We start from the raw sequence: 72,089 nt of genomic DNA on the forward strand, positions 1-72,089 counted from the left end.
TTTGCCGGTGATCTCAATAATTCGGTATGGACATTCCTAATTCGGTCCCAGCTTCCTATTTCGAGTTCTGGGTGCTCAGTATCACCTTTATTAACACCAAGTCCCCGACATTGAAGTGTCGAAGGTTGGCTCTCCGATTGTAATATCTTTCGATCCGTTGCTTTTGGGTGGCCAAGCGGACGAGGGTGGCCTTACGCCTTTTGTCTAACAATTCCAGGTTTGTACTCATGGCCTTATCGTTTGACTCTTCGGTCGCATATCGGAACCTGAGACTCGGTTCTCCTACTTCAATTAGTATAAAAGCTTCGTCACCATAGACTAACGAGAACGGGGTGGCCCCGGTACTGGATTTTGAAGTCGTACGATATGCCCATAGGACTTCGGGTAAGATTTCCTTCCATTTCCATTTGGTGTCGGTCAACCTCTTTTTGAGGTTTTAGAGTATGGTTTTGTTCATGGACTCTACTTTCCCGTTTCCACTAGGGTGATAGGGCGTCGAAAAACTTGCTCACTTTGTTGCCTATGAACTGCTTCCCATTAACGCATACGATCTCGGCCGGCATTCCGAATCGACATATTATGTGGTCCCATATGAAATCAATAACCTCCTTCTCCCTGACTTTCTCAAATGCCTGAATCATTGGAGCAGGACTCTAACATTCGTTATTTATGAGCATAATCAGTCATAAATAATATAAATTGAGCCTTACCGGGTGCCCAAGGCAGGGGACCAACGATATCCATTCCCCATTTCATGAACAGCCAGGGTGACAAGACCGAATGTATCGGTTCCCCGGGCCGATGGATCATTGGAACATGACTCTAACATTCGTCGCATTTTCGAATGAATTCCTTTGTGTCTTTTTCCATGTCGATATAGTAGTAGCCGGCTCTGATTATCTTCTGAACCAGTGACTCGGCGCCTGAATAGTTACCGCAAGTGCCCTCGTGAACTTCTGTCAAAACATACTCGGTGTCTCTCGGTCCCAGACATTTGGCGAGTGGGCCATGGAATGCTCTTCTGAATAGGGTACTGTCTTCAGACAAGCTTAATCGGGTCGTCTTCGTACGCAAAGCTCTCGATTTTTTAGGATCTGAGGGAAGTTTTTCGGTCTTCAGGTAATCTATGTATTTGTTTCTCGAGTCCCATGTTAATCTTGTCAAGTTTATCTCGGCATGGACTTCCTCCATTACCGATCTCATGAGTTGTACGACCATTCCCGAGTTGAATTCATTGTCGTTGACCGACGATCCCAAGTTAGGAAGAGCATCAGCCTCGTTGTTTTGATCCCGAGGTAGATGTTGCAAAGTCCATTCCCTGAACTGATGTAACATTACTTGTAGCTTATCCAGGTATCTTCGCATTCGTTTCTCTTTAACTTCGAACGTTCCATTGACTTGGTTCATCATGAGGAAGGAATCACACTTATCTTCGACCACCTCGGCCCCCAGGCTTTTAGCTAGTTCAAGAATTGCAATCATGGCCTCATACTCGGCCTAATTGTTAGTCAATTTTATAGTTCTAATGGATTGCCTAACTACATTACTTGTCGGTGGCTTTAACACGATACCAAGTCCGAATCCCTTTGCATTCGAGGCTCCATCCGTAAAGAGCATCCAGATTCTGGAAGAGGTCCCCGAGTTCAACAACAACTCCTTCTCGACCTCAGGAATTAGGTCAAGTATGAAGTCGGCCACGAAGTCCTCCAAAATTTGAGATTTGATGGTGGTTCGGGGTTGATATTCGATATCGTACCCGTTGATCTCCACGGTCCATTTGTCCAATTGTCTTGAGAGCTCAGGCTTATTCATTATGTTTCTTAATGGGTAAGTAGTCACAACATATACGGGATGGCATTGAAATTACGGTTTTAACTTCCTACTGGCGCTTAGCAAAGCGAGCGCCAATTTTTCTAGGTGAGGATACCTTGCCTAGAGTTTTGCATACATAATAGATAGGAAATTGTGTCCCTTCTTCTTCCCGGACTAGGACTCCACTTACCGCTACCTCGGATACCGCCAAGTACAGGTACAACTGTTCGTCTACCTTCGAAGTATGAAGCAAAGGTGGGCTCGGGAGGTACCTCTTGAGTTCCTCTAAGGCCTGTTGGCACTCCAGGGTCCATGAGAAGTTATTCTTCTTCTTCAACAATGAGAAGAACCGATGGCTCTTGTCGGAGGACCTCAAGATGAATATACCCAAAGCGGTTATGTGCCTGGTTAACCTTTGAATGACCTTGACATTATCCATAATGGTGATGTCCTCGATGGCCTTGATTTTATCTGGATTAATCTCAATTCCCCGGTTGGACACCATGAATCCGAGGAATTTCTCGGACCCGACTTTAAATGTGCATTTGTCCGAGTTCAGCTTTATATTATATTTCTTTAATATATTGAAGGTTTCTTGCAAATGTTTCAAATGGTCATGTGCTCACAGAGACTTAACCAACATATTGTCAATGTAAACCTATATTAATTTTCCTATTTGCTCTTTGAACATCCGATTTACTAGGCATTGGTAAGTGAAACCAGCATTTTTTTGTCCGAATAGCATTACGTTATAGCAGTAGGTAACCGTATTTAGTGATGAGGACGTTTTTTCCTGGCCGTTCGGGTCTATCTGAATTTGGTTGTACCCGGAGAAGACGTTGAGAAAACTGAGGATCTCGTGGCCGGCCGTGGCATCGATTATGCGATTGATGTTTGGCAGAGGGAAAGAGTCCTTGGGGCATGCCTTGTTTAAGTCTTTATAGCCTACACACATTCTTAATTTATTCCCCCTTTTTAGGGACTACTACTACGTTTGCTAACCAATCTGGGTACTTAACCTTCCGGATAGACTTTATTTTAAGGAGTTTATATACCTCGTCCTTGATGAATGCATGCTTGACTTTGGACTGAGGCCTCCTTTTCTGCTTGACCAGAAGGAACTTCAGATCCAGGCTTATCTTGTGAGTAGTTATCTTAGGCGGAATTCCTGTCATATCTAGGTAGGACCAAGAGAAACAATTTATGTTAGCTATAAGGAATTGAACGATTTTTTTCCTGAGCTCGAGACTTAGCCTCATGCCCAGGTGTACCTTATGATCAAGCGGGTGTTCGATCAATATGACTTGCTCCCATTCTTTTACTGTTGATTTGGTGGCTTCGAAATCATCGGGGACTATGAAAGACCTGGGAACTCCGTAATCGTCGTCCTCATCCATCCCCTGCTTCTCAAGTTCGATCAAGGCAGATATCGAGAATTACTATTTGGTTTAGTCTTTGTCCATCGGACTTAGACCCTTCGATGTAGAAAGTGCGGATACTGGGATCACCTCGTCGACCACAAATATCTCCTTTGCGGCAGGCTGTTCTCCGTAAACTATTTTAATCCCTCCTGGCATCGTGAATTTTAGCACCTGGTGCAGCGTCAAGGGTACTGCCCTCATGTTGTGAATCCATGGTCTCCCGAATATAGCATTGTACCTCATGTCTTCTTCGATCACACAGAACTTTACTTCCTAAATGGTTCCAGTGGTGTTCACCGGTAATGTTATCTCACTTTTAGTGGTCTCACATACCATGTTGAATCCGTTTAGAACCCTGACTGCAAGCACGATTTGGTCTTGTAGACCTAGTTGTTCCACGACCCTCAATCTAATGATATTGGTCGAGCTACGTTGATCAATTAACACACACTTAACTTGAAATTTATTTATAAGTACATATATTACCAGTGCATCATTGTGTGGTTGTACGATGCCTTCAATATCCTCATCGTTGAAAGACATGGTTCCTTCTGGTACATAATCCCGCGTCCGTTTTTCCCTCGTGATGGATACTTTGGTGTGCTTTAACATCGGCCCCTGGGGAACGTCGACCCCACCGATGATCATGTTAATGACATGCTGAGGCTCTTCTTGCTTGATCTGCTTACTAGAATCTCTATTCCTGAAATGATTTTTGGCTCAATCGCTCAGGAACTCCCGAAGATGTCCGTTACTGAATAACCGGGCTACTTCCTCTCTCAATTGTCGGCAATCCTCTGTTCTGTGGCCGTGAGTGCCATGATATTTACATATTAAGTTAGGATCCCTTTGGGCTGGATCGGACTGTATAGGTCGAGGCCACTTGGTTTCTTTGATGCATCCAATGGAAGATACGATAGCAACAACATTGACGTTGAAGTTGTACTCCGATAGCCCTCGGCGCTTCCTTAGGACCGATGGGCCTGTCGAAACCGTTTTTTCTCATAAGTCCCCGGACCTCGATCACTTCTTCTTTCACTTCTCATAGGGTTTCGTCCAGACCTGTTATCCCTACAATCACCATTATACGGTTGATACCAATCTCTACTTGACCTTGGTTCACGATCAATGTCTCTTTTGGATCTGTCACTAGCTCAGACGGGATAAACAGACCCGAAAGGCCCCCCAAGATGATCATATTTGACCCTAATTTTTGATTGGTACTGGTTATGCACATCGACCCAAGTTACAGCACAATATTCTACCAGATTTTTCTTCAACTGCTGCGAAGCCAATGAGCTTCGATTATTGAGTCCTTGGGTGAAGGCCTGAACGGCCCAATCGCATGCCACTGGCGGCAGGTCCATCAGTTCCATTTGAAACCTTGATACGAACTCTCTGAGCATCTTGTTATCTCTTTGCTTTACCTTGAAAAGGTCCAACTTCCTAGTCTCGACCTTGATGGCTCCAGCGTGCGCTTTTACACAAGCATAGCAAATAAGTCAATAGATTGGGGGGTAAGTTGTGATACCATATCATAGCTCTTTTTGACTAGGTCTCTCTAAACTTTTTCAGCAGGACAGATTCAATCTCATCATCTTCCAAGTCGTTCCTCTTGATGACGCACATGTACGAGGTCACATGTTTATTTGAATCAGTTGTTCCGTTGTTCTTTGAAATTTCGGGCATGCAAAACTTCTTCAGGATCGGCTTCGGAGATGCACTCAGAGGAAAAGGTTTTTGAACAAACTTTATGGAGTATAGGCCTTTCAGTATCGGTGGTGCGTCGGGGATTTGGTTGACCTTGGAGTTGTAGGTCTCTACTTTCTTGTCGTTGGCTTCAATTTTCTTTTCTCTCATTTTGTCAATTCCTCGAGCATCTTTTTTATCTCAGGGTTGGTCCCGGGTTCAGCTTCATTTGTTCTATATATGATTGGTTCATTTCTGCGAGTGTTTTCCCGGGATGGTTTGGGCTCAACTCTACTGGGAGCGTGACTTTGGTTCTGCAGTTGGGCTATCGCTGACTACTGAGCTTGCAGGATTTTGAAGATCACGCGTAAGTCGATCTCATCTCTTTCACTGTCACAATTATTTTGGGCTACCGATCAGACTCCCCCACGGACGCTATTCTCAGGATCGCTAGGAAAATTCGTGTTAATGGCCACATGTGAGTTGGCGTAGATCGGGTCCGCGGTCGGAATTTCGTTGGGATCGGCAGGGGGCACCTCATTACAGGGCACCGTATTATTGTTCTCGCCATGATGGCCAGACTCAGCATCCGTGTTTAGAGGGGCAGATTGGGAGTTCGACATTTTAAGCTTTAACCTGAAATCAAAGACACTTCAAAGAACAAGTGTGAAGTAGGGCGTGTTATGAAAATTTGTATCAAATTACCACTATTATCCTTAGCCCCACACTGGGTGCCAAACTGTTTACTCTCAAAATCGGATAACAATTAAATTTGTAAGTAATTTTAAGGATATGCGGATTAATTCAATACAAAACGATAAATTGAGTTAGAAAAGACAAGTAAAGATACAATAGATTCAAACCATGCGAGGATGACGATTCCAGCCTTAGTGAAACATATACCCTCGATCCGGACTCACAGTGGACAATACTGATGAGAGAAAAAAGCTTACGATAACAATGAAAATAGTAGTATATTTCTTTGAAATGTGTGTTATAATGTCCCTAATGAATTATCTGACCCCCCTTTATATAGTAGGAGAATCCTACTCTAAGTACAACTCTATAAAAGTTAAAAAATCTTCTGTTTAACTTATTGCCGGTTCTTCATCGATACGTGCTGAGATTCACGCCGTGATATCCGGCCGGTCGCGGATATTACGGCCTTCTGTTGGCCATGCTTGATTGCCTGACGATTTTCTCCGAGGTCTTTCAAGATTTGGATCGATCTCGAATCATGACCCCGATATTCTCGAAGGCAGAAAACGTGCCCCGAATTTTGAGTCGATGAGACCTTTGCTTCAATTCCGATCCTTCGCAATCATATCTCGAGCTCGTTTTACCTTATTGGAGGTCGAAGTGTATCATGAGCTCGGTTTTTATCCGTATACAATAAGTAAAAAAGAAACACTCCATATGAAGAAGGAATCTAACACGTCTGAAGTATGGTCTGCACTGTCCCACCCTGTCCTAATTAACTCGACCCTAAAGTAGCAAACCTTTTCATTTTTCTCTTTCTCATTTCCTTTTTCTAGGTCCAAAATTTCTCCAAAAATCAAAATCAAAACTAGCTTAGGTTTTCAAAAGTCAGACCAAAAGTTTTGGCAAATTTAAGATGTATATATTCTGATCGATCACTTCCATTTATGAATCTAGTTAAGTCAAACCTTTGAATTCTATTTGTAGTGCAATAAGGAACTTCAGATCTATAAGTAGTGGTCAAACGGTTGTCATTGTCGAAGAGATTATCCTTCTATCTCAAATATATATACTTCACTTATTTATTTATGTGTATATATATGTGTTGGGTGTATGTGAATAAGTCCCACACGGAAGATAAAAGAGAAAAATAAGCTACTTATAAAGAATTGGATACTCTTAATGGTGTGAGGTCTTTTAGGAAACTGTGCGGGCATGGCCCAAAACGGACAATATCACATCATGTTAAAAGTATTTTTGGACCGTTTTAGCCCAATAACTAATATCAGAGCCAAGGTTCGGCGGGACGAGTATGGAGATGGCAAAGTGATGGTGCGGGGCGGTGCGCACACAAGAAGAAGCTAGTTGCGGGTTTCGGTTACCATAATACTCTAACAATATGGGTAGTACACAGTGAATCTCAGAAATTGACCCGTGGATCGTGGCGATGGGCCACATGAAACTTAGTTCGAGGGGGAGATTGTTGGGTGTGCGAACAAAGTTCCCGTGCGGGCTTGGCCTAAAGCGGACAATATCACATCATGTTAAGAAGTATTTTTGGACCGTTTTATCCCAACGACTTGTATCAGAGTCTATGGTTTGATAGGACTATGGATATGGCAGAGTGTGATGTGGGGTCCCGGCTTAGCACCTTTGCCCCGTCTATGGGGTTTACGACCTTTACCGGTAGCTTTGAAGACGCATACACAACCTTTGGGTTTCGGTGACCGCAAATACTCAAGATCATGTTGGTGGCACACAGTTAATCTTCAAATTAGCCCATAAATGATGATGTGTCATGTGGAACGATGTGGAACGTAGTTCAAGGGGGGATTGTTGGATATGTGAACAAAGTCCTACATGAAAAGTAAAAAAGAAAAATAAGTTACTTACAAGGAGTTGGATACTTTTAATGGTATAAGGCCTTTTGAGAAAAATCGTGCGGGCTTGACCCAAAACGGATAACATCACACCATGTTTAAAATATTTTTGGGCCGTTTTAGCCCAACAATATGTACACTAGTTTCAGATTTAATTAAGGCTACATAAAACCCTAGCATGAAAAGATTTTTTTTTTTTTTTTGGAAAATCCATTTTGCTGTCAATAATTTATGAATTGGAGTAAAAGGAAATGACTTATACTGTTATACATTGTATACCTCTATGCAAACACTTAGGTGTGTAAGTGTCATCCAATCAAAAGGTATGTTTCACAAAAAAGACAAAAACTAGCTATCTTAAAAAATATACTTAATTTAGGTGTTTAAAAACTAAAGCAAAATTAAACTTAAACTTCATCTTCTAAACCGTTTCGTGGGATTCCAAGGCGCGTAGACAGAAAGAAAGAGATTCATGAATAGAATCAAAATAATAAATTGTTAGTCAACAATTAAGGAAGCAGCTCAGTACATTTTCTAACGATAACTTTATTTTTGAATAGGTAAGCTCTTAGCTTTCTGTGGTCAAAAAGCACAGCAAAAAAAGCAAGTATTGATTATGCCCTATTGGCTTTATCATATGTAGACGTTCTAACGAGACAACGTTATTTAATTTAACTAATACTTAATTAATTATGTGAATATATCATAACATAACAGGAATAAACAAAGATAGAAGGTTAGCTATCTTTATTATAATCGATGATGACGAGCCAAATGATGAAATCACACCCATTTTTTAAACTTGATCTAGTACCCCAACTAGAATATCAAATTGGAAGTTGGATAGTCTTAGCGTCATATCTGGATTGATTAATTTAATCTTTTATTACTATTTAACGATAAGGGCAAAGGTTGGTCAGATTTATAGTTTTTAAATACACCATCCTCGGCAACATACAATCATTAAATTAAATTTAGTACAACCAGTTTAGTACCCAGCGTTTTACAATTTACATTTCAAAATAAAGTTTTTCTTAAGCTTCGGTGTTTAGGTTATGTCCCTTTCATCATAATAGCCATTTCTTCCTTTCTGTGTCATGAGAACCGATGAAGATGGTGACAATTCATCGCCATTAATTGAGTGATATATCTCAAAATTAAATAATGGAAAAATAGGCAATAAACATTCGTACTTTCACGGTTTTTTGTTTTTCGTCCTTCAACTTCACGAATTTTCATTTGTACCTAATTTACCGCCTTGAACTTTTTTTCTCTAGCGTTAAAGTGCTAGTACTACATTTTAGATATCACCAGCTTTTCTATTATTGATTTTAAATTTTATGCACCGACGATGTTATAATCAGGTTATATTTTTTTTATAAGCTTTAATTTGATAACCTAATAAAATAATAATTAATATTTAATATGTTATACACTAAACTATATATATAGACTAAAAATTTCAATATATATAACTTAAATCATCTATATTAGGTAGGCTGTTTAGACGTTTACCACTATATATATATATATATATATATATATATATATATATATATATATATTTGCTAATTATAGAAATTTGTCAAAGTGTTGGTCTCACAAATTTCACAATTTCAGTTTCATAGGTTGAATATTTCGAATAGAAATTGTAAAAATTTGGGTCATGATAATAATATGAATTCATTTGATTATTCGACTTGATAAGGCTATATGACTATATGTTGTCTAGGGTATCTATCTTCCTTATATGCAAAATGTGGGGTACGTTGGTACCATCTTCCAGACAAACTCAATCATTTTCGTCTAAAAGAAATGGACAAAAATCTGACTTTACTGCCTTTCTCATTTAGGAAACAAGGGTTCCATTGCTAGTACATTTAGCTACAGGTCAAAAGAATGAAGACAAAAATAAGCGAATAAAATAAGAATCTGTTGGTAAATAACAACTCACAAGTGAGGGCAGCAAAAATATTATTTGTGGATGGTATAGATTTGCAGCTTATAGTCAGAACTCAGAAGTATCCAAAAGAAATCTAGTGAAAATCTGTCCTTGAGTTAATTTTGGACCAATATATAACAAGATATCAAATTTCCAAAGAGTTGGAATCTCCCAAAATATTTCCACCCTTTTTTTCCTTGGATATATATATACTACTAATAATTTGTATATATCTTGAGTATTAAGAACCTTAACGCATTAAGTACTTTTTACAAATTGAGCTTATAAAAATGTCAAGAAGGTCTCATGAGAGTATTTTTCTGAGACCGGTTTTGATGTCTTAATATCTGCTGAGGGAATCCTGATGATGCTGCAGCAGTTGCAAGTTGCTGAGGAGGAGGGATATTATTGGATTGCCATTGTTGAGTATCACTTGCTCTTCTATTTGTAGCTCCAATTCGGCCCCCATTGCTGCTGCTTGGAAACTGAATCTAACAATTTGAACAAACTTTAGAAGGATGACAAAATAAATATTCCTAGGAATTACACTAATGAAAAATGGATTTATACACCGATAGTGTATTATAATTTTATACTATTTGGTGTAAATTAACTTGTTATAGCATGCAGTTTGATTTTTTCTAGGTAACTAGTTCCATTTAATTATGGCTGATTTGTGTATATATTTTTTTACTCTCTTAGTTAGTCTAGTGAAAAAAAAAATTGAACTTATAGTAAAACAAATTATATACTATCAGTGTAATTTAACTTGCTACATTAAATTATTTGCTTTATTTTTCGGTTACTAATTTTCTTCTTTTAAGTATTGCCCTTTAACTATTTTTTAAGTGATCTAACAATGAAATAATTAGAAATAGAAGTTAAAATCAAGTTAAAATGGATACTGACGTGATAATTTGACGAGCTGAAGTGTGGTGGAAACGTCATTTGAATCATTTGGGATTCAGCAGCTCTCATATATTGGCCAAACCTTTGCATTTCATTGTTGTTTGGCTTGAAGGAGGCAGGAGAATGTAGGTGCGTTTGGCTCAAGAGCTGCAAAGTTTCCGACTCATTGTACCCATCTCTTCTTCGGGCATCAACATCAATTGGACTAGGTTGCTGCTGAAATTGAAACATGTATAATAAGGAGTGAAAATATACTACTCCTACTACTAATAGTTGTTAAAATTTTAATGTTCAAGGTGTCCCTACTGCAATTGTTCAATGTTGAGAGTGCAACGTATCATTTTATCCCTAATAACAATCCCTTATATGAATGACATGGTATGTTTGAAACCACAAGATTCAAAACGTATTTATGATGCTTGCATCAGGATAACTGCCTACATTACACTCCCCTTCAGGTGCGGTCCATTCCAGGACCCGACGTAAACGTGAGGTTCTTTGTACATTGAACTGCCTTTTTTTTGATATATTATGCACACCTTTAATTTAAGACCATACAATTCAAAAATCTTCTTTACGAACTCATAAATTATAAGATATACAAAATGATCAAAGAATATATGGACAAGGAAGAGAAGATGCAAGATAGAGGTTTGAAGAAATTAAGCTAGAAAAGTTATGTATGTACCTTGGGCCTCAAACCGTGGTGTCTCCAATCAACTTCAAATTGCATCGAAGAACTTTTATCTCTATTATTATTATCCTCCATTTCTCGGCTGCTTTGCTTTGAGCTCGCGCCACCCAAGCTTAAGTCAAGGCTGTGATCTGCTGCCTTATAATTAGTACATTCTGGGAAAAGCACATTTTACGAATGTTTGTCGGCGATTTTTCTTTCTCTTTTCCTTTTATTGTGAAAAATTACAACCCAAAATTAGAACCAAAGGAACAAATAACATATTTACCAGCTGAATTAAGTTCATTTTCATAAATGCTAAGATCGAAGTTCGTAACTGCATCCTTCCCATTACACTTGATGGCAGCTTTATCATAAGCCCTATAAAGAGAAATGTACAAGAAAAAAATAAAGGGTATTTTAGTAGTGCCGGTGCCAGAAATTCAGAAAAAATCCAAAAACTAAGGGGATTTAATAATTTTAATATATATCAAAAAATTATATATTCGTTATGAAGAGATTCAATTCAGCCCCTTAAACACATTTAGCTCCGCCAATGTGCTTTCAAGGCCGACTCCATCCTTACGTGGAGTATGGCTTGTGCCGTAGGCCCCCAAATTTAGGGGGGCATTTTTAAAAAATAATAGGTTCATAGGTATTTAAAAAATAATATTTAATATTTTTAATATAAAACTAGAGTTTTTAATATAAAAAAAAGAAAACTTTATAGATACATAAATAAAATAATAAATTGACTTACTTAAAAATGTATAAATGAATAGTTTTCATAACTTTTAGTTTTTTATTTTTTACTCAATTAAAAAATTTGCTCTCTCTTCCTTAATTTGTCCAAGTCAATCTTTCTTTTTTTTCAATCTCTTCATATTTTAAAAAACCCTATATATTTTTTGTGTTTCTCTTTTATATTTTTACCCACTTCTTTCTCCAAGATTTCATTACTTACCTTCTTTCTCCAAGATTTCACTAGTTCAAGTATTCAGCAATACTTTTAAACTTTCAATAGTTCTATACTTCTATTGCTTTGTAAAATCTTATCTAAGATCAACAATATCTCAAAAAAGATTAAATAAGTTGGTTATATTATCAATCGAGCAAGAATTATTAGAGAAAATCAATTATAAAAAAATTATTAACAACTTTATATCTAAAAAAATTACTAGAATAATTGATTTCAAATAAAAACATATCTTATAACTTTCTTTTAAAAATTTAGGCCTCATATTAAACTTTGGCTTTAGGTCCGTATATGCTTGAGCCGCCCATGTGTGCTTTAGCCCTCACTACTATGTAGCTGGACTAAGTGCAAGAAATTTAATCTAATATTTGGCAAAGAAGAATAAATTCAGCACTGGAGACACCCACCTGGCAGCTTCAACTTCAGTATCAAAGAGTCCCAGATAGACGTACCTGTTTGGGGAAAAACAAAATTGGAAAGAGGGAAATCAATAGCAAGCAAGGAATGGTAGTGACAACAAAAGGATTATTCCATGAAAATGGATTCAAATCAGGAGAATAAGATTTTTCTTATTTACTTTTTGCCCAATAACTGTCCCATTCTAGCTTCCCATCTACCACATTTGTGCAAAGTCACCCCTCTATACTTGGAACTTCCCCTCGGAAAACCAGTACTTTGTCTCCGAAGTACATGCACAAATTCTTCCTTAGTCAGATTCTTCATCTGCTTCATATAGCAAACCAAAAAGAATATTTACAACATAAAATAGAAAAAAATCAAAAACTTTTGCGTTTAATGTCGTATGTTTCGTGTTAAGAATACAGTACGTGTAACACATAGAATATAGGCTCCATTGCATCTGGCATGGGCAAATCACAAATGGTGCATATAAACCATTTGGTTCAATGCAACATTTCTTTTTTACTAACATAGATAAATGGAAAAATTAAATCACTTATAATTTTTATCTTATAATTTCAAATGAGTAATGGATTCAGTGATAAAACCCAAAACATTAAACTCATTAAATTTAAATTGTGAACATATCTCTAATCTCGTGTAAAGCAAACACACTGTTGAGGATTAGGGAATCACTATTCAGGATTAGGAGAGAGTGAAACTTAAAGTAGAAAAGCACATTCTTTCATAGTCTGTCTACCTGTTTTAAGTTATCCTCATAATCCTCCAGGTTAAAGTTTATGTCCGCCTCCACTCCCCGGAACTTGATTGCTGCCCTATCATATGCACTGAAACCACATTTTTTCTATTTAATCAAGTTTTCATCTCCCATTTCAAAGAAAATAAGTTCAAGAATCAAAGAGCTCACCGAGCTGCTGCATGTGCTGTATCAAATCCACCTACAGAAATTGATCCTTGTGAGATTAATTTTCAAGGATATAAGAAGATATCACTAAACTTAGAGAAGAATGAAGGGAAAAAATTGTACCTAGATAAACTTGTTTCCCACAATCCCTGAGAGATATTATATAATATAATTAGTGAATTAGAATATTGGAAAGTTAGCAAAGACTGTTTCTTCTTATTTGTATAAGCACAATAATAATTATGTGATACTTGTGTTGGTGTAAAGTATAACATAATTATTATTATTAAGGGCTCACCATATGTGTGATTCCCACCGGCCAGTTCTCCGGTAAAAGGTAACACCACGATACTGTGAACTCCTAGACCTCGGACCACGCCGGCTCTTTTTCATAGGCTGCGACAACTCAGTAGCTTTTCCCACTGGCAAATTACCAGATGTCTCCGAATCATAAAATTTTACTCCAGCCCAATGAGCCCTTGGAAATCTAGAGGATCTATCATCAAAATCGGCAGCAGCTCCAATTTCCAACTCATCAACCGGAAAAAATTGCCGGGTAACCGGCAGTTCACTCTCCGACGACAACTTCTCGTCGTTACATGGACCTATCATAGAGAAGCCGAAAATTTTACTAGGATTAGTTGATTTCTTACCTTTTTGTCCATTATCTTCTTCTTCTAATTCCTCGGAAACATATTCCTCAATATTATTATCCACTGCTGATGAACTTGAATTCGAAACAGATCCAACACCTTTACCTTTCTCATCATCACCTTCTTCTGATTCATCGCCCCTTGAATTATGTGGTGAGTCATTTAGATTCCACATTCTCTCTATGATTATCGTTGTCTTCAGTTTCCTAACCTATATATAAATGTTTTTTCTTTTTCTTTCCTATCTGTCTAAATAGATGTGTGGAGTTGAATTTATAACCAATAACCAATAATGGTAAGACGGAGCTTTTTGCTGAGTCTTCAATGAACACAAGAAACATACGACTTAAAGAGAGAGGTTAAGTTGTTGCAAGAAAAGTTTTTGAGAGAGAGAGAGTGTGTGTACTTTTGATAGGCTTGGCTAATAAATTATATGTTGACTACTAACTAGTTGTAGTATTTTCACTACATCTTGTGGCATTCCTCTCTTGGCTGCCTAATACAGCATAGACGAGGCCAGTGTTAGAATCCCTACACTAAAGTAGCCAACCACAACCATAATGCCAAGCCCGCCCACTCCCACATTTTATTCAATATGTTGTACCAAAGTAAGCCAGGTCATTACTCTCATTTTTAAGGATATTTGATTATAATTATATTTTAGGTGATCTGATATATTTTATGTAAAAAATATTTTAAGTACTGTCAATTGTACAATAAAGGGTCGTTTGGTAGGAAGTATAAGAATAGTGTTGAATATGGTTCCGGTATTAGTAATGATAAGATTAGTAAGGCTATCATTAGCTATACTGAGATTATTTCTTATTCACTGTTTGATTTAGTGTATTAAAATATTACATAATTTCTATAAAAAAAATTTAGTTATTTCCAAAAATACCCTTCACGTCCTTTAACTTTGTACATTTTGAGGGACAATTATGTATTTAATCATGCTTATGCAAGTATTAAAAACTATTGCATTGCTAATATCATAGTTTGCTATGTATTAGTTATAAATAGGATAATACCAAATAGGATGTATACATAAATTGAAAAAATGTACCAAACAAGTATTAGTTATACATAGATTTAAAAAATATACTTCCTCCGTTCACTTTTACTTGGCACGTTTTGACTTTTCACGCCCCTTAAGAAATAATAAATGAAGTGCATAATTTATCATGATACTCATATTAATTGATGCATATTTTATTAGATTTGAGAAAATGATTTGAAATGAGTAATAAATACTATGGGTATAACATGAAAAAAACTTTTGTCTTCTCTTGATATGCGTAAAGTGACAAGTAAAAATACAAATATATTTTTAATATACATGCCAAGTAAAAATGAACGAAGGAAGTATCAAACAAAATATTAATAATGCACGAAGCTAATGATTATATTATTGTTCCTAATACATCCTATCAAACGACCCCTAAAAGTTAAAACTCCACGCACCCCTATATGGCTGCAATACCCCCGCCCATCCTTTTCTTTTTTCTCTGTCTACAACCATCTAGTGGAGTATCTCTTATTCCCAGTGACTGGTGAAGAACACCACTTTTCCCCTCTTGTTTTGTCATTCATAAATACTTTTGTTCTCTTTTGTTTATTAAACTCACTTTTTCTGTTTTCTGTAAATATGCTCCAGTTTTGAAGTGTTGTCCCCTTTAGGGCTCTTCGTTTAATCACTCTCTTTACACTCTTTAATGAAAGGAAAAGTGTGTGCCAGTGACTTTTACTGATCTCAAAATCTATCTGATACAGTATATTTTCATATTGGCTCGCTGTAAGTTAAGTAGAAAAAGACGGGGAAAAAAAGAAAGAACCATTCATAAACACTCAGAACAGCATTCCTCCATCTGTGATATTATCTCTCTTCTCTCTCTCTAGTAGACTAGTACTATATACTTTTGTATTTTCGTATTATGTATGCACTCTCGTTTTATTTTTATTTGTCCACTATTAATTTTGTACATTTCTTAATAAATAATAAATGAAGTACATAATTTATCATAATCATATTAATTGATGTATATTTTTAATGATTTTGAGAAAATGATTTGAAATGAGTAATTAATGTTGTGAGTATAACAAGAAAAAAGAAATTATCTTCTCTTGATATGATAAAAGTGACAAGTAAGAGTAAAAATTTATTTTTAAAATACTAGACAAGTAAAAGTGAACGGAGGAAGTACTCTATCCGTTCACTTTTACTTGGCACGTTTTGACTTTTTACGTTTCTTAAGAAATAATAAATGAAGTGCATGATTTACCATGATACCCATATTAATTGATGCATATTTTATTGAATTTGAGAAAATAATTTGAAATGAGTAATAAATACTATAGTTATAACAGGAAAAATAATTTGTGATATGCGTAGAGTAACAAATAAAAATAAAAAATTATTTTTAAGTATGCTTTACCTATTAATGGAAATGGACAGTACCAAGATTAGAAGGAAGACTTAATTACTTTTATTAGCTGTACTTAGTTATCATTTCGCTGTCATTTGTACTCTCACGTCAGACAAACCATTTAAACATTTACTGCTTGCATTCAACACTTTTGTTTTGAGCTTGTTTATACCTTTTGGGATGCGAAATGTAAGCAACCAAATTGGAAAAATCAGCTTATATTGAGATTTTTTTAAAAAAAAAATTACTTTTTTTAAAAATATTTTTGGTGAGAAACAGTTTATGTTTGACTAATTAATTTAAAAAGTACTTCTAAGCATCAATTGGTGTTTGACCAAACTTTTAAAAAGTACTTCTAAATGTATTTTCTCAAAAGTGCTTCTCAAAAAATTATTTATGAAAAGAAACTATTTTTTATGCTTCTCCTCAGAAGCACTTTTTTTTTCTCCTAAAAGCTTGGCCAAACACTTTAAATTTTAAAAAAAAAATACTTTGAACTTGGAGAATCTTGGCCAAATTGGCTAGAAGTTTCATGATGGTTACGCGGTTGAAGTCAAGAGGTTGGAGGTCATTCTATTTATATCTAAATTAAGTATTGGTTTTTGTTTTTTAAATTGTTTTTATTACATAAGGGTTGAGGGGGATTTCAACCTTATGGGTTCTGCATTTGAGAACAACGATTTCAAGTGTTAATGATTGAGTTCTAAATTTTATATTTTTACATATTTAATGAATTTTAAATATTAAATATACTGTTTAAGCAAAAGTTATTGGGTTCAATCGAACACGTAACTTAGCTCGTGCCTCGGCCCTCCATAAGGGTAGGGTAAGAAAAATGGGAAGAAAATTCAAGTAGCCAATCAGTAGAATTTTGTTAAAAGATGTTGATTTGCACCCGTTCCGTTGTATGTTCTGTCTTGATTTATTTGCTACTAATTATGTACGAGTGAGGCAATATTTTGCCTTTGATGATGAACATTTTCAAAAAAAATCCAAATATCTTTAAGAATATAAAATTATAATTTACAAAGAATGGTTTTCATTGATAGTATATTATAATACATACTCCAATAAAAAAGAGGAAATAGTAAATTGGGAGAGGACAGGAGGTTATTTTGGGAATAGGATGGAGGGGAATTATTGTGAGTCAGGGCCAGGGCAGAGGGGGTGGAAGGTTTGGTTACAGAAAAAGGAAAGTGGAATAATAGCAAAAACAGGAAATACTTTCCAGAATAGTCCAATCCAAGAGTACTAAAAGGGACCACTCTTTGTCTCATTTTGCTCTTCAAGTAACCAATGGCCAATGCCAACATCTGACTACGTACCTCGTATTTAATATGCCCCTCCCCTCTTCACCACTCTCACGTTATCAGCGTCTGCCTTTCACTTTCCTTACCCCAATATTGTCACTCACAAACCCAAAACAAAAAGGATTTAATTTAATGAATAAAAGCACCAAGGCGCCAATTGTGGTTATTTTAATAAAATAAAAAAATAAACAAAAATAAGTAAATATTTTTTATTCGTTTATTTTACTTTTAGGGTAAGCAAACTTGTCGAGGAGATCAAATGAAAAACTTAATTATAATTCTTTGTTGAAGTTTGATAAATATTTTGTGTAAGGAGTCTAGGAGATCGAGAGTCTTAGCTAGTTAGCTTTTGAATATAGATTTAGTTGATACTTGAAAAAAGGGGTTTTGAAGTTATGTTGAAAAATAATTGATGGTAGGCTAGAATCACGTGTTTTAGTCCTAGTTTGTACTCTAATTAGTGTATTTTACTTTTGTTTGAGCTTAAATGTTAGTGTATTGCACTTATTATGTGTTTTATGACTTATAGGAAGTGATTTCGAGTTAAAAAGATATCCGGGAGCTAAATTGAATAAGTTGGAGCTTTGAAGTCTGAGTAAATGCCCAAGAGATTAAACCGGGATCGCGTTCGGGGGTCGGGATCCAAGTCTGGATGTCAAAACGCGAAACAAACTAAACACTCTGGAAAAACTTCACTGTCGCGCAGCATGGAGCGACGCGGCAGTGTATTTCTGATGTTGCCCGTCAGAACATGCTCTCTGAACTTTTTCACTAGTGCCCCGCATAGGACGACGCAATGCGCGGCGCGCCTGTGCAATTTTCTCAGAGTATTTGTCCTGTTTCAGCTTTGAAAAGGTAATTTCGCCTGGGCCCACTTCTACAGTGTATAAATACACGAAAAAGATATTTTTCAAGGGACTTTTGACCTTGGAACCTTTGGAAGAGCATTGGAGGCTACAAGACACAGGATTTCATCATATTTCCATTAATTCAATACGAGAGTTTGGATTGTAACGTTAGATTGATGTTTTCTTATTCTTTAATTATATTTGTGATAACTTCCTCCATGATTATGGAGTAGTTTACTTTAGGTTTGACGGATATGGTGTGTTGATAAATATTTGTGGATTTTAACTCTAGTTCGTGCTTGAATTCGTTTATGGCGTTTTGAATTGTTTCAACTTTATTCATCAATTCATTTAATCAAAAGAGGAATATCTTGGTGATTATCTTTGCATTATTTTATTTAATTTAATTTATTGATTCTCTTAAGTAATCGAAAGAGCTTATTAAATTGTTGATTAAATCAAGTTAGGAGAATATTCGAGAGACCTTTTTCTAAGGACCAATCCATTAACGCATGCTCGCATACTTCACAGTGCTTATATTAGTTCACCTCGTAGAGTTAAGATTTAATCGAGAGAGGAGCCTTGACTACACGTTTGAACTAATCATCGAGTGAATTCGTGAGAATCATTAGAACATTAGAGTGAATTAAACTAGAGTTAAATCCCAAATATCTATCTTGCACCTATCATGTCAAACCCTTAATCCTCACATTGATAAGAAATCAATTCTGCGAATCTCTAACTCCTTGCTGTCAATTGTTAATTGCTTTATTTTAGTAGTTAAACGTAGTTCATAATCATTACAAATCAAGTTTTGGTCATCCTGAATAGCATTAAGCTAGAAATTACTTGAGCATTATCTAAATCCAATCCCTGTGGAGACGATAATTTTACTATACTATCTTTGATTAGCGAGCATCAATTTCGTGTTGTGTTTTGCGCTCGTCAAATTTTGACGTTGTTGTCGGGGATTGGCAATCAATAGTGTTCAAAATAGTTTTTGGTGCTAATTAAGGAATTTATTCTTGTTTATTTTTATTCTTCACGGGTCTCTCTTCCATGTGCAGGCAATAGGTTAAGTTCGCGGTGTATGACTCGATCTTCTTCAAAGGAAGTAATACCCTACAAATCGAAGTTAGAAAAACACCTGCGACAACTAAGGAAAGAGAAAGAGTTCACCGAAATGTTCTTAGGGCAACCTTCAACCCAAGAACACATGGCTAATAGCGATAATGACGAGGTAGATTTAGCTGAAAGAGAGGCAGCACATCATAGAGAAGAAGCTACAAAGATAGCAAGTGAGGCAGCCCGTAGAGCTGCTGAGGAGACCGTCGAAGATGATAGGGGTCGAAGATTCAATCTGAATCGACCCTTAATTAAAGATCAGTTTGAGAACGCTGTACCCAAGCCTGGTAGAGCATTGGGTGATTACGCTAGACTAGTCTACAATCAGGGACAATCTAGTATCAGACCTCCACCAGTAGCAACGAATAATTTCGTGTTGAAGCAAGGCTTGCTTCAGATTATCCAGAACAACTGTGTCTTCAGAGGGAAGGTGAATGATGATCCTAACACTCACTTGATGGATTTTGAGGAAATCATGAACACCTTCTAGTACAACGGAGTGTCGAAAGATGCAGTCTACTTAAGGGCATTCCCCTTTTCACTGAAGCTGACGTGAAGCACTGGCTTCGTAGCTTACCAACGGGGTCAACCAGGACATGAGAAGATATGAATAGAAAGTTTCTTGACAAATACTTCTCAGCTGCAAAAATAGTGAAATTCAGAAGAGAAATTCACAACTTCTGCCAGACGGACAATGAAACAGTTTTCGAGGCTTGGGAAAGATTCAAAGAGATAATGAGGAAGTGTCAGCATAATGGGATTGAATTGTAAATGCAACTCCAGGACTTTTGGGATGGGCCGACACCTCCCTCAAGAAGAACTCTGAACATTGCAGTGGAGGTCCTTTAATAAACAACACTCCTAAAGAGATTGTAGCAACTCTTGTTGAGCTCTCTGAAGATGCTAACAAGTGGCTGGCTGAGAGCAATGATAGAAGAAAATAAGTTGGGGTTCATCAAGTAGATTCTAACACAGTAGTGCAAGCCCAACTAGACGCCATGGCCAAGGAGATAAGGAAGTTGATCTTAGCCAAGGTCCAGAGCCAACCAATACCAGTTTATGATTTCTGTAAAATGGGTCATCCAACGCATGTGTGTAAGGCCTTAGCTGCAGATGAAGTGGTAAATGTTGTGGGAAGATTTGATAGAGGTAACTACCAAAGTGGTAACAATTTCAATCCTATGGGGCAGATGCACCCATGCTTTTCTTGGAATTCACTAAGTGATAGCCTGAACTCATGGAAGCAAAATAACTCTAGACGCTAGGGACAAGGAGCTCCAGGCTTTCAAAATCAGCAGAGGCAGCAATATAAGCCTCCACAGTCTAATCAATCTAGCATGGAAGATCTAATGAAGGCTTTTATTATCAAGATCGATGAGAGGTTTGAAACTCATAGCACAACTATATGGGAACATGGTGCAGCTATTAAAGAACTGAGCACGGCTTTTCGAAACCTAGAAAGACAAGTTGGACAACTAGCTACTCTATTATCTAAGAGGGTCCCAGGAACGCTCCCTACTGATACTGAAAGAAATCCAAAAGAGACAATAAATGAAGTGTCTTTGAGGAGTGGGTACGAGTTGGAGATCCCATAGCAAAGCAAAAAGAGGAGACAATTGAAAGACAGGTGGAGATTGTGGAAGAGCAGAAAAATGATAGCATTTAAAAATGTGCATGGATGGTAGAGGATGATCTCAAGAAGAAGGGGAAGATTAGAGCTCAAAAAAAAGAAGAAAAATGATAATTCAACAAATAACGAGGCTGAAGAGAGAAAATACATGTCTGCTCTACCTTTCCCTCAAAAGCAAAGAAGAGAAAAGCTGGATAAACAATTCGGGCGCTTTTTAGAAGTGCTCAAGTAGGTACATGTGAATATACCTTTCACAGAGGTGCTTTCACAGAAGCCAACTTATGCTAAATTTATGAAGGAGATATTGTCCAAGAAGCGAAAAGTGGAAAAGACATTGGTAGTCAAGCTAACAGAGCATTGTAGTGCCATCTTGCAAAATAAGCTCCCTAAAAAATGTGGAGATCTAGGGAGTTTTACTATACCTTGCTCTTTAGGAAGTACTAAATTTAAAAAATCTTTGTGTGATTCAGGTGCTTCCATTAATCTTATGCTTTTGTCTATTTTTAGAAAATTGGAGGGAGAGATTGGAGAGATCAGGTCGATCCCTGTGTCCTTGCAGCTAGCAGATCAGACCACACTCATACCTGAAGAAATAGTGGAAGATGTGCTAGTTTGGGTAGACAAATTTGTGTTTCCCGTGGACTCCATTTGTGGTGAATATGGAGCAAAATAGGGAGGTCCCTCTAATTTTAGGAAGACTCTTCTTGGCTACGGGCAAAGTAATTCTAGATATTCAGGAAAGGCAGCTCATGCTCAGAGTGGGGGATGAAAGGTTGATCTTCAAAATGGAAGGAGAAAGGGGGGGCCCTGAAAGAGCAATTTGGGAAGTATGAAGCTGATAAGTGTGGGGTGTGCCCAAAGAAGGCGGACAAAAAGCTCTCAATATGGATGTGTGCACTGGGTCGGGCATGCAAAAGAGATCCCGACTTTGATTCAGACCCCGACTAGATGAATTAGGGAAGTTCCCTTTACCTCTTGCTTTTTATTTGTGTGACATGGGGACATACCACAATTTAAAGTGTGGGGATGGGGAATGTATATATGTATATGTGTATTTGTTTTCGTTTCATTAGAGTGAATTTTTTTTAAAACTTTTCCCAACGATGGATTTTCTCGGTTGTCTTCTTGAGGGATTAAAGTCGAAGAAAAAAAACTTGAGCTGTTTATTTGTGTTTTGTTTTCTTAGGTAGTGTAACAATTCCCTCTTGGTTTTTCTTTATGTCGCGGTTCATTTCCAAGGGTGTTTGTTGAACCAGGTGTAGTTAGTTTTTCTTTTACTAGGAATAATGAGGTCTCGTGCTATGATATTAAATGGAGATAATTTTTCTTGACTTTGTTGTGCCTTGAGAGTAGTGAGTGCCTTATTTGTGACGCCTAGGCTTAGTTCTTGACTCTTAAATAATCACCTTAAATTGTGTGATTGTAACTTTGCTTAACTGCGTTGACTAGAGAGTTGGGATAGATCCGGTCCTAAATGAGTTATGTGCCAATGTGTGTGTGAGGTTTTGTTGATATTATGTGTATGCCGATTGATGTCTAGAACTTGCCCCGTGTATTTGCAAAGCAAAATAGTAGTCTTGTTCAATTTAGGAAATGACAGAGGCATTTCTTTATTGAGCCACATATATGCTTTTACCCACCTAATTAATGTATATCTTAGTTAGACCCGTTGAGCCTGTAATCATATTTCGTTGGAAACCATACTACAAGCCTGATCCACTTTGTTTGAATTGACCATTGTTTGACCCTTCTACCTCTCTTGAGCACTTAAAATTGTTATGAGCTTGTGAAAGCTAAAGTTGAGGTATGGTCGGGTTATTGAGTGGAACTGTTAAAAAAGGATAAAGGTGCATTGTGTGAAAAATTGAGAGAGCCACTTGTAGAGAATTGAAAAAAAGAGTTTGATTGAAAAAATAGAAAAGCAAAAAAATAGAAATTAGAAAAGAAAAAAATGGATTCCATTCTAGTGGTAGTTCTCATCTTGTTTGTGCTTAAAGATATGGGGAGTTTGATATTATTATGAATAAAGGCCGAGGTTTTGTTCAACATAAGTATGGGGTTTGAATTGTTAATGTATATGTATTAAAGTGCTTAGGGAGGTGTAGTCACTATATCGAAATATATCCTACCCGTCCCGCAGCCTACATTACAAATAAAATAAAGTACTACTTGATCTTTGACTGAATGAGCTCAATTAGTAGAGTATCACACTACGGGCAAGCCTATGGTACGTCTTCTATGACAGATGAATCTTAATTCTGAGAGTGAGTGAATTTTTTCTATCTCGAGTTCCTCTTTGTTCTTGAATTTATTATGTGTGGAACTACTCTCTATTGTTTGTATAAGGGAACATGATTTACGAAGGTAAGGTGAATTCTTTGACCTCTGTGTTAGAGTAAGTGAGCATGTTGTAAAAAATACGTGGTATTTTTGAGTCGAGTCTTGAGGCGAGGATGTTATGATATAGCGCTTAGTCTATTTTCAATAGTCTTAGCATGATGCATTAGGGAAGTTGTCTGATGAGAAGGTCGTCTCTATGGAAAATGCAGTATGATTGCTCGAGGACGAGCAATGGTTTAAGTGTGGAGTGTTGATGGTAGGCTAGAATCACGTGTTTTAGTCATAGTTTGCACTCTAATTACTGCATATTACTTGTGTTTGAGATTAAATGTTAGTGTATTGCACTTATTATGTATTTTATGCCTTGTACGAAGTGATTTCGAGTTAAAAAGAGCTAAATTGAACAAGTTGAATCTTTGAAATCCGAGTAAAAGCCCAAGAGATTAAATCGGGATCGCGTTCAGGGGTCGGAAGCCAAGTTTGGATGTCAAAACACGAGACAAACGAAACACTCTGGAAAACCTTCACCGCCGTGCCGCATGGGGCGGCACGACAGTGTATTTCTGCTGCTGCCCGTCAGAACATGCTCTCTGAACTTCCCTAGCGCGCCTGTGTAATTTTTATTAGAGTATTTGTCATGTTTCGGCTTTGAAAAGGTAATTTCGCCTGGGCCCACTCCTACAGGGTATAAATACACCAAAAAGATATTTTTCAAGGGACTTTTGACCTTGGAACCTTTGGAAGAGCATTGGAGGGTACAAGACACAGAATTTCATCATCTTTCCATCAATTCAATACGAGAGTTTGGATTGTAACGTTAGATTGATGCTTTATTATTCTTTAATTATATTTGTGATGACTTCCTCCATGATTATGGAGCAGTTTACCTTAGGTTTGATGGATATGGTGTGTTGATAAATATTTGTGGATTTTAACTCTAGTTCGTGCTTGAATTCGTTTATGGAGTTTTGAATTATTCCAACTTTATTCATCAATTTATTTAATCGAAAGAGGAATATCGTGGTGATTATCTTTGTATTCTTTTGTTTGATTTAATTCAATGATTCTCTTAAGTAATCGAAAGGGCTTGTTGAATTGTTGATTAAATCAAGTTAGGAGAATATTCGAGAGACGTTTTCCTAAGGTCCAATCCATTAACGCATGCTTGCACAATTCATAGTGCTTACATTAGTTCACCTCGTAGAGTTAAGATTTAATCGAGAGAGGAGTCTTGACTACACGTTTTAACTAATCATCGAGTGAATTCGTGAGAATCATTAGAACTGTGAATTAAACTAGAGTTAAATTCCGAATAGCTATCTTGCACCTATCCTGTCAAACTATTATTCCTCACAATGATAAGAAACCGATTATGCGAATCTCTAACTCCTTGCTGTCAATTGTCAAATGCTTTATTTTAGTAGTTAAACGTAGTTCATAATCATTACAAATCAAGCTTTGGTCATCCTGAATAGCGGTAAGCTAGAAATTACTTGTGCATTGTTTAAATCCAATTCCTATGGAGGCGATAATTTTATTATATTATCTTTGATTAGCGAGCATCAATTTCGTGTTGTGTTTTACGCTCGTCAATAATTTTTGGACGTTGAAGTTGTATTTGGACATGCATTTTATTTGAAAAAAAAACTTGAATTTTTTGTGAAGGGAAGAAAAAGTTTACCCAAAAATTCACCTAAATTAACTTGAAGGGAACTTGAAATTTTTTGAAATTGTTTTCCCCAAAACATCATTATATTTTATAAACAAATAATCTTTTCAAAAAATTTTAAAAAAATGAAGCCAAAATCTATGACCAAACAGGAGTTTAGACTTTTTGTTAATGATGTTTGTCGCTATTCTTTTTTCGCCTTGTATAGTTTTCCATTATGTGTGAGACAAGAAAATTTTTACATTTGGTTTTTGTGCAAGCTTAATTACTGGCTAAAATTCCGGATAAACGGTATCATAAGCCTAGTATAGATTTCAAAATTCCTATATAGATAAAGAGTTGCGAACGAAGAACCTTGAAGTTTAACCCAAATTTCCATGGCATGTGATTCTTATGTGCAGAGGTAGTAAATGAAAGTGTAAACAAGTTAAGAAGTTCTTTTCTGCTTGGTAGGAATTCTTAGAAATGCATAGATAAAAAGGGTAATTTGAGGCCTCAAGGACATTTCATGGTATTTAGAAGGAAAATGGACCCTTTACTGGTTTGTGTTTCACTTCCAAAATTAGTCATCAACCTAAAAAAGTTGTTCCCCGAGGCTTGGGTGAGCTAACTTTACATATATTAAAAACCCAATAAGACATTGTTTTTTTTAAAATCTATCCTCGCTCTAATAAATGGCCCATACTTTCTTTTAAAAAAGGTTTTCATCAGAAATTACACTCATCATGAGGAGAGATAAAGGAAATCTAGTCAAATTTTTTTTTATGATCATTATTATGGAGTTTTTTTATCTGTGTTATTTTGCAACTCCATGAAATTCCAAGACTAAAATGTGGTTAGCCGTGCTCAGGGCGTATTCACCTTGTTACATCCGGTGTCACTGGACACCACTTCATTTAATTTTTTTTACTAGATATATATGTATAAGAAAAATAAAAATATTAAAAATAAATATAAAGAATTACACCGCTTGTTAAAATGGTAATTTATTCATTTGTTCACTTTTTCAAATTATGACATTACTTAAAAAATTCTTGCATACGCTACTGCTATTATTACTATGAAGAGGTGCACCATTAGGTCAGCCCAATTTGCTTAGAATGGAAGGGTTAGTTCACTAATTTATAGCCACCACACAAAAACCCTACTCGAATACGTCCATCAGACAATTCTTGGACTTGGAGTTGGGGTTACAAAGATGAAGGCTTCCTATAATTGGAAGGGGGAAGTGGGTCCTGAGCTTGTTATTCATCTTGAGCTCATTTTCCTAAAGTGGAAACAGTTTATGTGGGCCTTCCCTACCCCAACCTCACATAGCCCAAACAAACCCCTAGACCCCAGCCTTATATTTGTTTAGATCAACACCCTTAACACCATCTGCATCTTACTTTTACCGGGGGCGGATGCAAGGTAAAAGAACCGGGTTCAACTGAACTCATAATTTTTGATGCGAAATATAAATTTATGTGTAAAATTTTACTAAAATTGGAACAAATAGTAGATCTGACCCCATAGCTTTAAGAATATAATGGGTTCAATACTAAAAACCTTAAAGTGTTGAACCTATAAACTTTGAATCCTGGATCCGCCTCTTATCACCATTGTCTAGATCGAAAGAATTAAGATACTCCTTATTTCTATTTGAGCTTGGTATGATATTTGAGAATATGCTAGTAGAAAGTCTCTAGCGAAATGTCTAATAGGAACACTTTATCAAGGTGGTTAATTGAAACAAGTTTTATCTCGAGTGTCTAAATGAAAAATATACTACTAACTAGTTTAAAGGTTATCGATATATTATGCCTTTTGAAATCTATCAATCTGTGTACATTACCTTATTCTGAAAAGTTATACTATCAGCTATACTTAACATGGAAATATATACATCAATGTGTATGGGGCGTGAATTCTTTTCTTCCAATGTGACTAGAAAATGGAGAAGCAGCATATATGCATTAACAAAGAGTCTTCACATCTCAATCTTCATAATGAAGAAAGGAGGGGGCACCCAATTTCCCTATACATAGGTAAATTAGTGCTAACTGCCTATTTGGTCGAGAATGATATGATTATTTGTGCGACCAACTCGATTATTTTTTTCTTCTGATCATTACGGGTTGCTTCTTCCTCGTCATAACATAATTGCTTATGAGAAATTTATTTGCATCTTCTATAAATAAGTGTGGTTGGTGGTGCTTAATCTTATACTACTATTTTGGACTAGCAACTCGGCCGGTTGGTTGTTCGGCATTTGCTAATTTTTGCCTATTTTTATTGAAAATGCCGTGTAACAATAACCATATTAATGTGCCACTTCCCTAATTAGGGGCGTGTAGAAAGTACATCTTAGTATTTATCTCCCATAAATATTGCTGGTGATCAAATTTTGTGCCACAATTTAAGTACTACCCAAGTAGCCGTTTGTAGGAATTTAAGATTCCCTTTTTCTTGTTACATCTTTGTGGATCTTTAAAGTGGGAATAATAAGTAGCTCTCTTGTGATCAAAATGATTCCTGGAAAACAATATTTTCAATAACTATACATCTAGGCGAAACTATGTATTGACTACTCTTCGTCAAAAAATTATATTGTGTATAGAGTAGAATATTATTTATTATTGATAAAAAATAGACTTTGAACATCCTTGCATAACCACTATCAAAAGGTGTTCAAAATTTGAACATACTTATTGAATTTCCTGACTTCGCCACTGCATCTAGAATACCCGTCAATATCCCCCTTTTGTTTTCCAACTTCGTTGGACTATTGAAGCAGGTCTAATTTAATTCTCAAACACATTAAACATATGTTCATGAGGAGACTTTTGGGTGGTAGAAGAGAAAAAAAGATTGGATTTAATCCAGAATTCAGCTCTAATGGACTCCCCATAGCCGGGAGTTTCGAACAGAATAGTCCCCACACACACACATATATATATATATATATATACACACACTAATTAATTTATCTCACTTTGTTTGTCACTCTTTATTTTTTGATTCCCAATGTAATAGAAAAAGAACAAAAAGGGGAAGATCGCTGACCCTCTTGCTTTCTTCATTTTCCTTTAACTTAAATTTAAGTATAGCAACAGAAATACAAGGGACTTGATCATTTACGGCAATTAGAACCATTTATTTGGTCATTCGGGAATTATCAGATAAGAAGATTCTTAGCCAAAACGTAGTAATTCTAAAATACAATAAATTATGTTCTCCAAATTTAACAACCCCCAAATTAGGAAGTGGTCCTCTATTGTGTAGTCAATTACCTAAATGGTCCCTAAAACCTCTAGCCTCATGACTTTCCTTTCTCACATATTAACTCTGCAAGTGGATGATATTTTTTGTTATGTTTGTGCATTTCTAGAAGAAATAATTTACTGATATTTATGCAATAAATATGGAGGTGTACTATCAAAAAAGAGTTCCCCTAGAGATCTAACAAACATGGAGATCTATAATAAGATCCAAGAAAAACGCCCGAGATCTAAGTTAAACGTTGCTTTTTTTTTTTTCCCACTTTCTTGCAACTCTTTATTCTAGTTTTGTCAACTCACGAACTAAAAGTGAAACAAATGGAAATTAAAGAGAGGGAGGGGGTAGGGGACCAATATAATGCCCATGCATGTATATGATGAAGAAAGCAATCAAGTATTAATGCCCATCCCCACCTAAAACCCCCTTTTGTATATTTTGTACTTGTAGAAAAACCAAGTGCTTTCCGGACTTCAGAACTTGTTTCACATGGGCATGCTTTGAGTTCTTTTATTTATATGGAGTACACCCCCCCCCCCCCCTCCCCCCAGCCGCTGTGAGTTTGAGCAAATTTATTGCGTCTAACACCTATTATATATATACATCAACAACGATCATAACTATAATTAATACTATATTCAGTGTGATTTTAAAAGTGGGTTGTATGGAGAGTGAGATAAACGCAAACCTTATCCTACTTAAGGGTGACAAGTAAGTCGGTTCGGGCCCGCGGGCTAAGTGGGGGAGAAATTAAAAAATAGTCAGATTTACAAGTGGTAATTAAAAAATTGTCACAGTTTCAAATATAATCGAAATTTAGCCACTTTTCATGTAAAGATAAATCTGAACGAAAACACTGTTCAAAATCCGAAAAATATTCCAACATAATATACTGGAGTTCCAGTATAATATACCGGTCCAACATAATATGATGGAAGTTCACACATAGGTGTTCCAATCTCCAGTATATTATGCTCGAACTTTCCGCGTATTGGAGTTCCAGCATAATATGCTGGAAGTTCATTCACAGGTACACCAATCTCCAGTATATTATGCTGGACCGGTCCGTATTGTAGCAAAATAGTGACTATTTTTCAATGACTTTGAGAACGCTAACTATTTTTCAATTACCAATCCGAAAATTGGTTAGCCCGTACTATTTCACGCTAAGTGGGCCGGGACCAGTAGGACCACTAGAGGTGGTCTTGGGCCGGTCTCGTGGGCCGGTTCTTACGTAGGAACAGTTAGGACCGGGCCAATTTGGTCTGCCAAGGGATCGGGACGGTCCCAACGAATATTTTTAAAAAACAATACTAGCCGTTTGGCTATTTAAAAAAGAGTTGCTGGGCTTTAAATAATAGCCGTTGGCTATTTAAAAAATAGCCATTTTACCCTAACTTAGTTTTAATCTCTAAATCTTTTTATAATTACACTTTTTCTTTATTTTCAACTTAAATACCCCCTGACTCTTTCATTTTCTTACAAAATCAATATCAATCTATTACAATCTCTCTCTAATTTTCTTCTATACTTGCTACTATTGCTTACTTTATTCCAAAAAATAGTCAAAGATATTGCTATATTTTTTATTGCTATAATAAAATTATAAGGCATTACTTTAAATATCTTTTTATAATATTTTTATCTTTGAATTTGAATTTAAAAAATTAGGTCACAATTCTGTAATAAATTTACAAGGCATTGCCCTAGATATTTTTTTAACATCTTTTTGTCTCTAATTTCTATTTAATATTTTTTTTAAAATTACAACTTAGCCGTTGGGTTCACTTAGCCCCCTTAGCACGCGGGCCCAACCTGTTTAGCCCGGGACCATGAGTTCGTGGGCCTGGTCTCGGGCCGATTTCTACAAAAAGATCGTTTAGTCCGGGACCGCTAAGCCCGTTTATTTAAGGACCGGGACCGCGACCCACGAGACCAGCCCACTTGACCCGTTTAGGGCTCGGACCGGCCCACTTGCCACCCCTACTCCTACCTTGTGAGAGATAGAAAAGCTATTTCTAATAGATTTTCGGCTCAAGAAAAACGTTTTCAAGAAATTATGCTGACAAAAAATTAGCACACACGTAAAAAAACAAAACTCTCTATTGGTTCACAGTGGCGGATCTTGATCAAAAGTTATGGGTTTATAGGAATTCAGTAGCTTCTGCCTAGATCATGCATGTGTTAAGAAATCTCATTAAATATTTGTGAATATTTAACCGTGAAATCAGAATTTGATATTGTTATAAAAACTCATCTAACATTAAATTTTGAAGCTATTTCTATTCCATAGTTTTTTTCGTTTATAATTATGATTGAAGTCCATACTCGTACTTGATCTATACTAGGATTTGAACTGTTTGCTTAAAGTGGGTGTGAGAAATCACAGACACTTGTCCAATTTACTATTATGGAGTCTTCACTCTTCTCCCACTTTTACAAAAAAACAGTAATACCCGTTAGTGATAAAAGCCAATGTCTCATTCCAGTATAAAGGGGAAACAAATGTGATATTAAACAAATTTGGATATGCCTTTTTCATGTATGACCATACCAAATCTCTATCCAGCGTATAACTCTCACCTTTCAACCAATTTATACATTACTTATCCAGAAAATATAAATTTTATATAGCAACTTATCCTGTTATTGAAATTTGTTTGCATATCTTTTTGTCTAATGTCATAAGTTTAACCAGAGTCAAATTAACAGGGTTGCAAGCACACTAATTACTTTGAACTCCAACTATGTATAAGTTCACATCTATTCCACGAAAGAGTGTTGAGTTAGCCACTTCTTTTTCCAGTTAAGGCAAAAAGTTGTGAATAAAAACATGATGTGGTGGGACGTGATGAACAATCTTTGAAGGAAAACAACAATTAAAGCAATAATTTTATATCCAGCACATACATTATTAGTTATTGAATCAAACCTACTATATAGTACCAATGCAACGGATGTTTCCTGGATACTAGCTATCCTTTATTGAATTATTGGGAACCCTAGAGTCTTGATAGTCCTTGATTACTAATTGGTAACTTTAAAAAACAGTGAATTTACAAGTATAGTGGGACTTTCTATTGAAGGGAAATGATGGGTCTAACTTAATTGTTGCCCCTCGTCGTGCTGATTTTAAGTTACACGTGTTAATAGGGTAGAGAGTTTAAGTCTGCACTATAATTTGCGATTAATGACAATAATGATCTTGGAAGGAGCTGATTTTGAACTTTTAACCTTTGGAGCAGGTCACTTGATCAAGGAGCAAAATTTCAACTTTGACAAGTTCTATAATATGGACAAAACTTTTGACTTTTGAACTTGAAAATTTGCCTATTGGTCAAGTGACCTGCCCCAAAGACCAAAAGTTTCTGCCTTATTTTTGCTATAATTTGTCCTATTAAAATTGTTTACTTAATTAATAGATTAGCAATCAATTATAACAAGTTACTTTGCATGCTTTTTAAAGAACATGGAGTATAATTATTTTTAAGCTATCAGCATGTAAAACTTAAAACCAACCTTAATTGGCAAAAAATGACTCCGGGTTGCCACAAGGAACCTTGATATATGCTGTTGGTAAAAGGGAGCGTGATGAAATATCCGATTTTGGGGCCCTGTTTAAGTTGTATCCTAAGTTTAGTTTTTTAAATAATTTTATCCACTTTGGACACAACTTGAGACGTAAGTGATTGAGGTATCACAATTAGCGTCTGAAGTTACAAATTTTCTTCGAAGTTGAGAAGTCACAATCATATGTTGTAACTTCAGACTAAATTGTCTTAAGTGCATCAAAAGAAATTGCTTGCATTTCACACATAAAAAAGATCTTAAGTGGAGCCAAATTTTTTGCATGCAGTCAATTTTCTGCATATACGTAAGACATTTTAGTCTGAAGTGTAAATTACTTAAAAATAAAAATTTGTACTTCGAATTTTATCAATCCAACACATGATCATTCAACACTCAAATTAACTCTAAATGAGCTCAAATTTGAAACATAACTTCCAAGTATCACGAAGAACAAACTGAATCATCAATTTGAGTTTACTGCTTTGTCTATATTTCAGTATTTTGTTAATTATTATTCGTACCAGTTTATTATGAGTGTTTTGTCATAACCTCGATACTACTTTGTCGAGGTTAGGCTCGGCACTTACAGAGTATATGGGATCGGTTGTACTCATACTACACTTCTGCACTTCTTGTGCAGATCCCGGTATTGGTCCCATCGGCGTGTAGATGAGTTTTTGCCCGGATCGATTTACTGAGGAGACCTGAGGTAGAGCTGCTGGTGTTCGCTGTCCCTGAAGTCCCCTTCTATTCTGTCTTTACTGTTTACTTTTATTTCAAACAGTAGTGTAGGCAAGCAAAATTTATTGGATTTAAATTCAATAAAATAATTTGGACTATATTTTAAATATATTAATGCAAATAAATATTATGGCTAATTTAATTGGATCAATTACTTAAGTCCAATAATATTGACTGGGCTAGCCCATTTAGTTGGACTACAAATAATGAGCCCACTTCATTAAGCCCAATATGTCTTCTTCTTAGAGGTCCAGTTTGGTGCCACGTGTCAAATGATGTGGCACGCCAAATCAAACAGAATAGCCAATAGGATCGTGCCACATGTCAAAATTACAAGACATGCCAATTAAAATATAATGGCCAATGAAACTGCGCCACATGTGCAAGTGACATGTTCTGGCCAATCTAATGCGGTCTTGTCACACTTCAATTTGATTGGTCAGAAAGAGTTTGTTCTTATCATAAATCTTACCTTCCACAACTATAAATAGGGTTTAAATCAGAAAAGACACCACAAGTTATAACAAGAAGCAAGAAAGAGCTCGTGGATCAAACACTGCAAATTTCTCCACAAATTTCAAGCTTCAGGCAATCAAGTTCAAGTTCAAGCAATCAAGTTCAAGTTCAAGCAATCAGGTTCAAGCTCAAGAACAAAGAACACATCAAGTTCAAGCTCAAGAACTAAGAACAAATCAAGTTCAAGTTCAAGCAATCAAGCTCAAGCTCAAGAACAAAGAACAAATCAAGATTCAAGGAGTACAAGTTCAAATCAAAGTTCTTGCTAGTTGAAAAAATCATCGTTCGTGGAAACAACTATATATTCAAGATCAAGCTCAAGATCCCTTGAAATTATTTACTATTGGAAAGAAAAATCAGAGGATTCATAGAGATTGTACACTCAAATTATTTAAAATCAAATACTATGATTGTTGTAATATTTTTCAGTCTCGATTATTTTCTTGACGCAAATTTATTGTTTACAAGTTCTAGCATGCCCAGTGGGACTATCTCTACCTCTCATATCAACTTTTCAATCACCAAAGTTTAAGAAAATCGAAATGGCTTCAAAGAAAATCAACCCTAGATCAACTTCCCCCAAAGCTGCTAATTCCAGGTTCTACGCTTATTTAGAAAGCATCCTCAATGTTACCTTTGGAATCTTTGGACCAACTATAAGGAGCAAGTCAAGCTCTTTAGGATAAGAAGAACTCTAAGTATCGTCCGCATCAACCCCTATTTTCGGATCTTCATCCTCAAAAGGAGCAAGATCTTCCACAAATGCACTTGAAAGAGGAAGCGATGTTGCTGAAAAGATTAAGAAAACACTTGCTCTGCTTGACCTCTCGGGATCTAAGTACTCTGCCGTGAAGGAAGGTGATGATGCTTCAAGTGATGGATCATCTCCACTTACACCGCATAACATGAGCCAATCAAGGATCAATCTGTGTGACAATCCATGCTACTCTCCATCGTCCATAACAATCATGCAAGCCATGGTGACAAATACTTCATCTGTGGAGGAGAAGTTGGCAAACTTGACGGAAGAAATCGTTGTCTTGATTAAGTGCATGCAAAATCAAGATGCTATAATTGACAAGTTAACATATAGGGTGGGAATCTTGATGGAAGAAGAATCCACCCATGCACCTGGTAAGCTCCCATAGATTAATTCTCCCCCAAGATAAGTTGCATCCGCTAAGGCTATCCCTGCCTCATCTGAAGGGATGATTCCAATCGATCAACTAAAGGAGTTCATTGAAGGAGCTATTGAAAGCAAGTATGAAGTTGATACCAAGTCTTCTCTTACATACGCAAAGCTGTATACTACAAGGATTGATATGTTGAAGATGTCTGCTGGCTATCAACCTCCAAAGTTTCAACAGTTTGATGGTAAAGGTATTCCAAAGCAACACGTAACGCACTTCATTGAAACGTGCAACAAAGCCGAGACTTATGGAGATTACCTTGTCAAGCAGTTCGTCCGCTCGCTAAAAGAAAATACTTTTGATTGGTATACAGACCTTGAGGCAAGATCTATTGATAGCTGGGATCAACTAGAGCAAGAGTTCCTTAATCGCTTTTATAGCACAAGGCGCTGTGAGCATGGTAGAGCTTATAAATACTCGTCAACAGAAGGGTGAACCAGTTATCGACCTTATCAATCATTGGAGGAATGCAAGCCTCAACTACAAAGACAGGCTTAGTGAAGCTTCTGGCATTGAGATGTGAATCCAAGGCATGCATTGAGGACTCCGCTACATCTTGCAAGGTATCAAGCCAAACATATTTGAAGAACTTGCGACTCGTGCCCATGACATGGAGTTAAGCATGGCCTCCGCTGGAAATGAAAGGCTGCATATCTATGAGCCTTGCAAAGGGAACGATAATCAAGAAGTCAGAAAATGGAGCAAGTTTGCACCCAAATATGAAAACAAAGAAGCTATGAATGTCAACACATCACCTCTGAAGTTCACAACGAAGGTGAGCAAGAAGCAGAGTACAAAATCCACTTCTTTTCAAGATAAACGAAGTGGGAAGTTGACTCTAAAAGAAATGCAAGATAAGGAGTACCCATTTCTGGATTCTGATGTGCTAGCAATTTTTGAAGAACTCCTCGAGTTAAATCTCATTGAGCTTCCGGAGATGAAGCGGCCAAATGAAGCTGGTAAAACAAATGACCCAAATTACTACAAATACCATCGACTCGTGAGCCACACTCTGGAGAGGTGTTTTGTCTTCAAGGACAAAGTTATGGACTTGGCCCGTGAAAAGAAGATTGTGCTCGAAGATGAGAAGGCAAGTGCGAACCAAGTCTCTATCACCTTTGGCTCATTCAGTCTAGATGAGCTATGCAGTTTAAAAGAAATCAAAGATGAAGAATTACTGGAGAATAACAAAGTCAAAGTAGATGACCATGATGATAATGAGGGTTGGGCGTTGATGACTCGCCGTAGTCGCCACAAAAGGAGCCCATGAAAAGAATCAATAGAATAACCAACAAGAAAAAGGATGATGAAAAGACCAAGGAGATGGAATCCAGTTAAGCATTTAAAGAAAGAAAAAATGGAGGTGCACCATCCTCAAAATCCACGACATCCAGTTACCTTGGAGGAATTCTTACCAAGTTGGTTCCGCATGAAGAATTCCCATGAGGGTATTGATGCCTCTTGTTTCTATGCTGACAAAGGGGAAGAAAAGATTGATGACCTACTATCGACACCATCTTCAGAAAAGCTCATTGAGTCCATTACTCAAGAAGTTAATATTTGTGAGAAAAAAGTTACATTCACAAATGGCGATCTTCTACTAGGTGACACTCCTCATAACCGCCCATTGTACCTGGTTGGCTATATGCGCGATGAAAGGGTAAATCAGATTTTGGTTGATAGAGGATCCTCAGTGAACATCTTGCCAATTCGCATTACGAAAGAACTTGGCATTCCCATGAACAAACTCTCGGAAAGTCGTGCGATGATTCAAGGAGTCAACCAAGGGGGGATAAGAGCCATATGTGCTATCAGGATGAGAATCACCTTTGAAGATATGCAATCACGTGCATGGCTGCATGTGATCGATGCAAAGACTTCATATAACGTCTTGCTTGGAAGGCCTTAGATACATGATAATAAAGTAGTTCCATCTACCTACCATCAATGTTTAAAATACTACGAGGGTGAAGTCGAGAAGAAGATAGTTGTTGATGATGAGCCATTCATCGAGGCTAAGTCACATTTTGCCGATGCAAAATTCTACTTGAAGAACCGCGTTGTGAATGAGCTAAAAGCTAATGATCTCATGAAAAGCAAGAATGACGAGCCCACAACTCAAAGAGCTGAGGTGACTGCTGGTAGAGCCAAAGCTGTTACTGAAGAGGTACAACCTAACTCGAATAAATCTTGTAGAAGGGATATTGCATCTTATGGCAAGAAAGTAACTCCTACGCTCCAATATGTCCCTAAAAGGAAGAAAGATGAAGGTGAATCATCTAATCTCCAAACTAACATGCTAAAGGAGCTAACTCTTCCGGTAAAATGAATTGAGGCAGTAAAGTTGTCCTCAAAGCCACTTGCAGGGTTTATGGTTGTCACGACCCGAAATTCCCACCTTCGGGACCGTGATAGCGCCTAACATTTCACTTGCTAGGCAAGCCAATATTAGAATAATTTTAACCATTTTTTAACAATTTAATTTAATTAATAATAAAGAAACTAATAACTGAAATAAAATCTGAAATAAAGTGAGTAAACCATAATAATAGCGATGTCTAAATACCATCCCAGAACTGATGTCACAAGTGCATGAACTACTAGAATAATATAAATAAGGGTCTGAATGAAAATAAAGTTGTCTGACAGAAATACACAGCTAAAATAAAGTAGATGGGGACTTCAGAGCTGCGAATGCCATGCAGCTATACCTTAAGTCTCCCGTGGATAGCTGAATCCGAGAAAATCTACTATACACCGCTGAGACCAACTTCGGTATCTGCACAAGAAGTGTAGAGTGTAGTATGAGTACAACCAACCCCATGTACCCAGTAAGTGCCGAGTGTAACCTCGACGAAGTAGTGACGAGGCTAAGGCAGGTCACTTACATTAACCTGTACGCAATAATAATAATAATAGCAACAATATAGGATAACATGAATAGAAATTAAACCGGTAAATCTTATCAATAATCAAGCCAACTAGGCAGTCATAACCAATTATTACTAAAATCACTTTCCGTTGCAGCGTGCAACCCGATCCCACAATATATTCATATTCAGTTCCGTTGCTGCGTGCAACCCGATCCCACAATATATTCTTTTTCATTTAATTCTGTTGCGGCGTGTAACCCGATCCTCAATATATCTTTTCAATCAATTCTGTTGCGGCGTACAACCCGCTCCTCCAATATATTCACTTTTATTTCTGTTGCGTTATGCAACCCGTTCCTCAATAATATAATTTACCAATTCTTATTAAAGAAATTATTCCAATAAATGCAACAGTTAATATGAAATTATAAGATAACAAACATATAATAATTATGATTTATTTAGAAACAAGTGATGACAAGTAGCAATAAATTGTAGAATTTAAGGAGGAAATATACAATTTAATATTTAGTATTCTAAATGTCAAGTAACAATTAAGTCACATTAATCAAATAAGCATGTAGCAAATATAGCATGGATTCAAGGCATAATATTGAGCAGTGAATATGAGAGAAATAATTAATATAATAATTAATTCATGATTTAAAATAATTTATGATTTCCAGATAAATGTGCAAACAATCAATTTGATGACGTATAGGTACTCCTCACCTCGCTTATACGTCGTTACACATGAAATTCACGTAACAATAATTCAAGGGTTCTATTCCCTCAAGTCAAGGTTAACCACGATACTTACTTCGGTTCGCAACCAAATTCAAGATTCTAAATAAACCTTTGCATGGCGAATTGATGTCCGAAAGCTTCAAATCTAGTCACAAACAATTCAATATACTCAACACGAATCGTAGAAATTAACTCCATATGAAATTACTAATTTTTCGAATAAAAATCCAAAATTCATCTAAAAAATATTAACAGTGGGTCCCACGTCTCGAATCTCAGAAAAACTCACGAAATCCAAACACCCGTTCCGATACGAGTTCAACCATACAAAAATTATCAAATTCTGACATCGGATTAACCTTCGAATCCTAAAATTATAGTTTATGAAGTTCTATAATTTTTCCCAATTTCCATCTCAAAATACTAATTGAATAATGAAAATAATTATATATTCATATATATATATATATATATATATATATATATATATATATATATATATATATATATATATATATATATATTAACCAAATCCGAGTTAGAATCACTTACCCCGATGAATTTCTTTAAAAACCCACGAAAAATCGCCATAAACCTGTCACTCCCCAAACTCGGGGAGCGCGACCGACGCTCAACCGAGAGAACCCGGCTGAGCAAGCCTATTAGATTTTTTTCTACCCAAACCCATCCATGAATAATGAGGAGATATACTCCATTAATCAAACACTGAAAAGGTTTTATTAACAACTTCCTTTTCATTCTATTAGCAGCTCCAATCATAATTTTCAAAATATTACGAGTTTATAGAATTAATGAAAAACATGATTTCCAAATACCAACATTTCTAGTTCAATTCCCAACACCAACCACAACCCACAACCTGCCTACGGAGCCTATAAGTACAATAGAAGTGTAATGTGGAAATGCTGGCAACAAGGCCCCGGCTATACCTCAAAATACAGTACATGGAAAACAAAAGATACATAACCCCGAAATGAAGTGGGGCTCACCAAATCAGCTGAAAAGAGTACACTGCCATTACTGATCAATGCCGCATGCTGTAGAACCACCTGCGTCCATTAAAGATGCAGCGCCCCCGGCAAAAGAGACGTTAGTACTGTCAAATAGCACTAGTATATATAGCTAAAAATCCTCTTTCAAAATAGAATGCCCATATAAGAATAGGCAACACATAGAAACAGCAAGTCACAATATCCAAATGTCCAGTTAAAGACATAATAATTTTCAAAATACAAACTTCATATACAATATTTTTGGTTGGGAGATCATTAGCACTGATATACCACCGTCTTTGTTAGCACGGTGTCCGATCACGCACGATCGGCTAGGCCATCTCCCCACGAACAATGTGGTTTGACAAGTGATGTGAAAGAAAGTTGTTACCAAGAGTAGTACCACCATGTGCAACATAGCGTCCGATGTCCACCCGATCAGCTAGGTCGCCTCCCCACATATACCATGTGGGTTGACTTTTTCAATCCACAATTGTAAGCAGTTTCATCCCAATTAAGGGGAATAATATCACAATTTCTCAAAGGTTCCAATTTCATCCCAAATAAGGGGAATAATCACATTGCACCCCTACACTGGTACGTGTAGTTTCAGGTATGGGCCTTATGACCCACCCTTACTCGGTTTTGCTAATGATGCTCCCAAATTTTTTTTTGATTTGATTTGCACATAAAGGTAACATAAATACAATTGTACTCACCTCAACATATTTCACATTGTATAATTTCTTATTAGTATTTCCAGTCACTCACAACAACAATATTTTCTTGGCTCATTTGGCCATTCACAAGATTCTTTATTCCTAGCACGATGGTCGTATTTCATATTCCACGCTATCACCTCTTTCAATTTCAAAGATCACCATCAAATATCAGCATATAGAATATTTCATAAATCATATACTTCAAATCCATTTGAAATGGGAACTTCAAACTCAAATGGTTTCTTCCCAAAGAATGAGGCATACCAACCAACAATAGAAACACACATAAAAATAAACAATCAATACACCATTTACTCTTGCAATACTCTTCCCCAGAAATGACAATGTACAATTTCAACACATGAGTATATAGAACTCGAATCACAATGGATATATTTATAAAGCAAAGCATTAGTTGAAGCATCCACTTATGGGCATGAATTGAGCACAAAAGCCTTTAGGCAGTTCTATTTTCGAAATCGTTTTTAAACAATCGAGTCGAGGCTTATTTCACATTCTTTATCGCATTATCTCAAATCATTTGAACTACTAGTCACAATCATAACTTAAATTCCTGGCACGTTGGCCACACACTATATCCCCAATTCAATTATTTCGTTCCCAACCACCTTTATAGGTTATCAATAATAAGACATTTCCAATCAAAACTTTAGGTACACATATGAGCAATTAAGAGTCTTAAGAATATTAAGATTTTCTCACATGATTTGGCATACTAGCTTTCATTTGAAATACGATTCAAATCCACAATATTTTAATACGTAACCCATACTTTGAAACTCACAGGAACATTAAAGAATTCAATTCTAAGAGAGAAAGTTTAGCCAACATACCTCAATGGAGCTTCCTTAAACTCTAAAATGTTTCGAAATTTTTAGCAACTTCAATCTATTGTAGAAATATAATAAATTGAACCAAAATTAGGAAGATGCTCATGGTTCTAGCTCATTTGAGCATTTTAGCAAATACTAGGTGTGCATTAAGGTTTCAAGGTCCTTTTATGGAGGATTCTATCATCCCACAACTCAATCTTTACCATTTTTAGCTCAACAATCTTCCTACACCCTTTGCTAACGTATGCATGTAAGATGGGCAATTCCCATGCCCAAAAAGTATCTTGCTAATTAACCATTTCTAGACAAAATTCGAAATTGAGGGTTAGGGTGTAGAATCTTAACTGCAGGATGAAGACCTAGTGAGTTTCCCTTCTTAATCTTCCAAAATTTGAGCAAGAATTAAAGAACAATTATTGAGGAACACCTTCTAACTCTAGGGCACTCTCTCTAACTCTAAAATGTCAGATTCTCGCTCAAAAATGGCCCAAAGTGTGTATTTAACGAAGTAGGGTCGGGTCTAAAAAACCCAAAAATAGAGCTCCGGAACAAATTCTGCGATCACATAATCGATATGCGGACAACATATCGGTCGCATAATTGTAGTCCAAAACCGGCAAAAATCTGTCTGTGTCTGCAGTCACTATGCGGCCCGCAGACATGTTCTGCGGTCGCATAATGAACTTGTCACGACCCAACTGGAGGGTCATGACTAGCACCCGGGCCATACTTGCCGAGCACCAACGTACATTTTATCTAACCTTCCTTATTATCTTAAAGGGCCGACAAGATCAATATAAATGGTAGACATGGATCATGAACATCTAACAATGAAAGATAATGGCATGAACATACATAACATGGGACGACAAGACTGTCAAGAAACTATATATAAGGTATGAGCTACCATGCTGCCATGAAAGACTATACAACAAAAATCAGCTGACAAGGAATTCCAAACCATACACGAGTCGACACCTGTCTATGAGCCTCTTAAGGAACATTAGTGCTGCAACATTGCCGGAACAAGGCCCCGACATACCCATAATGTCTATAACAAAAACGCATACCAAGACCACGGCAAGTCTGGAGAAGGGATCTCGCTAATAACTGCTAAACTGGAAAGCCTACTGTGGTGGGGGAGCTGCGTCTACCCGTCTATCAGGACCTGCAGCACGACATGCAACATCCATAAATAAAAAGGACATCAGTACGAATAAAGTACTGAGTATGTAAGGCAGGAAAGCATAAGTAAGAACAATAATGTAAACAGGGATAGAGAATATACAACCTGTGACATCTGGGTACATGTGAGGGCTACTGACATGAAATACATGATACATACATATATATACATAAACTTTTAAAACATACGCCTCTGTGGGCATCACCATCATCATATCATACCCGACCGTAATAGGCTCGGTAAAACGTACCCCGCCATCATAGGGCTCGGTAGAATCGTACCTGACCACGTGGAGCTCGGTAAAACTCAACTAATCAGTGGTTGCACAATAGGTGTCGTACCCGGTTGACTATAGCGCGGCTCAATAGAGTAAAATAGATACATATATATGATGCATGCTGGACTCATTGGAATCACATTTTGAACCTTTCGGAGTGACGTAAGGTCGGGGTCCTTTGTACACGTTATTAGGATTAACTCTTCATCAAGAATCTTATAAGAATCACGAAGTACCAACAACATTTATAACATAAGAATAAGAGAAGTAACATCAACATCAATCGTTCCATAAGAAGGGAAGCAATGTAAGTACTGCTAGCTTCTAAGAGTAGAGTATCTTTGGAAGCTCGTTCATTACATTATGTACAATCGGAGTCATGCAAAAGAATGAAGGGGATAGCCTTACATACCTTGTATATACTGCCTAACCTCAAGCTATGCAAATGTCACGACTCCTTAGTAAACAATAAGAGAAATGACACTATCATTATCGTTTAAGCGTCGTAACTATTATGTATCGACCGCAACCTATTTTACGATGAAACAGACAGCACTTCCCCTATTTATATGACTTCCCACAAGTCAAGACAATCACCAAACATCCCAAACAACATCAACAATAATCATATTGAGCCTCCCAAAACAGTCCACCAAACAACAATATTACTACCATGCCTTTCGATATATATTTCACAAGTTCTAGCTTCAACGACTTAGCCGAAACTTGGATAATCTTAAGTACATGTAGAGTAAGAGGTTCATTAACTTTAAATGGGAAGAACAACTCCAATTTGACCTTAATTGTCCACGAAATATCCCTCCAATTCTACCACAAGAACAAGGAAGCGAAACTAGCAATCAATTCGGGTTTTTCGGCACTAGAATTACTTTAGAAGACTTGAAATCACCTAGGGTTGATATTAAAAACTTGAGGGAGTATTTACAGAACATAAAACACTTAGAACAACCTCGCACACGGGCTGGAACAACACCAAAATCAGCAACAACAAGAAGAACAAGAAACTTACTAGTGCCACGGGATTCCCGACACTTGATTTGTGTTGTTTGCCCTTTGTTTGGGTCTTGGATCATGAGAGAACCTTGAGAGAATGTTTTTAGGGTTCTAAGGTCTGAATATACTGAAAACAAATGACTTAAAATGGGGTTGAGGCATCTTATATATATCCATATGTCTTAAACCCCCTTTGTGGGCCCCATAGAAAGCTGCTTGGCGCAGTCTCGTAAAAACGTGAATATCTCTCTATTCCCAGATCGTATCGGCGAACGGTTTAATGCGTTAGAAACTAGACTCATAGATATTCAATTTTGTGGGTAGATAACCCCGTAATTCCAAGTACATTGGGAGAAAAACGTTGTAACACTTGACCTAAAGTTTAAGTAAAATTATAAACGTAAGTTGCAACAACTTTTGTCGACTTTTGTTTGATAACTCGCTTGACTTCAAGACTTATGATACAGATATTATATGATTCAAATACATTAAAACGTGACCTCTTGGGACAATTAAGTACCTCTAGTTTTACCCGAAAATACGTGTTACAACATCCTTGATTCGTTTAACTTCTAATACTTGTTAACCACTCTTATACACCCTTGTATAGTTTAAGACCATTAGGATTAACTTCTTATCATATCAAAGATAATCTCTTCTTGGATTTACGTCGACTAACTTACGGCATGATCTAAGGTACGCGAATTTGGGTTGTAACACCCTCCCCCCCTAAGGAACATTCGTCCTCGAATGTAAGGGTTTATGGGGAATCTAACTCATCGTGGATTCCGATAGAAATTTCCGGCTGATTATTCCCTATAAAATGGATACTAGCCAAACTTGCAAGTAGTTAAACCCAACCTATGGCCTTACAAGACTATACAAAGCATTATGGATATGTACATTATCTGCATATTACCACTTTGTATTAAAAAGAGTATTCACAAGTTATTGCTTACCTCATAGAGTCGTTTTACCTTGAATTGTGTCCTGCTTTCCCCAGGCATCCTCGTTATCTTCACTCTGGAATAGGTAAGGGTATTTAGACTTCATCTTCTCTTCTGCTTCCCATGTAATTTCTTCTATATTCTTGTTCCTCCACAATACTTTGACGGAAGCTACATCCTTTGTTCTCTGCTTGCTGACTTGTCGATCTAATATATCCACTGGCACTTCATCATATGATAGATCCTCTGTAAGTTGTACATCTTTGATAGGGACGACTCGAGAAGGGTCTCCAATACATTTCCTCAACATAGATACATGGAATACCACGTAGAGAAATTCTAATTCGGAAGGCAATTCTAACTCATAAGCAACTTGTCTAATTCGTCGAAGAATTATGTACGGCCCAATATACCGCGGGCTCAACTTACCCTTCTTCCCAAAATGCATAACACCCTTCATTGGTGATATCTTCAGGAAAACCCAATCAACAACCTCAAATTCCATATCACGACGTCGGACATCAGAATAAGACTTTTGCCTGCTTTGTGCCGTCCTCAATTGCTCTTGTATCACTTTCACTTTCTTAATGGCTTGGTGAACAAAATCTGGCCCATATAATTCCCTCTCACCGACTTTGAACCATCCAACTGGTGATCTACATCTCCTCCCGTACAGTGCCTAATACGCGACCATTTTAATACTGGAATGGTAGCTATTATTGTAGGCAAATTCTATGAGTGCCAGATGGTCATCCCAATTCCCCTTGAAATCTAGAACACATGCTCGTGGCATATATTCAAGCGTCTGAATGGTGCGTTCAGCCTGTCCGTTAGTTTGCGGATGGAATGCAGTGCTGAGATTTACTTGTATGCCTAAACCCTTTTGAAAAGACCTCCAAAAGTTAGCCGTAAATTGAGCTCCTCGATCTGATATAATAGATACCGGCACACCATGAAGCCTAAAAATCTCCTTGATATACAACTTCGCATAATCTTCAGCCGTGTAAGTTGTCTTAACTGGCAGAAAATGGGCAGATTTTGTAAGTCGATCAACTATCACCCAGATGGAGTCAAACTTATGATAAGAGTGAGGTAATCCAATAATGAAGTCCATATTAATCACCTCCCATTTCCAGGTCAGAATCTCTATATTATGAATCAATCCACTGGGTTTCTGATGCTCGGTCTTTACTTGTTGACAATTAGGACACTGGGCTACAAATTGTACAATAGATTTCTTCATGTTATCCCACCAATACTTCTTCTTAACGTCATGATGCATCTTTGTCGAGCTGGAATGGATAGAATATTGGGACTGATGAATCTTAATCATAATCTTCTCTCGCAACCCTGCCACACTAGGCACACATAATTGGCCCTAGTATCTTAGTGTCCCATCTCCTCCGATCTCGAAAGATGTAATCTTACACTACTGAATGACCTCTCTCAATCTTACTAAGGTAGGATTTTCATATTGCTGTGCTTTTACCTCAGCTACCAAAGATGATTCTGCCGTATTATGTACAGTAACACCTCCGTCATCAGAATCCAACAATCTGATTCTCATATTGGCTAGCTGGTGAAGCTCTTTGGTCAACCCTTTTCTACCTGCCTCAATATGTATTAAGCTTCCCATTGAATTACAGCTGAGAGCATCTTCCACAACATTGGCTTTACCGGGATGGTATAATATCTCGACGTCATAGTTTTTCAGTAATTCAAGCCATGGCCATTTTGGAGAGGTAGGTTCGGAAGTTGAGGTCAAAGGATATAGCTTCAGAGAAGGTACAATAGAGAGGTTAGCCTGTGGAGGAGGCCACTTGGGAGACCGAGCGGGAGATGCGGCTCAGATATCCACACCTATTTGAGACTCCAGGTATGTTTCTAGATCCGTTCGAGGATGAACGTTTGTTTAAGAGGGGGAGGATGTAACGACCCGGCCGGTCGTTTCGAGAGTTATAGACATGTTTCCCCATTTCTGCTTCTTTTGTGCTTTACAACTGTATTATGTCTTACCCGGTTGGTTGGTTCAGGTCCAGAGTGGGTTTAGAGTGAATTGAGATACTTAGTCTCTTAATTGAAAGCTTAAGTTGGAAAAGTCGACCGGATGTCGACTTGTGGGAAAATGACCTCGGATTTGAATTTTATGGTTCTGTTAGCTCCATTAGGTGATTTTGGACTTAGGAGCGCGTCTGGAATGTGATTCGGAGGTCCATAGTAGAATTAGGCTTGAATTGGCGAAAGTTGGAATTTTGGCCATTTTGGCCTGGAGTGGAAATTTTGATATCAGAGTCGGATTGGATTTTCGGAAGTTGGAATAGTTTTGTGGTGTCATTTTTGACTTGTGTGTAAAATTTGAGGTCAATCGGACGTGGTTTGGTAGCGTCAGACCACTGGAACTTGGTAGCTTTCTGTGTTAACTTAGTCAATGGTGCTGATATAGAGGAAAACCCTTCCACAAACCACCTATAATATCCTGCTAGCCCCAGGAAGCTACGGGCTTCTGACGGTGTTGTAGGTCTCGACCAATTCTTCACTGCATCGATCTTCTGAGTTTCGACACTAATACCCTCATCAGATATCACATGGCTAAGGAATGCTACTGAGTTCAGCCAGAATTCACATTTGGAGAGATTAGCATATAACTTATGATCCTGAAGGGTCTGTAATACTATCCCCAAGTGGCCCGCATGTTCTGCCTCCGAACGAGAATACACAAGAATGTCATCAATGAATACGATTATGAATACATCAAGATAGGGCCTGAATACACTATTCATGAGATCCATAAAAGCTGCTGGAGCATTTGTTAGCCCGAACGACATCACCAAGAACTCAAAGTGACCATATCTTGTCTGGAAGGCCGTTTTTGGAATATCCTTCTCCTTAACCCTCACCTGATGATACCCTGAATGCAAGTCAATCTTGGAGAAATACTTGGCACCCTGGAGTTGGTCAAACAGGTCATCAATCCTTGGAAGTGGATACTTGTTCTTTATAGTAAACTTATTCAACTGTTGATAATCGATACACATCCTTAACGACCCATCTTTCTTCCGCACGAACAAGACTGGCGTACCCCAAGGTGAAGTGCTAAGCCTAATGAAACCCTTATCCATCAAGTCCTTCAACTGCGCCTTCAACTCTCGCAACTCTGCTGGGGCCATCCTGTATGGAGGGATAGAGATCGGTTGAGTGTCAGGCAACGCATCAATGCTAAACTCAATCTCCCTTTCAGGAGGAAGGCTTGGGAGTTCATATGGGAAAACATCTGGAAATTCATTGACCACAGGTATTGATTGTAGAGTAGGCATCTTCGCCTCTACATCCCTAACGCGAACAAGATGATAAATGTAACCTTTTGAGATCATCTTCCTTGCCTTAAGATAGGAAATAAACCTACCTTTCAGCGTAGCAATTCTCCCCTTCCATTCAATGGAGGGTTCACCAGGAAACTGAAACCTAACCATCTTCGTACGACAGTCAACATTTGCATAGCATGAGGCCAACCAGTCCATTCCCATTATCACATCGAAATCAACCATTTCTAACTCAAATAAATTTGCCGAGGTTTGACGACTACAAATCATCATTGTGCAACCTCTACATACCCTTCTAGCAATCACAGAATCTCATATCGGAGTGGATACCACAAGTGGTTTACTTATCAATTCAGGTTCTATGCCAAACTTATTAGCCATAAAGGGTGTAACATATGATAATGTAGATCCCAGATCAATTAGCGCATATACATCATAAGATAACATAGACAATATACCTGTAACAACATCCGGAGATGACTCGAGATCGTTTTGACCTACTAGAGCATAGGTTCGATTTTGATCACCACTCGAACTCGGCACTTCACCTCTACCTCTACCACGTCCTGTCGACTGTTGAAAACCTTGTGCTAGATGTCGAACTGATGAGGAAGAACCAAACACAGATCTAGTCCACTGAGCCATACCACCACCTCCTCTGTTAGGACAATCCCGTATCATATGGCCAGACTGTCCGCAAGAATAGCATGCATCGGAACCTCAACGACACAGTCCAAAGTGGGCCTTGCCGCACTGATCACAACGAGGTGTTTGGGGTCTCGTATGACTAGTATCCCTATGATATTGTGAGCCTGATGCCCTTGAACTCTGATCTGAACCAGAATACATAAAACGATCATATCGAGGCCTCTAAAACTTTGGAGGAGCACTAGCTACAGGTGGCACCAAACTCCTCAAAGACTGGGTCCTGATACTGCCTCTGAACTCATCAGAATACCCTGCAAATCTCACCCTCTTATGCTGGACCCTATCCTGCTCCCTATCTGCCCTTTGCTGGAGCTTACGATCCTCTAGGGTCTGGGCATAAGCCTGAATACAGGAAATATCCATGCCCTGTACCAAGGAGGCTGTTGTGCACTCAGTTATTAGATGTGGTCCCAACCCGTTCACGAACAGGTGCACCCCATCACTCATCTCGTCCACCATATGGGGAGCATACCTTGCTAAAGAATCAAACTGCATACTATACTCTCGTACACTCATATTACCCTGTCGAAGGTTCAAGAACTTATCAGCTCTAGCTCGCCGTATCTCAACTGGCAAGTAGTGATGAAGAAAGGACTCAGAAAATTCCTTCCACATGGCTGGAGGAGCGTTCGGACCCCTAGATATCTCCCAACTATCATACCAGAAAACCACTAAATCCCGTAACCGATAAGAAGCCAATTCTACTGCCTCCGTATCACTAGCATGCATAACCGCAATGTACGATGAACCTGATCAATAAAAGTTTGCGGGTCCATCTTGGGGTCTGATCCGGTAAACACTAGAGGGTCTAGATTAATAAAATCACGAACTCTCGCACTAACCGGTTTATCAGCAGTACCAGTATTCTGCCTCTGAGCCTGAGCAGCTACAAAGCTAGTCAACAATTGCACCGCACTACATATATCAGGGTCTGTAGTGCCAGACGGAGGAACTGGATGTACTGGATGCCTCCTAATATCCTCTGGAGGAGACAGAGAGGTATGAGATGGCATCTCACTCTGAGCCTCACTTTGTCCTACTCTGGCTGGAGGCACCTGACTGGTACCCTCTCCCACAGCTGTATCAAGCCGTTTACTAATCGCTTGCTTCCTAGTCAAAGGCATCGCTGAAAGAAAACAAGGTGAATATTAGATATGAACACTTATGACTCAATTCTACGCACGATGTAGATTCAGGAAGAAGGTAACAACCCTAGATGTCATGTAGCCTCCTGATTATAAATGTGGCGCGCTACACATCCATAATCAAGACTCTACTAGATACGGCTCATAGACAACCCCTAGGATAGACCTTGCTCTGATACCAAGTTTGTCACGACCCAACTGGAGGGTCATGACTAGCACCCGTGCCATACTTGCCGAGCACCAACGTACATTTTATCTAACCTTCCTTATTATCTTTAAGGGCCGACAATATCAATATAAATGGTAGACATGGATCATGAACATGCAACAATGAAAGATAATTGCATGAACATACATAACATGGGATGACAGGACTGTCAAAAAACTATAAATAAGTTACGAGCTACCATGCTGCCATAAATAAGGTACGACAAGACAACATTTCCGCATCTGCGGGCAAATCCCTGCTTCTGTGGAAAATCACTAAAACACTGCTTCCGCTCCTGCGATCAAGTGACCACATCTGCGCTCTTCGCGGGTGCGCGAACTACATCACCCCTGCGGTCCAAACTCGCACCTGCTCCCCTAAATCCTATTATGCTACCATTGTAGGTGCGGGAATGCCATCGCACTTGCGTCCTCTGCCCAGATCCTCCTTAGCCGCATATGCGGCTCCTCCTTTTCTTCTGCGGGCTCACACCTGCGGTTCCCACTCTGCAGGTACGGTTACACCTGTAGCAGCAGCTTCAACTGCAATTTCTTAACTACCATCAAGCCGTTAACCACCAGAAATCACTCTGAGGCCTCCGGGACCTCAACCAATTATACCAACAAGTCCTATAACCCGATATGAAATTAGTCGAACCTTCGAATCCCTCAAAACAACATAAAAAAACCACATTACACCCGGATTCATACCTAAAGAACTTTTAAACTTCCGAATTCCATCCTGCGTCCTCTTCACAGATCCTCCTTAGACGCATTTGCGGCTCCTCCTTCGCTTCTATGGGCTCGCACCTGCGGTTCCCACTCCGCATGTACGGTTACACAAATAACAGCAGCTTCAGCTGCAATTCCTCAACTCCCATTAAGCCTTTAACCACCCAAGATCGCCCCGAGGCCTCCGGGACCCTAACCAATTATACCAACAAGACCTATTACGCGATAGAAACTTAGTCGAGCCTTCGAATCCCTCAAAACAACATTAAAACACCAAATTACACCCGGATTCATACCTAAAGAACTTTTAAACTTTCGAATTCTATAACGACACCGAACCTACCAAACCACGTCCGATTGACCTCAAATTTTACACACAAGTCAAAAATGAAACCACGAACCTATTCGAACTTCCATAAATCCAATCTGACCTCGATTCAAAATTTCCACTACCGGCCAAAATTACCAAAATTCTAACTTTCACCAATTCAGACCTAATTCTACTCCGGACCTGCAAATCACATTCCTAATGCGATCCTAAGTCCATAATTACCTAACGGAGCTAACAGAACCATACAAATTCAAATCCGAGGTCATTTTCCCACACGTCGACATCCGGTCGACTTTTCTATTTTAAGCTCCAATTAAGAGACTAAGTATCTCAATTCACTCCAAAACCACCCCGAAACCGAACCAACCAACCCGGTAACACATAATACAATTGTAAAGCACAAAATAAGAAGAAATGGGGGAAACAAGGCTATAACTCTCGAAACGACCGACCGGGTCCTTACAAAATCCCATCAAGTTTGTAATGTCAAAACCTGTCCTTAGTGATCGACTAGCAAGGTGGTATCTCCAATTTTTAACAATTGGCATCCCTCAAAAGGCTATAAAAGTATAAGCGTTAACTGACTTCTTGGTAGATCACCCTATACCTGATGATTGGGAGCTAACTGATGAACTACATGACGAAGACGCAATGGTCATTGAAGTTCAACCTCCATGGAAGATGTACTTTGATGGTGCTGCACATCATGGAGGAGTTGATGCTGGTGTAGTATTTGTCACTTCTCAAGGTGAAGTTCTGCCCTACTCTTTTACGTTTACACAAATAAAGTGGTTGCAATCAACCACCTGATCAAGCGCAAGTTACTATTTGCCAAAAATGGATAGTATCGCCGCCAAATGAGGCTAAAGGTGAAAAAAATAAACTCAAACATCTCATCGCTGTTTCTGAAGCTGAGAAAGAAGAATGGAGACAACCCATTATCGACTACTTAAGCTATGGGATACTTCTAGAAAAATCCGCCTCGCTTCCTTTACTACAAAGATACGCTATACAGAAGGTCATTCGAGGGAGCACTCTTGTGATGCTTAGGGGAAAAAGAAGCACTCCAAGCTTTGCAGGAGGCACATTCTGGGGTATATGGATCACACCAGTCTGGACCAAAGCTCCACTTTCATATAAAAAAGATGGGATATTATTGGCCAACGATGGTAAAAGATTGCTTGGACTACACTCGAAGATGCAAAGCTTGTCAATTCCATGCAAATTTTATTCATCAACCTCATGAAGTGTTGCACCCGACTATTGCATCCTGGCCATTTGACGCTTGGGATTGGATGTTGTTGGACCACTGCCAAAGTCCTCTGGTGGGAACCTATACATCTTGGCTGCAACTGACTACTTCTTAAAATGGGCTGAAGCTGTTACTCTTAAGGAAGTAAAGAAGGAAAATGTTGCAAGTTTCATCCAAGTAAACATTATCTATAGCCTTAGCATTCCTCTCTACATAATAACAGATAATGGCAAGCCGTTCGCCAATAGGTTGATGAACAAGATTTGTGAACTCTTTGGCTTCAAGCAATGTAACTCTTCTATGTACAATGCTGCCGCCAATGGTCTAGCCGAGGCATTCAACAAGACTCTATGCAACTTGTTAAAGAAAGTCGTCAAGAAATCCAAACGAGATTGGCATGACCGTATGGAAGAAGCTCTTTGGGCATATAGGACAACTCACCGCACGCCAACACAAGCGACCCCTTATGCACTTATTTATGGAGTCGAAGCCGCCTTGCCACTCGAGCGTCAAATAACTTCATTACGATTAGCTATTCAAGAAGGGATCAATGATGAAGAAAATGCTCGACTTCGATTAGCAGAGTCGGAGGCTCTTAGTGAGAAGAGGTTGGGAGCTCAACAGAGTCTTGAATGTTATCAAGCTCGATTGTCTCGCGCCTTCAATAAAAGAGTTCGCCCAAGATCCATTCAAGTAGGAGACCAAGTCCTTGCCGTACGAAGACCCATTATTACTTCCCATAAACCTGTAGGGAAGTTCATTTCAAATTGGGATGGGCCATATGTCGTGCAAGAAGCTTATTCAAGTGGGGATTACAAGCTGGTTGATACAAATGGCATGAGAATCGGCCCTATCAATAGAATGTTTTTGAAGAAGTAGTATCCTTGAAGTTGCAACGCTCCTTGACGCATGAGCCTAAATTACATGTTCCTACACTCCTGGCCCGCATGAGTCTAAACTGTATACGACCCAAAAAAAAAGAAAAAAAAGGTCCACTAGGTTGAAAACCTCGAAAGAGGTGGCCTAGGCAAAAGTTAGGACATAAAAAATAATATAAAAGAATTTTAAAAAAATATAAAAGAATCACCCATTCTGAACTACGGTATGACTTAATCCTCTTAACCGATGTAACGACCCGACCGGCTGCTTCGAGATCTAGGGCGTCGTTCGGCGGTTTGAGGCCATGAGCAGCTTCACTTCAGTTATTATGACTTGTACGCGTGGTCGGAATTGAATTTAGGGAAGTTTGGAGTTGATTTGGAAAGAAAAGTTCACATTTCGAAAGCTTTAAGTTGGAAAAATTGACTAAAGTGTGATTTTTGAGTAAACGACCTCGGAATCAGGATTTGAAGGTTCCAACAGGTTTGTATGATGATTTTTGGACTTGGGTGTATGTTTGGATTGGGTTTTGGATGACCTGGGAGCGTTTTAGCGCCTATTGTGGAAGTTGAGATTTTGGAAGAATTTCATAAATTTGGGTTGAGGTGTATTTCAATGTTATCAATGTCCGTTTTGGATTTTGGGTCTGGAAATAGCTCTGTATGGTGATTCTGGTAATGGGAGCGCGTCTGAAAGTGGATTTGGAGGTCCGTAGGTCATTTCGGGGTTATTTGGTGAAAGTTAGAAGTTTGAAGGTTTTTGAGAAGTTTGTCCGGGAGTGGACTTTTTGATATTGGGGTCGGATTCTAATTCCAGAAGTTGGAGTAGGTCCGTAATGTCGAATGTGATATGTGTGCAAAATTTGAGGTAAATCAGACGTGATTTGATAGGTTTCGGCACCGAATGTAGAAGTTTGAAGTCCTAAAGTTCATGAAGCTTGATTTGGGGTGCGATTCATGATTTTGATGTTTTTTGATGTGATTTGAGGCCTCGAGCAAGTTCGTGTTATGTTATGGGACTGGTTTGTGTGATTGGATGGAGTGTTAGGGGCCTCGGGTGTGTTTCGGGATGGTTTCGGATCATTTCGGGCTGTTTTGGAACTGTTGTGCTTGTGTCTGGTTTCCTCCTTCATGAACGCGAAGAGAGTCCCGCGTTCGCGTAGAAGGGGGAAGGAGCTGGGCCTAAGGCTGTTTGGTCTACGCCAAGGCGAAGATGGGAACGCGAACGCGAACGCGAACGCGAAGGGGCAGGGCAGCTGGCCTTCGCGAATGCGACCATAGGGTCGCGAATACGAAGAGTGATTTCTGGGCGTGAGGTTGTTGAGTTTCGCGAACGCGAGGGTTGTGCCGCGTTCACAAAGAAGGGTCAAACTGGGCAGTGAGTTGTTTTAAAATGAGATTTTGGCCATTTTCACTTCATTTCCGCCATGGGAGCCGGTCTTGGAGTATTTTGGAGCTCCATCTTCATCATTTATGTCACGTTAAGTGATTCCAACCTATTTCAAGTTAAGTACTTGGATTATATATGGATTTAGACATGCAAATTTTTAGAAATTTGGGATTTTGAAGAAAAACCTAGAAATTGGTATTTTTGGATTTTGACCACTAAATTGGACATGGAATTTGGAATAAATTATATATTTGAGTTCGGGGTATTATGATTAAAGTTTATTTTTGAACATTTTCTGAATCTGGGCATGTGGGCCCGAGGGTTGATTTATCAAACTTTCGAACGGAGTTGGGAATTTGTTTAAATTGATTTGTTGGGAGTATTAGAGTATATTATTATGGGTTTGTACATTGTTTGACTAGTTTTGGAGCGACGGGTATCGGTTTGAAGTGATAGAGTGGCATTGGAGCCGGTTATGGAACTTCGGAGCGGGTAAGTCTCCTGTCTAACTCTGTGAGGGGAAAATTACCCTTAGGTGTTGTATATTGATGTGTGCTACTTGTTCTGGAGGCTAGGTATGCGCAAGGTGACGAGAGCACGTATGTAGCTACATTCAAGTTATTGTCCGTGTAGGCTTAGGTTCACATCATGTTATAGCTCTACTATTTGAGCAGTCTCTCACCTATTAAATTCCTTTGTAGACTTGCTATTGTTGAGACTAGACTTTCTATTGTAGAGACTTCACGAGTTCATGATTAGTCACTGAATAATTTTACTCCTCTTACGACATGTTTCTGTGATATATATGTTTCATTAAAAGGTTCTTGTTAAAGAAATTACAACTCACACGTTTATTCGTGAGTGGGGTCAAGGTCCCGTCAAAGCTCCTTGTCGCACCCCGTTTTCTCGCGAAAGCGGGCCTCGACGTTGTGACAACTCTTTTGGATGGTAGATAGAGTGCTAAAAGAATAAGAGTCGCCACCTAACGGTTTTTTAGGTGCATTAGGGCACCTATTATGTAGATAAATCTATTTGACTAGTCAACGCTACCAAAGATCGGGTAAAGGCTCAAATTACCTCAAAGAGAAGGTGTTAGGCACTCTTCGAGGTCTACAACTGTGGGTCCCGACCGAACTTAAGATTATGTGGATTATAATTAGGCAAGATAAACAAAGAGAGTAAGGGTCAAAGAAGTTTATTATAACACAATGAGAAATAAGGATTACAAGGATATAACTATGACGGTCTATATTAGACGGCTAAATGTAAAAAGAAGAGGGGGGGGGGGAGGGGTCCTACGTTTTTTAGACTAAAGGATCACCCCGTGCAACATACATAATACTTCGCAAATCCCTTGAGGTAGGGATTTACTCATATTATTCAGCGGGCACAGACTATCATCTCCTGCTATCCGATTACTATGTTAAAGTTGTTTACCTAAGCGCTCTAATTCAATTCTAAGTCATGCTCAATGGTCTAGGAGGCTTTGGACCTTTATTTAGGGTGGTTCTAGAATTTACTTAAGATACTCAAAATGATAAAATAGGCGACATACAAAACAAGTTGGACTTCATGTAAGGAAAGTTAGGGGCTGAAGTTAGCCTCCACACTTAAACAACAAATGCGCGCAAAATAGGTTCTCACATTAGGCGCTAGACAGTTTCAGAACTGAGACAAATTAAATCCAAACTTTCGAACGGAGTTGGGAATTTGTTTCCTATAGGCATGCTGTCTAGTAGACAAGTTGTGTGAGTGTGTGATTCTCCTAATGGCATGCTTTCTACCAGTGTACATGGAAATTGAATAGCATATATGGCAGGTGGGATAAAATAACAAGTAGATCATACGAACCCTATAGGCATATTTTCTACCCTTTCATGCAAACATTAGAGTATGCCCATTTCCCTGATTTCACTAACACCCCAATTGTTTATTAAAAAATTATTACAGACCCAATGATGAATGTAATTACAAAATATTATACAAGCAATAGCAGTAGGCCTATAACAGGCCCAAAAGGAGATACCTAGTATTGCTTGGGCCTTCAACAAACGCTTTCTTCACAAATAGCATACCCAGATCCCAACAGGGGACTATATTCATCAGCACAGCCCAGAAACCATAGAGGAACTCAAACCAAACCAAACAGTCACACATTGATCATACGACTCCAAACATTGAATCACACAGAAATCACTTAAAGAAACCAGTTTGCATATTTAGAAGATAGAATGAGGAAAGAACTGAGTGTCAGATACAGCTAAAGTCTCAGTAGTAAAGAGAGTGGCCAAAGAACCCCAAATCCTAGTGTGTTAGAGTTCACAGAGGTCTCAAATGGACCCCGAGCAATGCTCACACTAGGGAGGTCAATAGAGAAAGTCTTAGTGGCCTTGGCTTTCAGCCGACCAAGAGTGATAGATTCATAATAGTGTAAGTAACCAATGAGAGTGAGAGAACATTGATTAAGGGACAAAATTTGGAGAGATGCACTTGTATTTTAGAAAGCAGACATAGCAAAGTTACTTAAAACACAAAACATGCTAGTTAATAGGGTCGCAAGACTTAAAGGCAGGTTGCTATTACAAGTTTATCACTTAGTAAGAAATAGCATATTGGCAGAAAACATACTGAGAGAGTTAGAGGAGAATCAAGTTCCCTGAGATTACAAGATTTACATACAAAGGTGCATAATACCAAGAGAGTCTAAGTAGGGCCCTAACTTAGAAAGTTTAAAGCTTAAGGGTCCAAATTATGCTAAGTATCCATCACAAATCAAAAGACAGACATGTTAACTTACATAGTGAAGCAAAACAGTATAAAACATGGTAGAGAAACACAAATTAAGATAGCTACTCTACAGTCTCAAATAATCACCAAAGGGATACAGAATCAAGTAAGCCAAGGACATGTTGATTGACACAATAACAGGGGAGCAAGTCACATATTGTAACACATTACAGTTGTGAGGCAGTCATTGCAGGAATTCAAAGTAGAGTGGGAAAGCAAACTCATGTCAAACAGTAATGTAGTCATTTAGGTACCAATACATTAGGCTAAATGAACTTAAGAGGGTCTAAATTATTTAAGGAAAGCATATTCAAATAACATATCTCAAAACTAGAAATTTTAGGTAAATATCAAGTGCTAAAGAGGTTAAGATCATATGGCAAGTTTACTGCTAGCAAAGTTATACACAGAGATGGTCTAAGAATACATTACATCATGAAATTCAGAGGCGTGAATATGCAGGACCTAAACACAGAAGAATGAAATCGTAAAGTCAAGAGACTTACTAGTTATCAGTTAAATAAGCAGACAACAAGAAAGAACAAATTCCATAGTGCTCTGAATGTCAACAAAGAGCAAGAACCCATATTCTTAGTGCGTCTGAGTTCCCAAGGGCTTCAAATGAACCCCGGCCAGTGCTCGCACCAAGAAAAGTTGAAAATCGAATTTCGGTGGCCTTGGCTTTCAGCCGGCCAAGAACCAGAGTATAGAATAAGAGAATAAGAGAAAAATAGAGTAATTGCTTCGAAAACAAACAAATCAAGGAAATACTGTAAAATCAACATAAATAAGGAAATAATAACATGCAGAATCAGTAAAAGTCAGATTAGAGAAAAATTAGGTAAACCCTAGTTGACAAAAATCGAAAATTGGCCAGAGATCTTGGCTAATCGGACCCATATAGCCTTGATATAAATGTATCTAAATGGAACACCGTCTACATCTTAAAGATTGAAGACGATTTTCACATGATTCCAGGTATGGTACTTGCCAATAATAGGCAAGTACTAAGTAATACCAAAATCGTGTAAGTAACACGGAGATGGAGCATATATAGAAGGCAAATTGTAAGACGATTCCATATTAAGGTCGGAATCGAAGATAATTGGGGGTGTAACGACTAGGATTAGTGAAGGAGAAGGGCATGACAGAGAATAGAGGCAGCTGTATTTAGGGAATAGGGATTAGGGTTTGGGTGAGGGGATATAAGGAGAATGGGGATGGGTGTTGGGAGTTGTTGATCGCTTTTGATCAACGGCTGGGATTTAAGAAGAGCTGGGTCGAGTTTTTTGGGACTGGATTGGGGATAAAAGAGTCGTTTGGATTGGGCTTGGGGATTGGTCCAAGGATTTGGGGCATGTCTGGTCCGAAATTAATCCTAATTTTGGGCCAGATTTTAAAAATAGGAAATTAAGGGAAAAATAATTTAAATAAAATAATTAAATAAATTATAAAAAATGCTATTTATGCAAATTAATATTTAAAATAATAGTAGAATGTTATAAGAATGTAAGATATTATTTTGACCTTAAATAAAATGACAAATGCAATAAAATAATAAAATACATGCTATTATTGCAAGATTGTACAAATGGCCTAAAAATACTAATGTAATTATAAATAATAGAGTAAAATATCTGAAGCAAGTATTATAGATGCAAAATAATAATTTTAGATAATTAAGTCATCACAAAATAATTGAAAGGAGAAATTAATAAATATTCAAGTAATTTAAATGTAGGAAAATCATTTTTAAAGCTCTGAAAATTATGAAACATTATAGAAAAATGCTTGTATAGATTTGTAACTAAATAATTATGCCAAAATAATATTTTGAAAGTATATATACTATTCGAGAAAATATGAGGGCAAAATTGGGTATCAACAGCTGCCCCTATTTACCCGGAAATGATGAAAGAGTTATCGGGTAAAGCAAATGATGACCAATTTTGGCTGAATTGAGTGAGGAATGATGTGATTTGAAAAATGGGGGTCGAACCCTCGTTCCTTAGTTACCTACATATCCCTGGTGTTACGGGAATCAGGTCGTGTGTAGTTCTGAACCTAACGGTGAACAAAACTGATGAAGTTGTTATATGAGTGTTCGCATGTTTCAGAGAGGGTTCTTTTTGGGTAGGATAGTATCGGATGAATTTATGCAAAGTCATGCATGTGAATCTGAAATGTTACGGATGTATCACAGAGCAAATATATGAACATTCATAGAGTAAAATTGGGCAATTGCTGGTGGTCGGTTGCGTTCGAAATAATTGATGGATGTGAACGTTGTGAACGGATATTGGAGCAAAGATTGCTCCCGTTTTGTAGAACGGTTACCTCCTGGATTACCTGCGAAACTTAAAATACGGTGCATGCGAATATATTTGGATTATTGCGAAAATTTAAGACATGATGCAAATTCTCTTTGGACTATGAAGGTTGTCTTTGGATGGAGAGGATGATATCCTTGGACCATGATGTCCTGAGCCATGAAGCTCATGACAAGGATTCTCAGGCCCATGAAATGGTGTCCTCGGACTATGAGGATGGTGCCTCTGGACGATGAAGCCTTTGAATACTGATGTGAAATATTGAGAGATCCTCAAGCCATGGCATGGTGTCTCCCGGCTATGAGGATGATGCCTTCGGACTATGACGCCTTTGGACAAAACGACAATGTTTCAGCCCATGAAGTGCAAAAATATGACACTTGGTCACATGCGAAGGTGAGACAAAACAAGGCTTAGTCTTGTGTAAGATGAGGGCAGTGATTAGCCCTAGGCGAACAAAGGGATAGTGCTAGGTCTTAGGTAGCGTAGTGGGAATAGTATTTAATCTTATGCAAGGAAAAGGCGATGCTTAGCCTTATGCCAAAGGGGGGACCAATGCTTAGTCTCGTGCATGGAAAGGAAATATTTGGCCTTATGCAATTAGGGAGGCAATGCTTAGCCTCATGCAAGAAGAGGAGACAATGCTTAGTCTCATGCAGGGAAATACAATGCTTAGCTTTATGCAATTAGAGAGTCAATGCTTAGCCTCATGCAAGAAGAGGAGACACCGCTTAGTCTCATGTAGGGAAAGGCAGTGCTTAGCCTAATGCAATTAGGGAGGCAATGCCTAGCCTCATGCAAGAAGAGGAGGCAATGCTTAGTCTCATGCAGGAAAGGCATTGCTTAGACTTATGCAAGAAGAGGAGACAATGCTTAGTCTCATGTAAAAAGAGGAGACAATGCTTAGTCTCATGCAAGAAAGGAAATGCTTAGCCTTATGCAATTAGGGAGGAAATGCTTAGCCTCATGCAAGAAGAGGAGACAATACTTAGTCTTATACAGGAAAGCTAGTGCTTAGCCTTATGCAATTAGGGAGGCAATTCTTAGCCTCATGCAAGAAGAGGAGACAATGCTTAGTCTCATGCAGGAAAGGCAGTGCTTAGCCTTATGCAAGAAGAGGACACAATGCTTAGTCTTATGCAGGAAAGGCAGTGCTTAGCCTTATGCAAGAAGAGGAGAGAAGAGGAGACAATGCTTAGTCTCATGCAGGAAAGGCAGTGCTTAGCCTTATGCAAGAAGAGGAGACAATGCTTAGTCTCATACTGGAAAGGCAGTGTTTAGCCTTATGCAAGAAAAGGATACAATACTTATTCTCATGCAAGAAGAGGAGACAATGCTTAGTCTCATGCTGGGAAAGGCAATGCTTAGCCTTATGCAATTAGGGAGGCAGTGCTCAGCCTTATGCAAGGAAAGGCAGTGAGAAAGTAAAGTATTTCTTAGCTGGAGGTGTTTGTGCTAGGTAATTTATCGTCATGAAGGTAGTGACTTGATGTATCTACGGATAATATTGTTTTATCGTGCCTGCATCTAAAGAAAAATTGTGAGTTTTGTGGGGAGAAGGTCAGTTCGTGCTTTTGTCTTCTTGCTCGGCCTTTGCTCATGTCTTGGGATCTTGTTTGAGTTACCCGGGGCAACATATGGCTGTCATAGTTATTTGAAATGTAATAGTATACGACATCAAATAATTTAGATGAACTGGTGACTGTAACACATTTTAGAGACATTGCGGCCTCCTTTCCCCCTCAAAATTCTACCCCAGTTTAAATGTATACTTCTGACAGTACTTTTGGTTGTTTCGCATATGACGAAGTTGGCTGAACTTGCGATCTTGCCCCAGTTTCTGATCATGGGGGAAAATGAAGATTTTATTAAGATGTGACCGAACCCAAAGGGCTCCCTATGTATCCCCTCTTAAACGGGAATCAGGTCAAGCATAGCTCAGTTACATCAAGTGAAGAAATGTAAACAATCCTAAACATAGTATCTCTTGACTGCGTCTGAGTTGATAGGTTTTGGCCAAATCTCTCCGTCCATTTTTGCAAGTATGAGTGCTCCTACTATTAGTACTCGATGAACCATGTAGGGACCTTGCCAGTTGGGTGAGAACTTCCCCTTGGCTTCGTCCTGATGTGGGAAGATCCGTTTTAGCACTAACTTCCCCAGTGTGAATTGTCTTGTTCTGGCCTTTTTGTTGAAATCTCTTACCATTCTATTCTGGTAGAGTTGACCGTGACATACCGCATTCATTCTTTTTGCATCGATGAAATCCAGTTGTTCATATCGGCTCTGTACCCATTCTGCGTCGCTGAGCTTAGCTTCTTGTATGATTCTTAGAGAAAGGGATTTCTACTTCGGTAGGGATAACCGTTTCCGTACTGTAGACCAGCAGGTAAGGAGTTGCCCCAGTTGATATGTGAACCGTGGTACGATACCGGAGCATAGCAAATGGCAGCTTCTCGTGCCATTGTTTGTAATTGTCTACCATTTTCCTTAGTATCTTCGTGATGTTTTTGTTGGCTGATTCCACAGCTCAATTCATCTGCGGCCTGTATGCTGTGGAATTCTTATGCTTGATCTTGAATGTTTCACACATGGCATTCATTAAATCACTGTTGAGATTGGCGGCATTGTCAGTGATGATTGACTCTGGCACTCCGAATCGACAAACAATGCGATCCCGAACAAAATCTGCGATGACCTTCTTAGTTACAACTTTGTAAGATACGGCGTCGACCCATTTTGTGAAATAGTCCATGGCCACCAGAATGAACCTATGCCCATTTGAAGCAGCGGGTTCGATTGGACCGATGACATCTATGCCCCAAGCGGAGAAAGGCCAGGGTGCGCTTGTTGGATTGAGTTCAATGGGTGGCACTCGTATCATACCAGTATCTATCTGGCATTGGTGACACTTATGGACATACTTGATGCAGTCTGTTTCCATAGTCATCCAGAAATATCCTACTCTTAGTATTTTCTTGGCTAAGACAAAGCCATTCATGTGCGGTCTGCAGGTTTCAGCGTGTATTTCCTCGAGCAATCTGGATGCTTCCTTGGCGTCGACACATCGTAATAATCCCAGGTCTGGAGTCCATATGTATAGAATTCCCCTGCTTTGAAGGAAATGGTTGGCTAACTTTCAGAGTGTGTGCTTCTGAGTATGAGTTGCATGTTACGGGTACTCTCCCTTTGCCAAGTATTCTTTGATGTCATGAAACCACGAATTTCCATCACTTTCTTCTTCAACATGAGCACAATAAGCCGGTTCTTTATGAATTCCTATTGGAATAGGATCAATGAAATTCTTGTCTGGGTGTTGTATCATGGAAGATAAAGTGGCCAATGCATCTACGAACTCGTTCTAAATCCTCGGAACATGTTTGAACTCTATCTTCGTGAACCTCTTGATCAGCTCTTGTACCCAGTGCAAATATGGTAATATTTTGGTGTTCTTGGTAGCTCATTCTCCTAAAACCTGATGCACCAAAAGATCATAATCTCCAATCACCAGCAACTCCTAAACATTCATGTCAATGGCCAACCTGAGTCCCAAGATACAAGCCTTATATTCTGCCATATTGTTGGTACATAGAAACCTAAGTTTTTATATACCGGATAGTGTTGGCCAGTTTCTGATACTAAGACAACTCTGATACCCACTCCTTTGAAGTTTGCATCTTCGTCAAAGAACATTCTCCTACCATCATATGCTTCGGTGATATCTTCTCCTACGGATGATACCTCTTTATCGGGGAAATACGTTTTCAATGGTTCGTATTCTCCGTCTACTGGATTTTCTGCCAAATGATCTGCTAATGCTTGCCCTTTGACGGCCTTCTGAGTTACATAGATGATATCAAATTCACTCAGCAATATCTGCCATTTTGCTAACTTTCCCGTAGGCATGGGTTTCTGGAAGATGTATTTCAGCGGATCCATCCTTGATGTGAGATATGTGATGTATGCACAGAAATAATGCCTCAATGTTTGAGCTATCCATGTCAAAGCACAGTAGGTGCGCTCCAGCAAAGAGTATCGGGCTTTGTAAGGTGTGAATTTCTTACTCAGATAATATATTGCCTGCTCCTTTCTTCCAGACTCATCATGTTGTCCTAGAACGCAACCAAAAGCTCCATCTAGTACGGACAAATAAAGAAGCAAAGGTTTTCCTAGTTTTGGTGGGACCAGAATATGTGGTTTAGACAAATACTCCTTGATTTTGTCGAAGGCTTTCTGACATTCTTCAGTCCAGCTTGTTGCAGCATTTTTCTTCAGCATTTTGAAGATCGGCTCACAGATCACGGTTGATTGTGCTATAAAATGGCTGATGTAGTTGAGTCGCCCTAAGAAGCTCATCACATCTTTCTTATTCTTCGGCGGTGGAAAGTCCTGGATAGCTTTGACCTTTGACGGGTCCAATTCAATCCCTCGACGACTGACGATGAGTCCTAGCAATTTTCCGACAGGGACTCCGAATGCACACTTTGCAGGATTCAGTTTCAGATCGTACCTTCAAAGCCGATCAAAGAATTTCCTCAAGTCTACTATATGATTTGTGCTTCTTCTGGATTTGATGATGATATCATCTACATTCACCTCTATTTCCTTGTGTATCATGCCATGGAAAATGGTTATCATGGATCTCATGTAAGTGGCTCCAGCATTTTTAAAACCAAACGGAATCATTTTATAGCAGTACATTCCCCATGGTGTGATAAAGGCTATATTTTCGGCATCATCTTCATCCATCCAGATCTAATGATCCTCCGTGAAGCAATCCACAAAGGACTGGAGTTCATGCTTGGCACAATTGTCAATCAGTTTGTGTATATTTGGTAATGGGAAATCATCTTTGCTGTTTAAATCTCGGTAATCAACACACACTCTGACTTTCCCATCTTTCTTCGGAACTGACATAATGTTGGCCAACCAAGTCAGAATATTCAACCACTCTAAGAACCTTGGCTTTGATTTGCTTGGTGACCTCTTTTATCTTCAAACTCATATCTGGCTGGAATTTTTTGAGCTTCTGTTTTACCGGTGAACACATGGGATTGGTAGGTAGCTTGTGAGCTACTATGGATGTGCTCAAACCAGTCATATCATCGTAGGACCATGCAAAACTATCTTCATACTCTTTTAGGAATTGTACATACTCTTCCTTCTCTGATGGTGATAGGTAAATGCTTATACGCATTTCCTTGACCGCTTCAGAGTGCCCTAACTTTACTGTTTTAGTCTCGGCTAAATTAGACTTAGGCTTGTTTCCAAAGTTTTCCACTTCTCTGACAATTTCCTCAGGTATTATGTCATCTTCCAGATCCTCTGAAACATTATCCTTATGTCGCGTTGCCTCATTACATGTCACAGTCGTAGGTTCATCGAGATAGGTAATAATAATGTTGTAGAGACAAAATATAAAGAATAACAATAAATACTAAAAATAGCAAAGCATTAATAAAATCTTGAAAAATGTCAACAAGTACGGCTCGATGACTCGAGCAATTATTTCAAAACAAAATACGTACAAAACAAAATATTGAAAATGTCTTAGATGCTCAAAAAATTGCTTTAACATAATTGATGCTAATTGCCAGGCTACCCAGGAACTCGACGGGCCCGAGATGGTGCAGCAGTCCAATTCTTGAGAACAACTCCTTTTTCAACGGTCTGAATGGTAAGGTCTTCCTCCTCCTCCTCCTCCTCCTCCTCCTCCTCTTCCTCAACTATCGCACTGTAATCTATGTCTTCGTCATCTAGAAACATCTTCCTTATGCAAGCTAAGGCTTCATCTTCCTCAGACCCCCACATCATGTCAGCTTGATGAAATGTTTGGTCCAAATGTGGTACCGGTTGTCCCAGCAGAAAATAAGTACCACGCCATGGTGGCGACCAATCCTGGCACTCTTGCTAAGTATATTCGTACCCAAGTCCGAAAGTTGTACCATGACGCTTCGGTTGTACCGATTTGGTGATCCCTTGGAGATTCTTGCCGAGACTCTTGCCAAGTTCATACCCTGTCCATAGCAGTATGCTTTCTATCTTGTTGCTCTACAATTTGTCCTTTTCAATTGCGTTGACGCACTCAATGTGATTGTATGTTTCTCCACCTAACTTCTTCATATTCTCGATGACCGGAACAATCTGATTGGTATAAATGGGATTACTTAGGTCTCCGTGGATGATCACCTCCTGGTGGTTCCATTCAAATTTCACGGCCTGATGTAGAGTATAGGCCACTGCCCCAGCGACATGTATCCAAGGTCGTCCCAACAGTAGATTGTAGGTAGCAGATATATCCAACATTTGAAACTCAACATCAAACCGGGTTGGGCCCATCTGTAGGCTGAGGTTGATTTCTCCGATTGTAGCTCTTTCAGATCCATCAAATTCCTTCACATTCATGCTTCTTTCTCGTATCTCGTGCACGCCTTTACCCAACCTCTTCATAGTGGTCAGTGGACATATATTGAGACTCGAACCCCCATCTATCAGGACCCTGGCGATGAATTTATCCTCAAATTACACTGTGATATGTAGTGCCCTGTTGTGACTTAGTCCTTCTAGTGGAAGCTCATCTTCATGAAAGGTGATTTTGTGGCTTTCCAGTACCTAACCGACCATGTTGGCCATTTCCCCACTAGTGATGTTGGCAGGTACATAGGCTTCACTCAGTACCTTCATCAGAGCATTCCTATGTGTCTCAGAGTTTTGTCACAGTGACAAGATAGATATCTGAGCGGGAGTTTTGTTCAAATGGTCAACCACATAGTATTCTCTTGCTTGTACTTTTCTCCAAAGGTTGTCAGGGCCAGTCTCAACAACAGGTGACTTAGATGTATCTTCTTTGCTTGTTCTTCCCAAGTGCTCTGGTGTATAAACCCTGTCAGTTCTAGTCATGCCTTGTACTGTACCTGTTTCTTCCATTTTCGCTTTTCCTTGCCTTCTCGTTTCCGCAACATAATCCCATGGTATATAATCAGACTTGTAAGATGGCATGGGTGCTACCATCACAGTGAAGGGTGTGGTTACCTCAACTTCTAACGGTGCTGGTGCGGTTACCTCGACTTCAAGCGGCGCTTGGGTTTGTACCACAATGGGAGTGAGGGTGACTGGAGATGTTTTAGGATCATCCCCCTCTCGAATAAGTCCAATTGACCCCTCCAGATCATCGGTCTCTATCACATTTACTCCCTCACCTCTGTGATTCGGGAGAGGATTGTTACGAATATTGTGTGCGGCTTCTTTTGCTTGTATGACCTTAGTGCCGATCAATGTCTGAATCTTGTTCTTCAGAGTGCGACACTCATAAATGATATGGCCCTTCATGCTTGAGTGATAGGCACATGTCTTGTTTGGGTTAATCCACTGAGAAGAGTTTTTCATAGCAACGACGGGAATGGGAGTGACATAACCATTAGCCTTCAATCTCTCATATAATTGGTTTATGGGTTCAGCAATTGGAGTGTATTGTCTAGGTGTCTGTGGTCCAAGTTTGGTCTTAGTTTTTGGTAATTTTGGCGAGCGGGTGGTGGTGAGTGATAATATGCGGGTTGGGTGTGATAGGCGTGGTAGGTGGTGACAGGTTGTTGGTATCTGGGGGGTGAGGGCTGGTATGTGGGTGGAGGTGTTTGGTATGTGAGAGGAGACTTAGGACTCTGGGCCACCATTACATCACCCACTTCTTTCTTCTTCGAGATACCTCCTGACTGCAAGGCTTTATTCGTGGCCTGTAATGCTTCAAAATTCGTCACCATTCCACTCTTAATTCCTTCTTCTATTCTTTCTCCCAGCTTGATGAAGTCAGAGAATTTATGGTTTTGAATAACCATTAGCCTTTCATATTATACTGGGGGTCTTGAGCTTTGACGAAGAACTTATTCATTTGTTCTTCTTCAAGCGTTGGCCTTAACTTTGCAGCTTCAGATCTCCACCGAGTAGCATACTCGCGAAAAGTTTATGTTGGTTTCTTCTTAAGATTTTGAATGTAGAAAACGTGTGGTGCATTTTCAGTGTTGAACCTGAATCTGTCCATGAAATCTGACGCCATGCTCACCCAATTAACCCACTTGTTTGGGTTCTGACTGATGTACCAAGACATATCATCTCCTGTGAGGCTGCTCATGAACAACTTCATACGGCTTCGTTCATCTTTGCCCACTCCTACAAGTTTGTCATAATATGTCCTTAGATCTACCTTCGGATCACCAGTTCTATCCAACATTTCGAACTTGGGAGTTTTGTAACCCTCCGGTAGTTCCACATCTGGTTGGATGCATAAGTCCTCATAATTCAAACCTTCAATGCCCTTACCACCTTTGACGCTCTGAACTCTGCCAGTGAGCTTCTTGAGTTCTTCCGCCATGTTCTTGATGAGCAGGTCCTTCTCGGTTGATTTCGGTATATATAGGATTTATTGTGGGATGTGGGATAACGTTTCCACATATGTGGGATTACTTTGGTGAACTCCGGGAATCTGGACATAAGGGTGGTCATTGGTTGAGTTTTGGGGATCAGGAGCAGGTTGTGGTGCATTCTGGGGAGTGTGGTAAGTGGTGGTTTGCGGGTATTGAGTCAGATGATGATGGTGTTCTTGAGGAGTAGGTACTGGTGGAGGGTTATGGTTCTGAGGAGGTGTGGTGTATTGATATGGTGGCGGTGGATTTTGGTTCTGCGTGTTTTGGGGTGGTGCCGGGTTTTGGGCATTTGGATTTTGTTGGTTGATATCAGGGAAGTTTAGGGTGAGGGAAAGGTTTGCCAAGTTTCGAACCTGCTCAAGTTCTCCTTGTAGCTCCAAGATCTTATTTTCCAAGCATAAGACCAATTCATTCTGTGCCGGAGTACTTCGGACATCTGAAGTTTCAATGTTTTCTGCCATAGTAGCATTATCTTTTCTGATACCGCTTAAATCATCCATTTTTCCTTTCCCTTTGCTTCTGCCTTTAGGATCACTTGGTGGAGGAGGAGGTGGAGGACCTCTGGATCTAGTGAGATATTCAGATGATGACAGTATGCATGAACCAACCTTGAGGAATGGGAATAATCATAAGAAAGAAAAAGCAAAAGGAAACCAAGTTAGTAAGGGATATTTGAAGGAATGCTTGCAGTATTTAAGCATGTTCTGTAAAATCATGCAATAATTCGCGTCCTAATTGGGGACCTCATTGTACCCGAGGTAGGCCTAAGCGACACATAGACTTAGAGAAAATTGATGTCAATATTGCGTCATTTCATTAATGTGAAAACGAGCCAAACTTTTACTAAATCGACAATAATAATGAAGTTACTAATGGCGTTTAACCTTATTACAATCGAAATCTAAAGTAATCTAGAAAATAGTAAAGAACATCATTTGCTAAATCTATTTGGCCCCTGAGGGACCTTCTCCATGCTTGGCTCTTTTGACTCCATCAATCAGGTTCCCCAGGTCGCGCATAACCAACAATAAATAAGCTTTTGCTAGATACCCTCCTTCGCTGACATCTGTGTTCTGACAATCCGCAAGCCTATTTTTCATCTTTCCCTCAAGCTCCATCAATCCTTGATCTAGATATTCCAATCTCTCGGTGGACTTAGTGGCGATTTCCTTCCATTCATTAATTGCCTCCATGTCCACTTTATGTTGTTCTAGATGTCTAGCTTCAAACTCGAAAACCCTTTTGTGAAGCCTTCTATACTTGACTTGTGCCTCAGCAGCATCATCGATGATCCTATTTTCCAAATTGACCCCTGACTTGACGTCTCCCGCTACATCATCTACCAATCATGATGGATAGAAATATATATAACCGGCATGGAACCTGTCTAGCTCGATAGTCTCTCCTTCCACAATGACCTTCTGGTTCCACATATGTTGTGCCTCGAACTTGAAAGGAATGATGTCCACTTTGAAATATTTCTTATACTAGACCATGTTAGAAACCCAAGGTATGACCTATTTTCTTCTTGCTTGTCTTATTACCCTTATATGAGCATAGGGATAAATGCCTCGCAACCCGATCAATACCAAATGAGTAGTATCCCTTGACCTGATGATGAACTCACTGCTAGGAAACCACTCAAACACCTAATGAACCTTCTCATCTATCAGATTGCTGAAGAAACATATCCAACTTATAGCACTTCCGGGCTGTGCGAACCTATCTTGGATGAATGTCATTTTCTTTGGATGGTGGTAGGCTATGTAGTCATTCAATGACCATCGCAGAAGATCTTGACGATATTCTCCCTTCTGAAAGAGTTCCAATAACCAGACTTGCAATAATAGATTACAACCTTCAAAATGTCTGAACCCCTGCTTGCACCGATCTAGAGCGCAGTACAGTTCAGCTAGGATCAGAGGGATGATGGTGTAGGTTTTCCCCTCGATGCCTTCCATTAAAGTTCTTGCTACCATAGCTAAACGAGTGCGAATCCTTCCCCCTTTCATTGGAAATATCAACAAACCCAAGAAGCAAATGATGAATACATAAACTCGGCGTTGCGTCCAACCTAAGGAGGTAATGGAAATTTCCTCATGATGAAGATAATATGACTTACTGTGCCCGTAACTCTCATAAAGGAATTCAAATGCGATGTATGACTTCTTCAAACAAAGCAACTCATCATTTTTCTTGAAACCTAGCATTTTTAGAAAACTGCCAGGGGTGCGATTCTCTGGTACTAATAACCCTGAACTATCCCATGGAAGCTTGGAAAAACCTCCTATTTCTTCTAAGTGAGGAGTCATTTCTATGTCACCAAAGCGGAAGACGGACCTTTTCTCGTCCCAAAACATGGCAGCGGCCTCGATCAATGCCCTACTTGGTCGGATGTCTAGCAAGGACGACAAATTACCAAAGACCCTTCTCACATGATTCTTGTCGCAAGGTGCGAGATTTTTCCACCAATCAAGTAGCAGAGGTGGGATGTTTTGGACCATGCCGAACCTGGGGACTTCGTACTTCATTTTCTGCAAGCAAATAAGGTTAGCCCTTTCCCCCTCCAAATTCGACTATTTACGCAATAATGATCAACATATTGGCACATTTTTTCCAAGTAATGCACATAACATGGTAGCGTCCATTGGGATTGAGGAAATCCCGTCGGACTTTGGACAAGGCTTATCTTAGCGGGCTATTACATTAATAACGTCATAACCCGTACTAGGTTTAACATGATGCATGTACATTTGATGTTGGAGTAAGGTTTCTAGAATGGTCTAGATTGGTACTCTCAAGTGAACAACTTGAGAGGGAAAGGCACGAGACCGTCGACTACACCGCTGATCGACTAGTCTCCCGCAAATAAGCCTTTCCGATTTAAAAATGTTAATTCTGGAAGAGCGCGGACACTCATCAAGCGCCGCTATATTGATAATTGGCACGAGTAGAGTATGATGTGGAGCATGCTTTATGCAGAAATAATAACACGTTGCCAAGTATTGGCATGATAAATATGTAAAAACAGTAAATACGGTAATAAGTTAAAACATGAAAAGCACAAGAATGAAAGACAAAGGAAGAAGTTAGTTCGTGGAATATATGCGAGAATGTAATAAAGCAAGTAACGGAGTAGGGATGGGAGAGGCATGATATAGCAGTCTTTAAACAAAATGAAGAGCAGTCATATCAAATAATGGCAAAGGGATGTGCATGTTATTGCTAATTTTAAAAAATAAAAGTGGAGCAGGGAAGGGATGTGCATTTTATAACAAAAAGAATAATCCACGTAAGCCAAGTTCATTATGGTAAGAGCCTAAATATTTCCCCAGCAGAGTCGTCATGTTGTCGCACCCCGTTTTCTCATGAAAGTGGGTCTTGACATTGTGACAACTCTTTTGGATGGGAGATAGAGTGCTAAAAGAAGAAGAGTCACCACCTAACGGTTTTTGAGGTGCGTTAGGGCACCTATTATGTAGATAACTCTATTTGACTAGTCAACGCTACCAAAGATCGGGTAAGGGCTCAAATTACCTCAAAGAGAAAGTGTTAGGCACTCATCGAGGTCCACAACTGTGGGTCCCGACCGAACTTAAGATTATGTGGATTATAATTAGGCAATATAAATAAAGAGAGTAAGGGTTAAAGAAATTTATTATAATACAATGAGAAATAAGGATTACAAGGATATAACTATGACGGTCTATATTAGACGGCTAAATGTATAAAGAAGAGGTGGTGGGGTCCTATGTTTTTAGCCTAAAGGATTACCCCGTGCAACATAAATAATACTTCGCAACTCCCTTGAGGTAGGGAGTTACTCATATTATTCAGCGGGCACAGACTATCATCTCTTGTTATCCGATTACTATATTAAAGTTGTTTACCTAAGCGCTCTAATTCAATTCTAAGTCGTGCCCTATGCGTGTACTGCCCGTCCTGTACCTATGGTCTAGGAGGCATTAGACCTCTATTTAGGGTGGTTCTAGACTTTACTTAGGCTTCTCAAAATGATAAAATAGGCGACATACAAAATAAGTTGGACTTCATGTAAGGACAGTTAGGGGATCAACACTACTAAAACAATCAGGTTTTAGCGACAGACAAATTCTATAGCTAAACAGAAAAATCTGTCGCTAATCTCATTAAGCGACGGATTATCAAGAAATTTTGCTAGCTACGAGTATTTTGGCGACAAATTAGCGACGTCATTCATAGTTAATTTAATTTTTTTGTAGTGCAAGTTAGCCTCTACACTTAAACAACAAATGCACGCAAAACAAGTTCTCACATTAGTTGTTAGACAGTTTCAGAACTGAGACAAATTAAATCCATTTAAGCCCTATAGACATGGTTTC

General features: G+C 38.6%; 3 protein-coding genes across 11 annotated transcripts; all 3 read right to left on the minus strand.

Annotated features, from left to right (window-relative positions):
* Positions 1-9,458: 9,458 nt before the first annotated feature.
* Positions 9,459-14,472, minus strand: LOC104117305 (AP2-like ethylene-responsive transcription factor TOE3). 9 transcript variants are annotated; one of them, XM_070196130.1, is made up of 11 exons: positions 14,084-14,472; positions 13,624-13,930; positions 13,449-13,474; positions 13,329-13,359; positions 13,161-13,248; positions 12,579-12,724; positions 12,409-12,453; positions 11,315-11,406; positions 11,041-11,177; positions 10,353-10,568; positions 9,459-9,928 (listed from the first exon to the last, which is right to left on the minus strand). In XM_070196130.1, exons 1-11 carry the CDS (start codon positions 14,151-14,153, stop codon positions 9,737-9,739), a joined length of 1,350 nt encoding a protein of 449 aa, XP_070052231.1. In that variant the 5' UTR covers positions 14,154-14,472; the 3' UTR covers positions 9,459-9,736. The 9 variants fall into 9 exon arrangements, with proteins under 9 accessions (XP_070052231.1, XP_070052230.1, XP_070052229.1 ...); XM_070196129.1 differs by having other exon boundaries at positions 10,353-10,565; positions 11,041-11,201; positions 14,084-14,416; XM_009628351.4 differs by having other exon boundaries at positions 9,537-9,934; positions 11,041-11,201; positions 12,579-12,727; positions 14,084-14,376.
* A 29,772-nt stretch (positions 14,473-44,244) lies between these two features.
* On the minus strand, positions 44,245-45,867 carry LOC138905624 (uncharacterized). Its single transcript, XM_070194145.1, has 2 exons — positions 45,721-45,867; positions 44,245-44,910 (listed from the first exon to the last, which is right to left on the minus strand). Exons 1-2 carry the CDS (start codon positions 45,865-45,867, stop codon positions 44,245-44,247), a joined length of 813 nt encoding a protein of 270 aa, XP_070050246.1.
* A 21,401-nt stretch (positions 45,868-67,268) lies between these two features.
* LOC138905626 (uncharacterized) lies at positions 67,269-67,676 on the minus strand. The gene has a single exon (XM_070194146.1). It carries the CDS (start codon positions 67,674-67,676, stop codon positions 67,269-67,271), a length of 408 nt encoding a protein of 135 aa, XP_070050247.1.
* Between the last annotated feature and the right edge of the window lie 4,413 nt (positions 67,677-72,089).

The sequence above is a fragment of the Nicotiana tomentosiformis genome, chromosome 2 (genome assembly GCF_000390325.3).
Source record: "Nicotiana tomentosiformis chromosome 2, ASM39032v3, whole genome shotgun sequence".
NCBI classification, from domain to species: Eukaryota; Viridiplantae; Streptophyta; class Magnoliopsida; order Solanales; family Solanaceae; genus Nicotiana; species Nicotiana tomentosiformis.

Excerpts from the sequence above, each read along its gene's own strand:
- LOC104117305 (XM_009628345.4), bottom strand. The coding sequence starts at position 14,153 with ATGTGGAATCTAAATGACTCACCACATAATTCAAGGGGCGATGAATCA. Across the intron at positions 10,569-11,040 it reads ACCACGGTTTGAGGCCCAAG|CAGCAACCTAGTCCAATTGA; the intron begins GTACATACATAA and ends TTTCAATTTCAG. Across the intron at positions 9,935-10,352 it reads TCAGCTCGTCAAATTATCAC|ATTCAGTTTCCAAGCAGCAG; the intron begins GTCAGTATCCAT and ends TCAAATTGTTAG.
- LOC138905624 (XM_070194145.1), bottom strand. The coding sequence starts at position 45,867 with ATGGGAAGCTTAATACATATTGAGGCAGGTAGAAAAGGGTTGACCAAA. Across the intron at positions 44,911-45,720 it reads AATCATCTTTGGTAGCTGAG|GCACTGTACGGGAGGAGATG; the intron begins GTAAAAGCACAG and ends GTCGCGTATTAG.
- LOC138905626 (XM_070194146.1), bottom strand. The coding sequence starts at position 67,676 with ATGGCGGAAGAACTCAAGAAGCTCACTGGCAGAGTTCAGAGCGTCAAA.